Source organism: Crinia signifera, chromosome 4, assembly GCF_055691185.1.
Source record: "Crinia signifera chromosome 4, ASM5569118v1, whole genome shotgun sequence".
NCBI lineage: Eukaryota > Metazoa > Chordata > Amphibia > Anura > Myobatrachidae > Crinia > Crinia signifera.
This window is the reverse complement of record NC_139220.1, coordinates 47,682,011-47,754,099: the sequence shown is the minus strand read 5'-3', so window position 1 is coordinate 47,754,099 and position 72,089 is coordinate 47,682,011. Positions and strand designations below refer to the sequence as shown.

At 46.1% G+C, this 72,089-nt stretch overlaps 1 protein-coding gene and 1 pseudogene across 5 annotated transcripts; one reads left to right on the top strand and one right to left on the bottom strand.

Annotated features, from left to right (window-relative positions):
- The first annotated feature begins 20,397 nt into the window (after window positions 1-20,397).
- On the top strand, window positions 20,398-70,704 carry LARP1 (La ribonucleoprotein 1, translational regulator). Of its 5 annotated transcripts, none has more exons than XM_083181724.1 (19): window positions 20,398-20,853; window positions 45,056-45,117; window positions 48,527-48,592; window positions 52,538-52,709; window positions 53,561-53,689; window positions 55,585-55,734; window positions 56,690-56,852; window positions 59,515-59,659; window positions 59,850-60,024; window positions 60,183-60,355; window positions 61,223-61,609; window positions 63,951-64,074; window positions 66,751-66,956; window positions 67,591-67,697; window positions 67,941-68,098; window positions 68,189-68,333; window positions 69,227-69,336; window positions 69,463-69,590; window positions 70,270-70,704. In XM_083181724.1, the coding sequence occupies exons 1-19, from the start codon at window positions 20,604-20,606 to the stop codon at window positions 70,474-70,476; spliced, it is 3,057 nt and encodes a 1,018-aa protein (XP_083037850.1). In that variant the 5' UTR covers window positions 20,398-20,603; the 3' UTR covers window positions 70,477-70,704. The 5 variants fall into 5 exon arrangements, with proteins under 5 accessions (XP_083037850.1, XP_083037849.1, XP_083037851.1 ...); XM_083181723.1 differs by having other exon boundaries at window positions 61,220-61,609; XM_083181725.1 differs by having other exon boundaries at window positions 20,399-20,853; window positions 52,538-52,697; window positions 61,220-61,609.
- Window positions 24,509-24,610, bottom strand: LOC146076310 (U2 spliceosomal RNA; annotated as a pseudogene).
- Window positions 70,705-72,089: the final 1,385 nt, after the last annotated feature.

Here is a 72,089-nt window from a genome sequence, read left to right as displayed (position 1 = left end):
TATGGTATACATACGATATCCCGACAGTGGGAATTCCGGTATTCCCAGCATCCCAATACAGAGAATCCCAACAGTGCCCTAACGTTATCCCCCTTACCCTAACCCCCCCCCCCCCTCACACACACACACACCCACAGCCCTCCCCACTATTGCCTTAGCCTAACCATAACCCCATTGCCAAAATGCCTAACCCTAACCCAAACTTCTTGCAGCCTTTGCATACCCCCCCCCCCCTCTAACCCGGTCCTGCCTTGCATTTTGTCCTGTCCCCACAAATTTGTCCCTATCCCCACTGTCATTTCCATACAACCCCTTTCTCATTTGTACTTTCTCCTGGTCCTGTCACCCCTGTCTTTGCCGTCTTCCTGCCAAATGATCTTGTCACATGTGTCCTGCCACCTCTATTCTGACAATTTCACCTCTTTCTTGCCCTGTCCCCTCTGTCCTGTTGCCACTGTCATGTCCCTGTCCTTTCACTTCTGTTCTGTCCTTGTCATCCATCAATCTTGCTCTGTGCCAATGTTGAGGGGCCCATTGAAGATTTTTGCTATGGGGCCCACTAAGTTCTAGTTACGCCCCTTAATATAGGGGTTAATCTTTGTTATTTATAGGATACGTGTAGACAGATGGGGTCAGAGGTGTTGGTATTGGTACTTCTTACATATTTAGTTTACTGACACAATGTCTCAAACCCCAGATGGAATCTTCTCTGTTCTGATGGTTTCTGCCTGGACCGACAGTCAACCACAGACAGTGATCTTTCAATTGGGGGAAGTATGTTGGTTGGGTCCTCTGAAGTAGTGATATTTGTAAGCCACTTTATTTTGCAAATAGATTTAAATGTCCCCTGGTTCCTGCCCGGGCTGGTAGTCAGTCTCCAGGTGGGCACCAACTTGTTAATTTTTGGGGGGTCTTGTCACACAAATATTCTCATTATGATATTATCTCCTATACATTGGATTTAAATCACTATATTCTTAGCGATCATATAAGGTTTTAGTCCTTCATATTCCAAAATATCGATAGATGCTGTCAGAGGTGATGTCATCGGTGACAGATAGAATCTTCTCTGTCCTATTGGTTTCCGCCTGGACCGGCAGTCAACCCTGGGCAGAGATCTTTCGCCTGGCAGAAATATATTAATTGGTTCCTCTGTGGGAGTGATACTTATTGGCCACTTTATTTCCCAGACAGGTAATGGTCCCCTGGTTCCTGCCTGTACCAGCAGTCGACCTCTGGATTGGGGTTTCCCTATTGGCTGTCTGGGGGGCTTTGTTCTATAAGTATTCCCATGATTCCACCTTCCATCTACATGTGTCCGCTTATTATTTCTTAATCCTGACACACATTTATACACAATTTTTCATTCATATACAATTGCATTGCTTAGACAACAGCATGTCCTGGCCGCCGACACGTGTTTTACCGCATGGGGCTTTTTCAAGGCTTACCCGGCCATCCTCCCCTTAGCTTTATTTATGAGGTACTTGTGTATTATCACGGCACGGTTATTGTACAACCAAAAATCACATCGCATGCGATGCGACCGATTTTAAGTTGCACATGCACCTAGATGCCTAATTCCTATGTTAAATGCGCCCCAGACCCGATTTTAGATTGTACACCCACCCTGATGGGTAATGACTATGTTAAATGCCACCCCACTATCAACGCCAACCCGAAGCGTGGCGAGCGCATCGAGCCAGCGAGGGGCGGCGGTACGCGTCCTCCGACCTTTTCATACCCCCACTATCCACGTCGGCGTGGAGTTGATTTTATATAGTGTGGCGAGCGCAGCGAGCCACCAAGCCCGAAGCGTGGCGAGCGCAGCGTGGCCCGCGAGGGGACACGTCATACTTGTGAAGTTATGCGCGTCCCCTCACGGGGCTCGCTGCGCTCGCCACACTTCGGGCTCGGTGGCTCGCTGCGCTCGCCACACTATATAGAATCAACTCTACACTGACGTGGATAGTGGGGGTATGAAAAGGTCAGAGGAGGCATACCGCCGCCCCTCGCGGGCTCGCTGCACTCGCCACGCTTCGGGTTGGCGTTGATAGTGGGGTGGCGTTAACAATGGGGGGGGCATTTAACATACTTATTACCTATCAGGGTGAGGATACAATTAAAAATCGGGTCTGGCTGGGCATTTAACATTGAAATCGCGTCGCATCGCATGCGACTACTCTGCACGAGTTTGTTCGCTAGCGTATTTCTACTCGTAAGGTCACGAGTGTGCCCGGTTGCCCAAACCTACACATGCGCTTTGCGAATGGTACGCATGCGCAGTGGGCTAAGATACACTCTGCAAATGAATTGATGTCCGAGCGAGGCAAGCGGAATATGGCCTTACAGTATGTGTGTAAGGGCGGTCAGCAAAACAAAATCTATTGTGGGAAGCATAGGGCCTGTGAGCCTGGTTCAGAAGTGGATGCTATGTATGTATGTATGTATGTATATATATACATAGGCAAATCTAGGGGGTGGTCTGGGGGTGCACAGGACCACCCATTAGCCCATTTTGTAGCTGAGGGATGGGGCTTTCCAACGAGCCCAGCCACGTGTCTCTAGCCCCTTGGGAACCGGAGATACTGCCAGGCAAAGCTGGAACGTTTTTCCCTATAGGATAACATGGGACCCGCTAATTCCGACCCAGTTCAACGGCTGCCAGTTCCCCCTTCGGCATCCCAGAAGCTCGAGGTTGATCTCAGTCGAACCCAAAATCGCTGGGCCTTCAATCTGATACCAGGCTGGTCCGGATCCATATGGGTTAATTGGTTCCAGGGATATTGAGGTTAAACCGTTTTTTTTTTTTTCATTTCTTAAATGTAATTTCATGACTGTTTATGTTCTTTGAGGGCAGATTTCTCTTGAACCAAACAGCCCAGTTTCACGGGACCAAAATTATTCGAAGCCAACTCAAAAGTTCTTCAATATGATACTGGTCTCATGTAAATGGGTCAGTTGGTTCCGAAGATATAGCTGGTTGGTTAAAGGGGGGTAGGGAGAGAGGAGTGGTTGTCTCTCCCCCTCACACCAGAAAATGCAGGGACTAGGCTGGTGTATAAGGGGTCAGCCTGGGAATGTCCCTGCATGATCCTGGGACCATATTCCCGGGTAAATCCCTGCATTTTCTGTTGTGAAAGGGGTATTATTTAAAACAGCCGTGACATGCAGTGCTCTGAATACAGCCGGGCAGCCTCCTGCTCTCTGCCCAGCTGTCAATGACTGTCTCCCCTTCAGCTTCCGCTCCAATTCTTCCCCCGCTTTCACCTCAGCCCGCTCCCCCCCCTTTAATCATGTGGTGCCGGCGCCCAGCGTGCTCCCCCGACGTCACGCACAACAACAGCGCGCACAATATTTCAAATGTCCACTCGGCTAGAGGGGACACCAGGAGGGGAGTGGGAGCGTGCTCTGCGCTGCGCTCTGCTCCTCTCCCCATAGAAGCAGCTGCACCGCTCTCCATCTTTCCCTGCAGCAGTAGAGAAGGCTCATATAAAAATTTACAGTAAGTGGCACTTTTGGGGGCATTGCTTAAGGGACGCTACAAGTGGCGGTATGTGGGGGCATTACGCATAATGTGTGGCTTAATGTGTAAGGGGCATTACAGTGTGCAGCATCATGTGTAAGGGGCATTATGTGTGCAGCATCATGTGTAAGGGGCATTATGTGTGCAGCATCATGTGTAAGGGACATTATGTGTGCTGCATCATGTGTAATGGGTACTATGGTGTGCGGCATCATGTGTAATGGGTACTATGGTGTGCGGCATCATGTGTAATGGGTACTATGGTGTGCAGCATCATGTGTAATGGGTACTATGGTGCCATCAAGCAAGAACCCCCTAGCAATGAGCACGTAGGTAAGCAGCACTTATGTGGCAAATATGTAATGGGCATTACGGTTTGTTATATAGTATGTAATGGGCATCATGATGTGTGGCACAATGTGTAATGGGCATTATGGTGTGTGGCCTTATGTGTAATTGGCATTACGGCGTGTGGCTTTATGTGTAATGGGTATTACGGAGTTTGCTAAAATGTGTAAAGAGCATTACTGTGTATGGTCTAAAGTGTAATACCACACCCCTTTTTGTGATGCCACGCCTCCTTCCCATGAGACCACGCCCTATTTTTGCTGCGTGGCTACGCCGCGCAAAGGACCCCCTGTTATTGTGTCTGGATCTGCCATGGCAGTAAAAAAAAGAAATAAGAAAAACGATATTAACTCTGTGTTACATTTGGAAAATGTTAAAATCTGAATTGCATATAATATAGGCACGATCCCACGTGGATTACTGACAGCGCAGGAGTGATAATTGTGGGCTGTGGTAATGGTTCCAGTGATACAGACTGTTCGGTAGGTTGCGTATGTTAGCAGCCTAGCCAACATCTGCCCCGCCCCCCCCCCCCCTCCCCACCGCTGCTAGCAAGCGAGGGAATGTGTTCCCTAACAACCCTCCCACATGTGGCCGAATAGGAGAGAAATCAATCGATGATCGCACACCATCAAATGCTTTCTTTGGGTGATGCTGCTGGAGCACAGCCGCCTCCTGCTCCGTTAATATACCACCTGAGTACGCGGCTCCGTGCTTGTGTCCTGGTCATCAGCCGATGATGATTTATCTATCACAGAAGGTGAGTTGTCTTTAATAAAATCCCCCCTCATTTATGGTTTTAAATAAAACAATTGCTTGTATTCTTGTGCAGTATATATATAATACACAATTTAATGGGTCTTTGGGAGGTTAGTGTTCTGGAATTTGATAAGCTGCCTGAAGAGGTGAGTTTTCAGGGAATACTTAAATATTTCTGGAGGGGAATGGGTCATTGGGTTGACCACTGAAGGTGGACGTGGCTTAGGTCGACACATCAAATAGGTCAACATGCCTAAGGATGACATGGTTGGAAGGTCAACACAAGGCTAGGTCGACAGTCAAAGGGTCAACATGGGTTTTTCACTTTTGCTGTCCCAAATGACAAAGTCGACATGGACACTGTCACAGTGTACAGTAGTGTGATCGGGATCCTGGGATTTAAGGCCAAAGGTAGCGGCTCAATCCCGAGATTTCGGCTGCCATGTTTTAAATCACCGAATTGCAGCTTTGCCGGGCAGGTTGCAGCTGTAGATGCTGCCCCGGCTGCGCGTCTAAGCGGGCTGCGCGCTGTGTGACATCAGAGATCACGCAGCGCAGCCCCATGCCAGTCCGCCCCTTCAGCCGCGCCCGCCCACTATTTTTAGTGCGGGCGAGGATTCGGCTGGCGAGACGCGACGGTGGCACTGCAGTAACTAATTTATATGTTGTAAACATATTCAGTAACTCAATCCCGGAATCTCTGGAATCCTGGAATTTATGTTTTTTAAACCCCGGGATTATAAAAATGGCCCGGGATTGGCATCCCTAGTGTATAGCGTCCCAGCACATGGCTTGCTCCGCTTGTCATGCTTCGGGCACGGTGCCTCGTTGTGCTTGACACACTATTCTATTCTCCCGCCATGCCCTAGTGGGTGGTAGGGCATGAAATACCGACTGTCAGCACATGTCGGCATAAAAAAAGTGACAAACCCATGACAACCCCTTTTGACTGTCAACCTAGCCATGTCAACCTATTTCATGTGTCAACATATTCCACGGGGGCGTGGGGCAGCAGGCCATCGTTGCACCCATGGGAGCATCCAGCATTTCATGCTGGGTGTTCCCATGGAAATTTGCCCATGAAGCAGGTGCTGGGGGTGGCCAGCTGACGTCAGCGGATATAAGCTGCCCGCTTACTTCCAGCACAGAGCATTTGCAGATGTAACACCAGAGAGGTGTCTTAGATCTGCAAGTGCTTGCAAAATCATTCAAAATCATTTAAAATCACGACAATGCCGACCCGTAGTGTAAAGGGGGGCGGCGCTTGGAGATGACATACATCTCCATGTGACGGGGCCGCTGATCACCCCACCCTGACCGCCAATTGTCGCGCTGAGGGCAAGCCCAGCACGAAGACAAGCTGCTCTCAGCCTCCGTGCACCGCTCCCCCCCCCCCCCCCCCACGGAAGGTGTTAATTCACCTCCTCTCCGATACCGCTGCTGTCTGCTTTACTGTACTGTCTGCGCGTGGGGAAATGGACCAGAGTTTTTTTTTTTCAGCTACCCCTTTTACACCGACGCTGACCCGGGTCCACAAGGCAAAAAAACATTTTATTTGCATAGGGGTGTGGCTACAAACCCACTTTTCTAAGAATAGCACCACCCAGTGTGCAAATTATCGCGAAAAATGGTACAATGCGTGCTTGGTAATAAAGATTTGCTGAATGCTAGATGAATATTATTTATTAAATGTTTGATGCCTATTTTTATTTCCAAGGATACGTAGCTAAGGATTTCTTTTCAGGTTCTATGTTAATCAAGCAGAAATATGTTTCCTTCCAGTCCGCATGCATAATATGCTCTATAGAGATTCCATTAGCAGCTATAAATAGAATCTGCACTGCTTTGGCCTGTTACATAGTATATTATGAAGCAATGGGAAGTCAATTCCCCACAGATCATACTTGCCTACTTTTCTAAACTAGTTTTAGGGAGATTACAGTTGGTAGTAGAATTTTGCAAAGCACCCCATTGAGGAGGCGTGTCATGCTCCACCCAGGGCGAGTCTAGTTCTATATATGGAGAGATTGTGAACGTGGCACCTAGAAGCATGCATGGCTGTGTACTGCTACATCTGAGAGGAATCTTTTAAAATGATCTATATCCAAATGTAGATGAGCCCCAAAGCAGTTAGTAAGAGATACTATACTTGCTAAAGTGCTGGGAAATGGTGCTGATGGTTCAATGTAAATGTATCTGTCTCTCAATCCATTTTTCCCCAAAAAATGCAACAGTGTAATGTGGGCTAGGTGAAATGAGGGAGATTGTTAGACTAATGAGGGAGAGAGGGAGTTTGCTGCTATTTCAGGGAGTCTCCTGCAGAATGCAGGAGGCTAGGCAACTATGCCACAAATTTCGGTACAAGATCACAATCTTCATCTTATGGGCTGATTCAGGATTGCTCGTTGGGAATGTGCAAACCCCGGCAGCAAATGGCTTCAGCGAATTACACACTCGCCGTGGGGAGGGAGGGCCAGGGGCTTGCAGGGGGCGTCAGCAGGGGAACGCCTAGCGTATTATGGGTGTTCCCCTGTAGAAACAGGTGTGGTGATGTCTGCTTGGGGTGGGATGCTGACATCACATGGTGTTAGCGCCCGTCTTCTTTGCTCTTGCACCCTGGTGACATCACTCCCAGGAACCCCCACTCCGCATGGCAGAGAACTATTTAAGCAATTCAATGCCAAATGCAGAATTTTTATGGGGGGTTTCTATTTGATTTCCCCACTTACCAAGTAGAGGTTAAGCTGGGCTCAGGACATGACATTGTTCTATTAAGCACTGCCCCCTTATTGCAAAATGCCACGATTCACTGGTCTTCCTTGAGGGGGCAGGGTAGGGTGGCCAATTACGGGATCGGAATCAACGGGATCCCGGGATTTGGGCCCATATTTCCAGATTTCTGGAAATAGTTTGAACATGCGCAAATCTATTGCACCTGCTCATATGCTTCCCAGCTGCTCCTTACTCTGGCTGTGTGGCTCTGCAGCTGTGAGCAGCGTGATATAACGTCAGAGGTCATGTGCAACCCGCCACCGCACATTTCCATCCGACAGTCGTATCTGGACTTCTCTGCTTGCTAGCCGCACCTCACTGCACTTCTCCACCCACCGGCCGCACCTCGCTGGCCTCAGCATGCTGGCCACAACTTCCCTGGCTCCTGCATTGTTCCCGCGAGGCTGCTGTAAATAAAACGGTACTTGTTTCCTAGCACGGCCACAATCGTATGGATCGTGTACCTTTAAGTTAAGGTACACGATCCATACGATGGACCCGATTTCCTTTGAAATCAGGTCCATTTTGCCGGCTAGGAGACAATATCGGGGGCATCGCGTCGGTCGGGACCATTAACAATGGTCCCGACGCGACCGACGCGATGCCCCCGATTTCCCCATAGGCTTCAATGTTAAAAAATATTTTAACATTGAAATCTTGTCGGGAAAGGAAAAATATCGGGGGCATCGCGTCGGTCGGGACCATTAACATTGGTCCCGACGCGATGCCCCCGATTTTTCCATAGGCTTCAATGTTAAAATATTTTTTAACATTGAAATCGTGAAAAAATGTGAAAAATGTGAAATGGGCCAATATGACCCATTTCACATTATAGATGTCCCCGTCGTCACCCCACGATAGACGCCAACCCGAAGCGTGGCGAGCGCAGCGAGCCCGCAAGGGGCGGCGGTGCGCGTCCTCCGACCTTTTCATTCCCCTACTATCCACGTCGGCGTGGAGTTGAGAATAGAATAGTGTGGCGAGCGCAGCGAGCCACCGAGCCCGAAGCGTGGCGAGCGGACGCGTATAACTTCACAGGTATACGCGTCCCCTCGCGGGGCTCGCTGCGCTTGCCACGCTTCGGGCTCGGTGGCTCGCTGCGCTCGCCACGCTTCGGGATGGCGTCTATCGTGGGGTGGGGTGTACGCCGTGACATTTGGGGGGGTTGGGAATATTTTACATTGAATCCAATGTAAAATCGGGTCCCAGGGACCCGATTTACATTTCATTAAAAAAAAAATCGGGTCCAAAATCGGTCGGTCGCGTCGATCGCATCGCATGCGACCAAATCGCATGCGATGCGATCGACCCGATTTTTCCGACACGACCACCCCGATGTAAATCGGTGTGGCCGTGCTAGGAAACAAGTACCAATAAAACTGTAGGCAGACAGTCTGGGGAGACTTCTCCATAAAGGACTCCCATCCGTCCAGTGCAGGTTATATGATATGCTAAAATCCACCTATATCAAGTTTTGATCTTAAACTTTATTTTATGATGATATTTTATATCCGGATAAAATTGTGCCATTAAATTTGTTATAATTTTATAATAACTTGATTCACTTGTTATTAACTGGTTTAAAATCTATAGCGCTGCTATATTGCTTTTTTAGTCTGGGGAGTCTACCTACCTATAGAATCTATTTGGCCTAGGGCCAAATTGAAAGATAGTCTAAAAAATCTAAAGTACATCTTAAGTGAAGTTAGCCAAAATTCGGCAGCCAATCAGGAGTGGCCACCAATACCACCGATGCCGCTCCTGATTGGCTGCCGGACCGTGAGCTCCTATTGGCTCACGGTCCAGTAGGAGAATTGAAGATGTCGACGGACCTGATTAAACTATACAGCCGGGCAGCGCACAGATCTCTCTGCCCGGCTGTCATTTATTTAAATTGTGTGTGGCCAGCGGTCTCACTCCCCCTTGACAATGAGCCATTCCCTCCCCATAGGCAATGGGCAATTCCCTCCCCCTTCGCAATGAGCAATTCACTCTCTCTTGGTAACAAGCATGCATTGCCCCTTGAAAGGAGCAATTCACTCCCTCTTGGCAACAAGCATGTATTCCCCCTTGGCAATTAGCAATCTCCCCCCCCCCCCCTTGGCAACGAGCAATTTCACTCCCCCTTTGCAATGAACATCTATCTCCCTCTTGGCATCAAGCATATATTACCCCTTCGCAACGAGCATGAAGCACCCTTGGCATCGAGCATGAAGCCCCCTTGGCATCGAGGATGAAGCCCCTGGCATCAAGCATGAAGCCCCAGGAATCAAGCAAAAAACCCCTAGCAATGAGCATGTACATAAGCGGCACTTATGTGTCAAATATGTAATGTGCACTACGTTGTTATAGTATGTAATGGGCATCAGGATGTGTGGCACAATGTGTAATGGGCATTATGGTATGTGACTTTATGTGCAATGGGTATTACGGAGTCTGCTAAAATGGGTAATGGGCATTACGGTGTGTGATATTATGTGTAATGGGCATTACGGTGTGTGGTCTAATGTGTAATACCACGCCCCCTTTTTGCCACGCAAGGGTCCAACCTGCTTGAGTATTTGGATCTGGGACCATCCATTACCATATTTCTAGATTTGCCTATGCTTGGGACCCTGGCACTGCAGCCGCTGCTGTAACTTCCGCCTGTCAGAGGTGCGGCGAGGTTTCCCCAGAACGGTGAGGCTCACTGAAAATGCAGCGAGCCCACTGCATATAGAGGCGAGCCTCGCAATTTTCATGGCCCCACTCGCAGTTTCCACCTCATTGGGAAAACCTGCGAGGTGGTAATGGCGAGTGCAGGGGGGGGGGGGTGAGTTGAATACTTGGTGGTGGCATCATCTGGGGCCTAGGGGGCACCAACAAAAATCTTGCCTAGGGCATCAAATTGGATAAGGCCGGCTCTGCACAGAACAGTTAGTAGCAAAAAAAAATTAAGGAAGGCGTTCTCAGTTAGCGTTACAATAACAAAAGCAGATATAACCACTGTAGAAGAGGTAGTTTTACTAACCAACTCTTTATTTGATGTAATATTGGGCGTGATTCATTGATTGCTCATTTGCAAATTTACAGATGACTGCGAGTAGTTAGCCGCCGCTCAGACAGAAAACCCACTAAGATAAATCGGTAGCAATGTGGTTATATGAGACACCTTGTTATCAGATAGTCTATATAATAAGTTGAAGAGTCTGTGTGCGTGTGTGTGTGTGCGTGTCCGTCGCATTGCGGACACACCGTGGCACTCAGAGACACCAAATTCAGCAACAAGATACCTCTGGACCCGGTGGTGTGCACCTCGAAGCCGTTTTTGGGAAATTTCACTTAGAAATTTAAAAAAACACCAAGTTGTAATTTTCCTTCATTGATGTTCTGGGGAAAAGATCGATGATCTGGGAAACCGTTCGCGAAGGAACAACTCCACACCTGATTTCATTGCTGTCATTGAGTATGAATGACACATTCTTACATTATGGTGAAGGCTTTAAACAATTAGGAAATAATTGAGGATATACATAGACCACACCACACACACACACACACATACACATTGTACACGCACACACACACACACTACACCACATACACACACATAGCACACAACACACACATTTATACGTAGAGCACCTCACACACTTACACATTGGACAGATACACAAACACCCAACACACCACATGCAGTACAATACAAATCCATACACACTACAACACAAACCCAAAAACAGTACAACAAACACACAGAACACACACACTTAAACATTGCCAGGATACGCAAAGCACACTACACACACATATATACGTAGCACACATCACAAAATTACACATTCGGCAGATACACACAACACAACACTCACAGTACAACACACACCCACATTCACTACAACACACACCCAAAATCAGTACAATACACAAAACACACACTTAAACATTGCACAGATACACACAGCACACTACACACACACAGATTTATACATAGCACACCTTACGCACTTACACATAGGGCAGATGCTCACAACACACACACATAACATACCTCTAACAGCACAACACACACCCACATTCACCACACACACCCAAAAAACAGTATGACACACACAAAACACACTTAAACATTGCACAGATACACAAAGACACAACACACACATACTGTATATACGTAGCACAACTCACACACTTACGCATTGGACAGATACATACAATACAACACACACAACCACATACACTACAACACACACACAAAAACAGTACAACACACACAAACACACAGAACACATAAAAATAATTTGCCGTTTATTTAACCATCTGTACCGGCAAATAAAAACTGTACCTAATGTGCCGTTTCTACTTTGTTCCCCATATCCGTCTCTCCAGTCCTCCAGCCTGTCACTGCGCTCCCCGGCCAGTTGCACTGAGAAATCTTTGTCCTGGCCAATGCACCCATTGATCAATACAAAGTGGGTACACTGCACTCACCCTGTTAGTCAGTTGGATATCAGGCACTGCTCTGCCTTAAGGGTTTCCCAGACTCTTTTGGTTCATAGATAATGTTTGGTCGATGGGCATAAGCGCTGCATGCATTTGTTGGAATGTTATGAGTGTAAGAAGTTGAAGAATAAGACTGAGATGAAGATTTGTCACGTTATAGTGTACATATTACTCAATAAATCGTGAAAAAAATATGTGTACATAGAAGTACAGTACAATCAAGAAATGAAAGTAGGATTCAAAAATAAATTCTGATTCAAACTGATAATTGTTGGATGGCGGTGGGTTGCGAAACAAATCTATAGGTGGAGGAGGTATGGATATTGTGGGCATAATTGGTGTTTGGTACACCTACAGCGGGTCCCCAGTTGATGAGAAATTCTTACTACAATGTCACCATAGGGGGATTTCCAATTGGGGTTCAGGTGGTCTTTTAGGGACCCCTTTACAATCCCGTTGGTCTCTTCTCCTGGAGCCTACGGTCTCCCTCAGTGATTGACTATCATTAAGGGAGACTGTAAGCTCAAGGAGAAGAGACCTACAGGATTGTAAAGGGTCCCTAAAAGACCACCTGTACCCCAATTGGGAATCCCCCTATGGTGACACTGTGACCATGACACTGTATTGAAAATCCCATCAATTGAGGGCCCCCTGTAGGTGTAACAAACACCAATTATGCCCACAATATCCATACCCCTACCTATAGATTTGTTTCACAACCCACCCCATCCAAACAATTATCAGTTTGAATCAGAACTTATTTTTTAATCCTACTTTCATTTCTTGATTGTACTTCTATGTACACTTACATTTTTTTCAAGATTTATTGAGTAAATTGTACACTTTGTAACATGGCAATTCTTTTTCTCAGTCTTATTCTTCAACTTCTTAAACTCCAAACCTTATCAATGCATCCATTGATGATTGTGATGGCTGGATCAGTGGATTGGCTCGGCGGGTGTAGGGAAGAATTTGGACCATTGCACCCATTCCCAGTAGTGCATTACAGTGGTGCGGGTAGCGTGCGTCGCGTCATGACGTCATGTGGCCAGGCCCGCGGACCTGCTCCCACACTCAGGGGCTGCCCCACTGTTTGCTAGAGATGCCCGGTGCATGTGCTTTACAGATCCCCAGACCTCAGAGACTGCTGCAGGCAGGTACGGTGAGGGGAGTGGCAGTGGCAGGGAGCAGTGAATTTTTAATTAATAATGTCGCGTTAAGTAACGCCCACCCTGGACCCCACGCACTCAGCGCCTGTAATTACAAACCCTAGAAACTGTACCATTGAAAGTATAGAAATTGAGGTGTGGACATGTCCCTTTCTGATTTTGTACCGATTTCTGACCCTCAGATGTTGGAGGATATTTCATAAAGTAGGTGCTAAATCTCAGGAGTGGATGTGGAATTCATCAACACATACAAGTTATCAACTCAGGAGCGTTGTGTTTCAAACAACACCACCACACCTGATTTCATTGCCATCATTGAGTATCAATGCAAACACATTCTACCATTATGGTGGAATCTATAACAAATTACAATCTTAGGTCTTTGTCACAGCATACTGTAAGATGACATTTTTCAGCAATTTTGGAAATAAAGAAACCCCAAGGTTTTCCCGGGCAACGCCGGGCGGGTCAGCTAGTATATATATATATATATATATATATTTATATATATATATATATATATTAAATACCTTCCAACTAGACCCACTCCAGAATGGACAAAATGCTCTGGTCTTGGACTAGTTTAATTATATATGACCATCGGTGTGGTTGCCATCGATGGCGATATTGCATGTGGTCATCAATGGTAGAAATCTGCAGTATGTATTTGTGGTTTCAACAACCAATGGTCATCCCTTTTATGTGATTGACTGGCTCGTGGTCCAATCAGTACCACGGGCACGGCATCACAGGTTTTATGTTGCACCATCGATGAAGGCAAACCATCCGATTCTCCATCGATAGTAAAAATGTTTTATGCTACATCAGTCATAAACCATCAATCACTACGAATCATCGATGGTGGTTGTAGATCCCTACTCTTATTTTATGATTGCTATCACCTTTCTTCACAACCCAGGTGACAGCAATCATAATATCAGAGGGGAGCCCAGGAACAGAGCATTGTCCCTCCTGGAATGGGTCATGTTGGGAGAAACCCCCCCCCCCCCCCCCCCCCCCCCCGCTAAATTTGACTGCTCATTGGACATATTGAGAGTTGATATTAACTCTGACCCCTGGGACCTGTGTATTTCATATGTGCACATATTACAGGATGATGGTCACCAGGGCGCATGGGCAGTTAGTGGCAGTTAGAGTCAGGTGGGAGGAGAGTGGGCAGGAGGCAGCTACTGGTAGGAGAAGGAGCACACTGCACACAGCCAAAATTGGGAGAGGAGGTCAACATGTACGACAGCAGCAGAACTACATAGCCCAGCAAGGTGGTGAGATGACGCTTCAATGCTGATAATGTGAGAGCCTGTGAGGCTAATGGTAAAACGTAAGTGTTACTACATAACATGTCCACATTATGTGACACTGCTGCCTAGGAATTGTGCAGGGGAGGGTACAGGAGAGGTACATGATGTCACCCACCAATGTACACCTAATGCTACATACAGGGAGCGTCACCCACCCATGTACCACCTAATGCTACATACAGGGAGCGTCACCCACCCATGTACCCCTTAATACTACATACAGGGAGCATCACCCACCCATGTACCCCCAATGCTACATACAGGCAGCATCACCCACCCATGTACCCCTAATGCTACATAACAATAATGTGTCATCTAGTGGTCGTCGGCATGCAAAACACTTGAATTGCCCCCCTAGAGGAGAAGAGCAGCGTTCCCATTTTTGTTACATGGATGTTCAATACATGTAAAAAAAACTTAATTAAAAGTGTGGAAATTTGTGCACATCGAGAATAACAATACAATATACCTATCCCCCCATCTAGGCTACAGAACTGGACAAATCACCCCCATATCTTGCCCAGAAACACCCAATATCTCATGAGCTCCCCCTATTGCAGCCTGTGATCATCCTCTATATGCAATGTACAGCCCATAAATATAACAGCGCACTTACCTCCCTCCTGGGTGCAGGGATACACATTTTGCTGCAAAGACAGCCCATAATATCACAGGTAACTGCTGAAATTTAAGCAAATAAGCAAGAGAGCAAAATATGCACGTCTTGTAAACAATAAATAGATATGAAGCTCCCAAATGTAATCTGGAAAAATTACTGGATAGAACAATAGGTAAAGTAGAGATAAAATCTCAGAGAGCGCAAAATAATTAATAAGTAGTTTTATTAACAATTAAAAATGATAATATTTAGCATAAGGAAATCCCTCTAAGCAATTACAATACACAAACACTGAACACATTAATGTATTATCATACAGTGGCAAACGCAGGATTTTCCGAAGGGGGATTCCAGAGGGGCGGAGCAAAGCACGGAAATGGACACTTAGGTGACCCAGTATATGCCGGGTCAGTTAAAGTATTATAGATAGACCAAATGTATATAAATAATAAAAACAAATAAATATATATATATATATATATACACATACATACATATATATATATATATATATATATATATATATATATATATACATACAGGGGCATCAACAGCAGTGTAGGCCCCTGGGCATAGCAATGTATTGGGGCCCCTACCGATCCTCCAGCGGTAGGGGTGGGGGAAGCTTTGATGTCCCACAGGTGGTAGGGGGTATTATATCAACTGCTCAGCATGTAGGGCCTGGATCAGTAATTTCCACTAATTACCCCTTTACTGCACAGATGGTGGGAGATGGGGTGGGAGAAGGGGGCATTGGGCTGAATGAAGGGGCCCTGATACATAACTTCCAGGGTGGTAGAGGATGTTTAATACGCAGAGGAGGGGTGTATAGTGGAGTGTGTTTATTATTCATAATTTTCTGGTGGGAGGACAACTTGCTTGACTGCAGATATCTCCAGTATCCGGAAATAGATTTCTTAGATTGTAATGGAATTAAAAACTAGAGAATCCCACCTACCAAATGGTATTGGGGACTAGGGGATCAGAGTTCAGGAGGCAGAGCAATCTGCCAACGAGTATATAAAACTACATACCAGGTGTGTGGAGCTGGAGCAGTAACCAGCTGCTGGAAGGCTGATATCTCAGGTTCTGGGCATAGTAGAGACAAACTACTACTTTCCATCAAAGGGGGAGAGTCCCAGCTTTTGGAATATACCCTCAGAAAAACTCTAAGTCAGAAAGAACCTGAAATATCTGACTGGGAAGAGCAATTAACAGGCTTGGATGGGGACCACTGCTTTAAAGTCATATATCTTCGGTTCCCAAGGGCCGATTTTTAAAATTCTTGTACCCATGGAAAGAGGGGACCCTCAGCTTTCAGACTAGTGCCCTTAGACTTCTGGGGGGGTTTCTGGGTATTCGGAAACCCCCCCTGCGTGCGCTACTGTCATATATACTTGAAGCATAGTGCATATTAATGATGCAGATAACACTCTAAAGCAGCGGTTCTCAAACTGTGGGTCCTGACCCCAAAGTGGGTCCAGACCTACTCAGCATGGGGTTACGACTCCATGTTGCTGACCATCAGGCTGATGACTTTTCTAATCTCAGTCAGTGATTCAAGGAGTCTGAAAAATCTGTTGGATTGTCTGTTATTTTAGACTCCTCCCATCATTCTGTACCTCCACAATGCTGGGCGGATTTAGGGGCATGCACCCAGGCAGGGGCGTAACGAGATATTCACAGGCCCCATAGCAAAAGTTTGTAAGGGCCTATATACCAAATATTGATGATAAATGTATATAGAAAATATAACTTATACAGTAAAGATGGGCCCCCTTCAGCTCTGGGCCCAATAGCAGCTGCACCCCTTGCACCTATGGTAGTTACGTCTTTACACCCAGGCATGTGCCCCCCCTGTCAACCCCCGCCCACAGAGACAGCCGCCGCGGCCATCGGGTAGGACTGTATGCATAATTGACAGCCGGGCAGACCGAGAAGGGGACTGCCCGGCTGTATTCACATGTCCCGGACTCTCGGCTATTTAAAATCTCGCGCTGCCGCAGCGGCAGGGCAAGATTTGAAATAGCCGGGAGTCTGGGACATGCAGTACTGTGAATACAGCCGGGCAGTGCCGGCTCTCTGTCTGCCCGGCTGTCAGTGCATTATGCATACAGTCCTTCCTGGCAGCGACTGTCCCTGTTAGGGGGGAGGGAATGTAAGAAATGACAGGGGGGAAGGGAATGTCAGAAATGACAGGGGGGAAATGTTAGAAATGACAGGGGGATTTGAATTAGGCAGGATTAGGGGACTGCAGCCCTGTGAACACAGCTGGGCAGCCCCTGGCTCTCTGCCCGGCTGTACCCCATTACTGGGAGCATATATTCCCAAATGGCAACGACCATGTAACCCCCATGTCAACGGGTATGTAATCCCACATGGCAACGAGCATGTATTCCCCCTTGGCAACAAGCATGTAATCCCACATGGCAACAAGTATAGAACTCCTGGAAATGATCATGTAATCCCACATGGCAACGTACATGTAATCCCACATGGCAACGGACATGGAACCCCTGGCAACAACATGTAGGTTAGCAGCATTTATGTTGCATAATTTGTAATAGGCATTACAGTGTTTGGCATAATAACAAGTAATGGACATTATGGTGTGTGGCTTAACGTGTAATGGGCATTTTGATGCAAATTTTTGACGCGCGCCTTCGGAGCTTATTCGGAGTTTATTGTGCATTTTTATTGTCTAATGGGGTCCCAGAGCAAAATAGTTTTAGGACCCCTGCTCTAAAGTATATTAAATTCTAGTTATACTGTATCATAAATCAATATCTGGATGACATTTAACAATAGTGTTCAGACTGACAGCTCCAAAGGGAGATGAAATAAGTCAGTAGGTGGATTGTAACTCAAAAAAACTCTGAATGAACCCAAATCCCGGATCCGACCCAGTATTTGGAACACGGTTTGAATCCGGGTCCGATCTGGGATTTTTCCCGTTTACACAGCGGTGCCCCCAGTCCACGAGGTGAATGGATGTCGCACACAGCATCCGTTCACCCCCTCCTCAGCTCCACTGCTGTTTGCAGAGTACCTCAGACAGTAGCGGAGGCTGTGTGCACCCCCTGCCCAACCTCCATACTGACCGGACCACGGTAGGATTCATGGGGAAATGGACCCATGGTTTTTTTTCAGCTAGCCCTTTTACACTGATGCTGACCCGGGTCCACGAGGCAAAAAACCCTGTTATTTGCAAAAGGGTGTGGCTACAAACACACTCGGCAGGATGCTGTAATATCCACACCCCGTCCGCCGCACATCGCCGGTTACCGCAGACATAATTATCGTATATGCACTAACATCAGGGCCGGTGCAAGGCACCAGAGCGCCCCAGGCGGGGGGGCACTCTGGCGCCTCGGCGCTTACCTGCTCCAGGGGGGGTGATCGGATGCGGCCGCCGCTACGCTGGGAGGATGCGGCCGTAGCGTCGCGCTCCACGGGGAGGGGGGGCGGCTCCGGCCAGGCTCCGGGTGGGGTGTGTGTTTGGAGGGAGATGCGGGCTCCAGGGGTGGGGGTAGAATCACTCACCATGCTCCCAGGTGCTTTCCTCCTGGCTCCTGCTCTCCTCGGCGCCGCGGGAACCTTCCTGTTCCTACTGCTGCTCCTCCTGGCTCCTGCAGCTCATTACCGCCCTCCAGTGGCCGGCGCCCTACGCAAATGCCTAAAGCTGCCTAGTGGTGGCGCCCGCCCTGACTAACATATGCTAAAGTTATGGCAAAGGACAGCTCTTGCGTTAAGAGCTGTCCTTTGCAGTGAGCCAGAGATGTGCAGCGGGTCCCAGCGGCTCCCCCCTCCCTCCCTCCCTTACCCGGGTTATGTGCTGCTGCTGCGGGCGGGCTCTCCTCCTTGTCCCTACACCCGGAAGAGTAATTACAGTGCAGGGAGGCGGAGGTCACAGGTCAAGGCAGCATAGCACTGTGCTACCTAGACACAGGTGAAGGGGGCCGACACAAGGCCACGGGGGTCAGTGCGGGGTGGCGTGGGTCACGTTAAGAAGCCCATAGGCCGTGCGGGTTTTCCTCCATATCAAAATACGGTAGAAACCTTGATAACAGGGTTTTTTTACAGCATATTTTGATTAGAGAATCCCACCCAATCTCCTAAGCATAGCACCACCCAGTGGGTAAATGATCACAAAAAATGGTATAATGCGTGCTTGGTAATTAAGATTTGCTGATGTTGATGAATATTATTTATCAAATGTTTGATGCCTTTTTTTATTTTCAGGGATACTGCTGACCCGGGTCCCCGAGGCAAAAACCTGGGTATTTGCCTCAGTGTAAAAGGGGTATTAATTAATAGCTGCTTCGGGCTCTCAATGGAGAAGAGAAATATTCCAAACAAGTGCCAAAATACCGTAGGAGCTGTGAATGGCACTGTGAATCCAACAGCGCTATTTCTGTCGCTATTTTGGCTTTCGCATGCGACCCTACGATCCGTAAGCATGCAGTCATTCAATAATAAAACATATTGCAAATTTACAGAGTTTAACAGTGATCAACTCCGAATCAGGCCCATAGTACATAAATATCTGCACTCAGGGGGCCATTCAGACCTGTACGTTCAGCTCCGAATTTGCTCCCCTGTACGTTGGTGGGGTCTGCGCATGCCCATAGGCACTAATGCAATGTGAAGACCCCCACAAAGAGCTCCTTCGCTGATATTTTCAATTGCTTGTGCACTCGGTCGGCTGGGGGGATTTGGTTGTGCGCTTGACGGATTAACACAGCCTAGCCAGCAGAACTGAATTACCCCTTCAGTGCGTAACTCTGTGCAGCAGATATATGTTAAGCACCACTTGAAGAATTTTAAAAAGAGACTTTTTTTATTTTTCATTTTATTAGTAACACATACTCTAGTGCCAGCATGTTATGTTGTCGACTACAACTGGAAGCAGGCTTCAAAAATGTGGGTTAAAATGAGAATTTTATAAATGTATTGAAGAACAGGTTTTTAAAAAAAAAAATATATATATATTAGTTTAATTCAATTCAAGAAGAAATACACTTTTATGATAATTGTGTATATAAAGGGGAACAGGGCGAGGCGAGAAACAGGGAACTACAAATCCCAGCATGACAGTTGGAGTGTAGTTGTCGCTGAAGAACTGTGGGAAGAGCTGCTGATAAGTGTACAGCAGAGGTAGACAACATGTGGCCCTCCAGCTGCAGTGAAACCACATACCCCTGCATGCCTTAATAAAGTGTTGTAGGTTAGGCTGGGATCTGTAGTCCCACAGCAGCTGGAATGCCACACTGAGAACGAGAGTGGAGAGAGAGTGAATGACTCCCTAACTAACCACACACCACCACACACGCTGTCCCACCCACCGGCCACCACCTCCTCGCCCCCCCCTCGCAGCGGGGAGCGCGCACGTCGGCGTGTCTCAGAGCGCGTCCCCGCACAGTCCCATCGCGTGGTCTTCCTTGGCTTCCATATTGCAGCAGCCGCGGTGACTTCGGGAGGCCGCCCGGTGATTGCTAACCCCGTGCTCGCTACCCAGTGCGCTCCGACCGCGTCCCTTCACGCCCTGCGAGAAGAGAAAAAGCCCGGGTGCCTGACACCTCATCCCCGCCCGGGTGGTGGTGGGGGACATGGCGACTCAGGTAGAGGCTCCGCTCTTGCCACCGCCGCCCCTGCAGCAGCAGCAGCCGCCGGCGCCTCCAGCGGACGGCGAGGTGGAGGAAAGGCGGCCGCCGGAGGGAGGGAAGCAGGAGCTGGGGCAGGAGGGCGATGAAGCGCTGGGGCGCAAAGAGTTTGTGGAAGCTCCTCCGCCCAAGGTGAACCCCTGGATCAAGGCGAGCGGTGGCCACGGAGGGCCGGTCAATGGGCAGCTCCCGGCAGGTAAGTGCACCAGCAGAGCCAGCATGGTATCTGGGTAGATGGGCTGTGTGATGGGTTACCCTGGCCTGGATGGGGTGTAATGTATGATGGCACTGGCATGCATGCTCCACTCTGTAATGTGCTATCTCTGTGCCCCCTATTTCTGGCTGGGCTCCTGCGGGGGCAGACTAGAGTGCCACTTATGCTGTTCTGCAGCCCCGATCTCTGCACTGTCTGCGGGCGCTGCTGGGAGTGTCTCCCATTATGGATCTGGGCACCATGTGGGTGAAATGTGCTCCTGTATTTTTTTTATTTATATTTTTTTAACTTAGGGGTCATCCTTTTTAGGGTTGCCCCCTCCCCGCTTGTATGTATTTTAGGGGGTGCTTATAAGGTCACCTGCTTGATTCGCCCTCCCATTACCAGGCTTGTGACACAGAAGAGAGAAGCGGGGGGCGGTGACAAAAGGGGGAAGGGGTTGCCTAGTACACCCTTTGATGACACTGCAGTCTGGCCTAGTGGGTGGAGGATCGGTGGCTCCACTCCAGCACCCATGATGGCATGTGTGTCTCCTGTGATCCGGGCAGGTGGGAGAACACTATGCGGGGTCATACAGTACGGCGGCTGCACAGCGCCCGGCAGCTCAGGGGTTAATGAACTGTCCAAGTCCAACGTCCCAATTTCAGAATGTTCACGGTCCAACGTTCCACTGGCCCCGCCCACCCCCTGCTACTACTACCCAGCATTCCCCATGCAGACAGGCAACGTGGGTCTCCTGTCCTAGGCCTGAGGGCCTCCCCGGCTATACTGGGTGCAGGATCCGGTGCCGCCTCCGCTCCCTGTGAGCCATGTGCGTTCATTCCAGGAACATGCTGCTGGGCTAATTCGAATCTGATCAAGAATAAATAAGAATCTGTGTGTGCAAGTAATATGGAATATGGTGTGTAAGCCTCACTGAAGCATGTGCATGCCCAATCTCTACATAACGTGCTGCAGCATATGTGCACTACAGAAATAACTAGTATTAGAAGTCATTTAACGAATTTCCCAGGGGGTTGTGCTTTGTGTTCCCTGCCTAGTTTCTCCTCACTAGGGAGCATGCAGCACCATGGGGTTGGTTAGGCCTTGGCTAGTCTCCCATGCTTTGCTGGCACCCTGCGGGTCTGCAAAGCTCATTCCTTTTCTCCTCTGTGCTGTTAAAAATAGCTCTGGCTGCTGCACTCCCAAATATAAGTGGCAGCGCGACCTGGGCATAAATCTTCATATCTGTGTAGATGTGTAGGGGACAGCGCTGCTAGCTGGGGATGAACATGTGCTCACTAGTTCTTATGGTACTTCCCTGTTAGCACACCAACTCCATTTCACTCTGAAGCCCCAATTAGCACTACAGTGCAAAGTGTGAGTTCAGGTTATGCGGGTGACAGGATCTGGTGTCCTGATGTTAAGGTTAAAAAATATTTATATAATCAGGATTAAATGCAAATATTTAATGTTATTAAAGGGCCAACAAAGTTAATAATGTACTTGTGTTTAGCCTAGGAATATTAAATGCCAAAATGTGCATTTTGTTTCTTTCTAGCACAGTTCTGAATAAATCTTTTAATAATAAGTTTTGGTACTATTTCTTGGTTTAGCAATTTCTTAATGTTGCTTGTCATTTTTTATTACAGGTTATTTATACATAATACATAATATATAAATATTTAAAGAGTGCATATTCCGCAGCACTTTATAGAGAATATTTGAACATTCACATCAGTCCCTGCCCCCAATGGAGCTTACATTCCCCCCTAGCACATGTACACGCACACACATTCATTCTAGGGTTACTTTTGTTGGGAGTAAGTCAACCTACCAGTATATTTTTGGATTGTGGGGGAAAACAAGAGTACTCGGGGTGTGTGTGTGTGTGTGTGTGTGTGTGTGATGTATGTATAATATGTGTGTGTCTAATGTATGTCAAAGTACCCTCCTACCTTTTGACTGTCTGTAAATACTCTGTTGTATCACGGTCTCCTTTTGTAAAGCGCAACGGAATATGCTGCGCTATATAAGAAACTAAATAAATACTGTAGTTATGGGTCAGTTACCAACCAGTGCCCTATATGTGCAGTTTGCATGTACTCCCCTTTCTGTGAGGGTTAACACCAACCCAACAAATCAGTGTGTAAATTGGCTTCTGACTAAATATTAAGTCTTGTGTTTGGGGTAGGAGCTTAAGGGGGAAATTAACCTCGATGTGCTGCCAGGCATTTCTGATGGAACAGCACATCCCGACCATCGATAAGCATATTAGGGGCCAGATGCACTAAGCTTCAAAAGTGATAAAATGGAGAGTGACAAACAACCAACCAATCAGCTCCCGCCTGACATTATTTTTCAAATGCAGTCTGTGACATGAACGGTAGGAGCTGATTGGCTGACTGTTTATCACTCTCAATTTTATCACTTTTAAAGCTTATTGCATCTGGCCCAAGGTGAAGTGACCGGTTTGAAAAAAAAAAAACTCAGGAGCCCGAGGTGTGCTCCCCACCACCAGTGCTGTGCCTAAACACGTGCAAAGGAGGCCGTGCGATCGAAATGGGTCCGTCTCCGAAGAGACAGGGCCCCGTTTTTCCCCTAACCCCTCTCAACCATAAGGCTGAAGAGGGGAAAATAGGGAACGGTGGGTCCTCTTCGCCGAAGCTTAGAGAGACCCTCATTCCTCAACCCCCGAAAGGGTTAGGACGGTGGGTCCTCCGCAGCCCGTGCTTTGGAGAGACCCGCAGTGGACTTCCCTCTGCCTTGCGGCTCGGGGTCGTCCTCGGGGGGACCGAAGCTCTCCCCAAAAGGCGAGAGCTTCGGCACATTGGGGAAATGGAAGGCCCAGAAGGGTCGACCACACTACCCAAAAAAAAACGTGACAAACTACAAAAAAATACAAGGAACGTGAAAAGTGACAAACGTGAGAGGGGGAAGAGAAATAAATAATATAGGACCCTAGCCAGAAGGCCAGGGTGGGGGTGTGAAAAATTGTCCTACCTCATCCAAAAGGACGAGGTAAGGACGTGAAGCGCATACCTAGAGGGAAAGTGCGCAGTGCTAGTGCCATACTAGTGCATGGTGATTTTGGGATCACCCGTGCATGTTCGGCACCCCCGAGTTTCCCCGGGGGCACAGTGCAGCCTCGGACTCCAAGCAGCCAGCCAGTCAGCGTCCGACCAAGTGTTTCTCCGCCCTACCAGCAGGCCCTTTCCGACCCCCCGGCATGGGAATGGATACTCCACCGGGCTTTTCGATGAGTCTCCCCCGCAGCGGCCGAATAGACCAACCGAAGGAGAAGAAAACACCTACTCAGTCCCGACGTTTCACCTCTCCCAGGGATTGAGTACTGGGCTGGGCTTTTCGCTGTCTCACTGGCCGAGGTCCAATGTACCCCCCGGACAGTGAGCAATCTACTCAGTCCCAGCTTTTCCCGTCTTCCTGGGATTGGATACTAGACCGGGCTTTTCGAGTGACTCTCCCTCGGAGGCTATGGACCCCCGAACAAGAGCCCCATCTACTAGGCCCGATGCTTCTCCCCTCCCTACCAGTAGGAAGGTATGCTCCCCCCCTACGGCAGGATGAAGATACTCAGCCAGACCTTACACCCGCCCAGAACATGAGGTACACTACGCCTCAGCTCAGTAGCAAGGTGATTAGGTCCAGCTTTTCTCTATTCTCTGCCAGGGGGCGGTCCAGACCCAACTGATAAGAACAGATACTACACTTGATCTTAGCCAAAAGGCCGAGAAGCGACCGGTTATGACCATGCTGACATCCTTAAGGTCCAGCACCCCCTCCGTAATGCTATGTATTGTCAGCCAATTTCTCGCTTAATCCCCATACACATGGGTCGACTTTCAGCATGACTCGCCAGGGATGTGGTTGCTGAGCGACAAAATCCCCATGTGTACGGGGCAACGGTCACTGGGAGCACGCTTCCGTGACCAGCACTGAAGTGATCATGCTCCTGCGACAGTGTCTCGTTTTTTATCAGTGGCCAGCGTGAAAACAGGACACTCGCCAATTTGGTTGCTGAGCGATTTCGTAGTAAATATCTGAATAGAAGTTTGCGTATGACATACTATACTGAGCTTGCCAGCAGCTGCTGAGTTAAATCTCAGAGTTCCTGAACATTTACTGGTTGGTTGACATTTCTGGGAAAAGTTGCAGTTCAAGCTGCTGAAGATATTGAAAGTTTCCTACTTATGCCATAGAAAGTAGATAGCTTGTTATCCATAGAGAGGGAGGTTGTTGGTAATTAAATGTGAGTGTGATATAGCCTCTGAAACCCTGAGATCATCTTCTTATCAGGTAAATAAAGCATGGCGTGAAATGTGCAGCTACACCCTGTGCTAACATGACACTTTCTCGTTTATGTGAAGTTAATGACATGGACTTGCATTGTACGTAGTCGTCATTTCACAAATCGTAAGTTCTAGAGTGAGGCCTGGGACCCTGGCAGGTGGAAAATTTAATCCGATGGGGCACACCTCCTGAGGTGCAACAAAGTCCACTTGTTATTTCTGTGCAAGACACCCATTGTAAAAAAAAAAAAAAGTTGCATATTGTTTAGTTTAAAATGACTTTCGATATGCAAATAAGGACACCCATAAAACATTGAGTTGTCCTCTTCAAAAGTTAAACTTCTGAGTCCGACCAACCATAGTCCTGTCCTCCTCATTGACATTCTGATTGGCAACAACACATACTGATCCTATTTACCATTTATAAGAGTTTGAATGTGTTGGGAGTCTAGTTACTTTTTTGGCCTTTCCTGTGTTGTAGCCTCAGGCAAGAAATCTGGCTTGGGGGAGGAAGTGTGAAAAAGATCTTCATTTCCATAAAGTAGTCTTACCAGTGTGCAGTCAGTGGCTAGACCATGTCCACTAACGTCGGCATGAATTTTTTATGAATTTTTAAATGATTACTTGACTATCCAAGTGGTCATAGTCGGATTATAATAGTGCCCGAAGCATGGCCAGCGAAGCGGTACATAAATACGGTGTCCATGTTGACGTACAATTAGACACCCCAAAATCACAAACTCCTATTGACCATTCGACTGTTGACTTTGCCTAAGTTGACCCATAATAAGCTTGTGTCGATGAAAGGTATGGCAACCCTTTTTTGTGTCGACCTACTCACTGTCGACAATTAGTGGTCCAGCTGGTCTTAAGGTGCCCACAGACGCATCAATTATCGAATGCGTTTTGTACTTTTTAAGTACAAAACGCATCTTATGTACAATTATCGGGTGGTGTTTATGGGCTTGTGCGACGCGATGTGTGTTCCCAGGAGCCCGATATTGTATGTCTAAAAAAATATGTGCTGCACGTACTTTTTAGACTACATCTGGAAATTAACAGTACAAACATGGGTTCATCGCTTCGCATCGCATGCATCCAAGTGCACATCGCATCGCAAGCTGGAAGAAAAATTGTATAGAACCATTGTACAGTCAAAAACGCATAGCACCGTAAAATTGATGCGTCTGTGGGCACCTTTACCTTAGTGCAAGCATGGCCAAACTGTGGCCCTCCCGCATGTTGTGAAACTACACACCCCAGCATGCTTTGTCATAGTTTAAGCATTCCCTAATAGCAAAACTGTGGCAAGGCATGATGGGACTTATAGTTTCACAACAGCTGGAGGGCGTACTTCTGTGTGTTTGTAGGTGGGTTTTTTTTTATTTTATAACTAGGATGTTAACATTTTTTACAATAACCTTTGTTTAGTTCTTATTGGAATTGGTAAAAACATATCAGCAGAACATAAGGGTAATATGTGAGACAGGCTGTACTACTATCACTAAATATAAAGTATATGTAGATATAAAATGAATTGCTAATATCTAAAGTTTGCAAATACTATACATTATTAATCTTGACACTTGTTATAAAATGAACAATTTGCCTCACACACTTTATTTCACAACTAAGGGGGCAATTCTTTTGTTCATAGCTACCATCTAATTTGTATGAGAGCTATTCACTTGTTTGTGCAACCAGCCCCAAGACTTCACTCATCCCTCCTGGAGTGCGAGCAGGAATCCGTGTAAAGTAGGGTCGCAGTTACCTGACAAGCTGTACCTTGACACTGAAGAAAATGCTTAACGTGGCTTATGTGCATTTTCACAGGAGAAAGGGCCTGGCTTTGCATATGTTTGCAAGCTACTAACAAGTGAAATGCCCCAACAAAGCCACTGTCCTAGTTTCATTTCTCGTAAGCGTTCGCCATGCACCTAGCTATTGAGCTGTCATACGTAGGGCTATCTTATCTGTGGGCAGACTGGACTTGTCTCTCAAAAAACCTCGCCGATAGATCCTTACAGGTGCTTTACATAGTTGGAACTCTGATTACATGTTTTGTTCAGTTAAGCACTTAATCTCCTCATTGCAGTCAAATACATCAGCTGTGTAACTTGGACTGAGGCGAGTTCAAAGGCTGTCTTGGTCGCTTCTTTCGTGACGTTGTCTAACCCATCATCATTGTAGATTTCTGTACCAATTCATCTGCGCTAAAAAAAATATACATATGTTCAGATTAATATTGTATGACCTTTTTTTGTTATGTACTGTGGGGTTATCAAATTCACTCCCTGTGAATGTGGAAGGACATTATCAATGATGCTGGCTGCATGAGTTTGAAACGCTATGTAGACTATTATTTATATAGCGCACACATATTCCGCAGCGCTTTACAGAGAATCTTTGAACGTTCACATCGGGCCCTGTGGAGCTTTCAATCTATATTCCCTACCACATGTACATGCGCACACAGACCTACTAGGGTTCATTTTTGTTGGGAGCCAGTTACTGTAACCTACCAGTATACTTTAGGATTGGGGGAGGAAACCCAAGCACCCAGAGGAAACCCAAGCACCCAGAGGAAACCCACGCAACCAGGGAGAATATACAAACTCCGCAAGGTTAGGGCCTCGGTGGGAATTTAACCCATGACCTCAGTGTTGTGAGGCAGTAATGCTAACCATTACACCGTCCGTGCTTACCTGTAATCATGCTCTCTTGTACTAAGCAAATGCTGTTCACCTTTTGGGTCGAGTCCGTATGACAGCGTGGTGGTTTGGTGGATGTTACGGCTGTCATCATTTGGAATGAAAACCAGGGCCTGTTTATATTGGTATCTCCCTAAACACTTTAAAGCAGGAATTGAGCTACACATCCCAGCATGCCTTGCAACAGTTTTAGCATGGCCACATAGTAAAAAATGTGGCAGAGCATGCTGGGATGTGTAGTTCAACAACAGTTGGAGGGCCGAAGGTTCCCCATCCCTGCTTTAAAAAAAAAAAAAAAATTCTACATATACTATTATAGCATATGTGTGCATTCAAGTTTTTGGAACAGGACCTAATATATCTATTTATGGTAGTGCTGCCTTGCGGTGCTGGTGGGTGCATAGTGCCTCCACAGAACCTCACATTGCCTCCCCACAGAATTGAATAACACCCACCCAAAAAAGCATCAATGATGCATCTAATAAACTCATGCTCAACTAGTGATGTCCACGCCAGTGTGAAGGATACACATTCTTATTTTTGTTTTGGACAGTGCCTCCCTGGTGACTGCCTTGTTTAACTGGCCTGCAAGTGTCGCTTGTTTTGTTTTTCATCCCTATGACACTACAGGGGTTACTGGGCCTTGATTGATTCAGTACATTTTTTTTGTGTACACCCTTTAATTTCCGTTTCAGGAGCAACCATGTTCATTCTCCTCACAACACATACCAGTCATCATGTTGACTCATTTGTAGTTACTGTGAGGTGACTTTACCATGGGGAGGTGTTGGCCTATGTTATTGGCAGTCAGTTTGTGTGCTGGAGCTTGGCATAGATGTATTATGCTGTGCATGTTCTGTTTGTAGAGGATTGCATGTGTTTAGGTGGAGGTGGAGTGTCGTAGGTGTGGTGGAGGGGGGTGGTCATCCCTCCTTTATGTCATTTGAGATTAGAAATGTGCTTGTATGAATTGTCTCTAAAACAAGAACTGTGTGAATAACTTGGCGCTGTATCTGAGAAATGGGCATAATGCTAAAATTCTTGCTTTGGATAAAATGGGGCAAAGTTTTCTGAAACCTGCTGTAAGAATCGCTGTTGTGCCTTTTGCCTGAGGTTATGAGAGAAGAATGAGGTGCCCCTGGGCAGCGGAGTAACCGGGCAGCAGTGTGCCCAGTGCTGCATCAACCCCTTGAGTGCATGACTTCATGCAGAGGGGTCTGGGCCGCTAGAACCAGAAAGTGCTACAGTGCCAGGCATTTCTAAACCGTTGTACAGACTGCACGGCCAATGGACGGCACTGCAACAGTGATATCAGCTGTAGGTATCTTTCCAGGCACTCTATGAGCAAGAGTTACAGTCCTGTCCTTGGACTTGTACTAGGGTGGTAGGGAAGCTTTAGGGCGTGATTCAATTGTTTTAATGCACCAGTTGTGCCATATTGCTCTTGTTCTGGCACAGGGCACTCATTACATTTTCATGTTTATCACCCCCAAACGGCTAATAACGGCATGCAATCTCAATATTCAAACGTGGTCTTTAATAGGATGCCACCTTCCAAGTAATTGGCCATATACTACTGCGTTTTTGCCAGACTTCAACCAATTTCGGGTCGTTGTGCAAATCACATGTGTGTTAGATTCATTCCGATATGATACGTAGCTCTGTGCGCATCGGAACGGAGCACCTAGATTTAAAGCGCTGCGTGTAGGATCTGTTGGATTGGACACCCTCCGGCAGCACTTTCTTGGCATCGCATGAGATATATCACTTGAAAAAAGACCGGTAAGGTCCCTGGTGGTCCAAGGGGGAAGTTGCATAAGTGTAGTAGTTCAGCAACCGTGATTGCCAAATACTGATATATGTAAAAATATTCCATCCTCCATTGCTGCACTGAGTTCTAAGTTCCAAACTGCCCCTGGGCACAACATGCGTTCCAGAAATGTTCGAGGACTTCATAGTTTGGGTTTCCATGGGCGAGCAGCCACACTCATGCCTCGGATCACCCTGTGCAATGTCCGACACTGACTGGTTTAACGTCATTTGAATGGAGAACCTACTCTTTTGGAATTACACTTGAGCATCTGTCAGTTTGGTTGTGTCAAAAACAAAACGCCTCTTTAGTGTTCATTCTAGCACCCGCCATATTTAAAAACCCATGTAGTTCCTCTTCCCTGCCTGGGGTGTCGCTGTCTGCTGTGGTGTTTTTAGCACAGGTCTGGTTTGCATATAAATGCTGATATACAGACCACACTGTGCTAGAACCTCTACAGCAGACCGCAACACCCCAGGCAGGGAAGAGGAACTGCATGGGTTTTCAAATATAGCGGGTGCTAGAATGAACACTACCTCTTGCGCGAATACTGCCCACTAAAGTTTGTGGCAGAAGAAATAAGTTTGTCATTGGGCTATTTGTACACAGTGCGGATACATAACTGCAGTTTCTACATGTCCAACGTTGGCCCTCCAGATGTTTTGAAACTACACATCCCAGCATGCTTTGCAATAGTTTTAGCATTCTCTAATAGCAAAACTGTGGCAAAGCATGCTGGGATGTGTAGTTTCACAACATCTGGAGGGCCAACGTTGGACATGCCTGTTCTAGAGGATGTTGTTTGCAGCAAAGGGGTCCAACCCCATATGTATGCTGTGGTTTTGTACTGAGATGTTTAACAAGCACAAAGTCACGGCGGCTATGTTTTGTGTGTGTGTTTGCCTATTGATGCCTACTACTTAAATGCTTATAATTGTAGAGGTGCCACAGACCACAAAACCTCCAGTTTGCAGTAAAAGTGCAGGAAAGGTTGGCATCAAAAAGTGAACTTTGATTTATAGCTGATTCTCGCTACCCTGTTTGTCACCTTCCCTTGTCAATGGCCTGGGTGTATGTAAGGTGAACAAACCTGGTGTAATAACACCTGTTGGATATGTCTATGAAAGAGTTTGTTACTGGAACATCATTATTCTCTTCCGGAGGAAATCGGCAGCCATGTAAACATGCTACCTCCCGATATTCAGTCCTCGTTTTACGATTTCCCTACTTTTGACCAACATTATTTAGAGGTTTCCTTTCAGACGGACAGGATGCAGTTGGCAAAGTGAAGTCACCATGGCTTCAAGAGAATTCCAGTGCCAGCCTCCCAACACGGGACACTGGCAAAATGCTACCTCAAAGGGGACATTTTATTTTTTGTGGTAAAACCTGTGTTCAGGAGCAGTGTAAATGGGTAACCCGGGTCGTGTGACCCTGGACCCCTTCACAGCAATGGCAGAGCCCAAAGCTCCCAAACAGTCTTGTGCTTAGCCCAGAGGTGAGGCGACAGGGTGCACAGTCTGCACTGCTGTATGTCAGACTGCAATGGTGAAGGTGAATGGATGCCACTTGCAAGAGTGCGACATCCATTCAGTGCACAGAAACAGGCTTTCATGAAAACCCGGGTTTTGCTGCATATCAAAATGCGGTAAAAACCCGATAACAGGGTTTTTTACCGCATATATAGATTAGAGAATCCCACCATATGTTAGAGCATATGCGATCATTAACAATGCGAAGCCCGGCTGAGGGGGGCGATAACTGTTAGAGCATCCCACCCCATATAGTATATACGGTATTTCGACGTTAACATTGGTTTAGGTCATCTTCCCATGGAATGATCTGTCACATGGGACGATGTAATGGATATAATGCACATGATACACAGGAGACAGTTGCTTGCAGTCCTCCCACACAATACAGTGTGCACTTGTTCTGATGATTGCATAGTGTGTGCGCTCTAAGGGGATTGAAAAGACCATTGTGTCACAGTATGTATCCTGTTTGAGAGAGTAGCGTATAGATCAAGCACTACATTACATCACGGTTGAAGCTGGTTCATTTGCTTAACAAATTTGGCCACAATACAGCAGGTATCGCAGATTTTCCCTTGAGTTTACCCAGCATACCATCATAGAGTGTTTTTTTTTTGGTAAAGATAAAGACCCCTGGAGAGAGTGCTGTGGGGGTTCTAAGCGCTCTTATGCATCAAGCTCCAGAATGCATCAAGCTCCAGAATGCAAAACTATCTGCAGCTTGTTCCTGACCTCTATGGGCATAATTCCACAGATACCTCTCTGAACTCCCCCCGCTACAACCCAGTTTGCAAATGGAAGTAGATGTACAGTAAGGTCTAAACCAGGGGTATTGAAAATGTGACCCGCCTCCAGCTTTTATGGAATACAAATTCATCAAGCAAAACTGTTACAAAATATGCTGATGTGTCCATATGCTTCATCTATCCATATGGCTCAATTTAGGACGCCATTGACTGTTGTTGCTGCGCTGGGTCTGACAGACCAATTCAATTTTTTTAATTCATTCGGGTGCAAATACTGCAGGTGCCCAAATATTTTTGATCAGAAATGTGTGAACAGGTCCGGTTTTATCACATGTTACTGAAGTAATGGGTGCACTTCGACAATGAACTCTCCCCTGATATTGTTTCTTACGACACTGGTCTTAGTGTATCCAGATTTCACCAATGTTCCCGTCACATGACAGTTAACCGTCGCAAGTACTGTAAGCATGAGGAGACCTTAAATACCCGAATATCAACCGGCCACAGGGGCTTTTCAACTTTAGTTGTCTTCTAATACGACCACCAGGACATGTTTTCTGGATTTCTTTAAACCTGCACAGGTTAGTGGATCAGTAATTATTCCACATCCCATTGGCCAGAAATACTTGAAAGCTCACCTGCTGGGGAAACTTTTGATGTCCCAGCTAGTTTGCATTGAAGGTGTCTATCGGTAATGTGTGTGCGCTCCAGGCATATTGACACAGCTGCGAGTGTCATGGGTCTAGCTGTGCATCCGGCCCTTTTGGCGCTGTATCTAGGGAGTGTAGTCGGACTAGTGCGGATTACACCACAATACAGCACTAAGGCGTGTTGGGATACCTGCGATGCAATAACCAAAGCTGCCAGAGAAGATTATAAAGAGCTTCTGGTGCTGCATTAAGAGGTCATATTACAGGGCTGGAGACGACTGATGTAACTGTCATTCTGAGGCGACAGGAATCTGAGTTGGTAGTTTCGTGGAATGAGACGCAGGCTTGGACCTCACTGTCGGAGAACGCTGCTGCAACATGGATTTTGCCAGCTGTGAGGCTCCCTTGTGTTACTGCGATTGGACTGCATGTGTGTGTTTATTTTCAGGAGTCAGAGTACATTGTAGCTAAACCAATGGGTGAGGGGAACAGAGGGGTGGAGCGTCACGTTCCAAGCTTCTGTGCACAATCTCCCGTAGCTGGGTCTGCAGAGCTGCCCATTGAGGAAGACCTGAAACAGTCGCTCATGGTAGGGTGGGGTCTGCAGAGGAGGGGCACTCGTAAGTAGTAGTGATGAGGGGTGGAGGAGACTTCTCGTGGCTCAAATGTCTAGGATACAATTATTTCTGCATGTCTTTCTTGCTGCTAGTTTTTATTTTCCCTTAAATGTGCTGTTTCTCTGTGTACATTTACCTAGCCAGTGGGTGTCATTGCGGAGCTCCTGGTAGTATAGCCAGCTGGTATCCTCCTATTGCTGCAGCTGTTGCCTTGTCTGTATTCTCTGAACATTTAAATGTAAATGAAAGTAGCATCAAGTTGTTACCGATGGGTGAAATCCTGATCGCTGCCCTTTCTCCTGTCTCGCGGAAGAGGATAGTGTGTTATTGAGCTGCAGAAGTGTTCTGCTAAGTTTAGGGATCCTCAGCTATACAGGGTAATGGTTATGTGTATGTAGATGTTGGTGGTGGCTAGTGCCCCCGTGTATATTTGTAACCTACGATCGTATCGCTTTTCTGGGCTGTAATCCTCTTTGTTGGCAGAATAAAGGCTGTGAAAGCTGCCATTTGTGGTATTGTCTCGTTTGTTTGTTTTCTTTCCTGCATGTGACTGGTAATAAGGTAAGGAACACCAGAACAATGCCTTTCTTCTGTGTACCGGATGATGAAATCTCATAATGGTCTTGCTTTCCCTCTCTGTGCCTTTTTTCTTTTGCGACATTGGGGTCTATGTACTATGTCCCAGCCAATCGTCTTCTAATACCCCGTTCTCACTGCAGCCAAATTCCCGGGTCTAGCATGTAGACCCGGTATTTTTGGCAGTGTGAACGGGTCGCATATCCGGATCTCATACAGGGGTAAAACCCTTCTTTTTACCCGTGTCTGAAATCCGGATATGCAGACACAGGTTAACCCGTTCACACTGCCGAAAAACCAGTGTTTAAAGGCAAATTCCCGGGTAGAACTTCTTCACCCCGGAATTTGCCTTGCAGTGAGAACGGGGGTCCAGCGCGGCAGTCCCCATCATTTTAATGCCGGGTAAAAGCCGTGTCTTTCTCACTCGCAGTGAGAACACTGCATAACTGATGTGACAGGAGCTTATTGGTTGGTACTTTGGACTGGATGTACAAGACATTGCATCTATGATGGCAGTTGTTAATTCAATTCCGAAGAAGGCACCTTTTATCCTAGGGGGAGGAGCAAGGCTAGTGGCGTAGCATGATCACTATCTATGACACCACCTGTTGCCTTTAGTAACAATGTGGCGAGCAGAGCATGCCACACCTGCCCGAGGCGTAACAAGCATGCAAGAGTCTATTTGGGCTCCTGTGTTCATACTTGCTCCTCCCCCTGAGTGAGTTGGGGTACACACTGTACATCCCTTTCTTGTGGGCTTAAAAAGATACCTTTATGTTAGAGAACTACATTCGTGCACTGTAAATTGGGGTACATCTTCACCTTGTTAGGCTTTTCTGACCTATGCTTGATGTGAGTTGGGTACGCATTGTGATTTCCTGAGCGTATTTGGTGGAAGGGAAACAGACACAGCGCCTCCATATTGGCACGGGTGAAGAGAGAGAAATTTACTTGGACGTACTTCGCCATATGTTTATGTATTTTCTTTTGCATGGGCAAATATACATGAAAAATTTGCCTATGAGGATTCATCTATATTCCTTCTGATGATCAATTTTAAATACCACATATCGGAAGGGAAGTAACATTCTATTAGAGCATCTGTATCTGTTGTTTTTGCTCCTCCCCCTGTTCTGTCACATGATGCCCCTTTCTCCAACTTCTAAATGGATAGAACAGGCATAACACAAGCAAAAGATTTACATGGCAGTGATTGATACATGAAAAGGTCGATGTCAGCTTTAGTACATCTCACTCTTTATCTGTTTTAGCTCTCTGAGGCTTGGTACATAGACCCCTAAGGCAGGGCTTGGCTATTTTTTTTTTTTTTTAAATCTAGGAGCCAGGATGAAAGTGTAGGAGCCAGACAGTGCTGCTTACCTACACGCTCATTGCTATAGGTTTCTTGCAACAGCTGAGCAGAGCGGTGGACTACCCGTCCGGCTGTATCGGAGCAGATCCGCAGCTATTCCATAACTTGAGCCAGCTCGTGAGCCAATCAGAGCTTGCGGTTTGGCAGCCAATTGGGGGCAGCAGTGGTAGCTCCTGATTGTCTGTCGGATAGCGAACGCTTCCGGTTTTGAAAAAGCAACAGCCCTGCTCTGATACAGCCAGGTGGGTTGTCCAGCAATGTTGCCATTACTGCTCATGATAATGAGGGGGAGGGAGTAAAAAAGCATGCAACCCCTGGCAAAGAGCATGCAAACCATAGCAACAAGCATAGTTAAGTGGCGCTTGCGTGCCTGGCTCCTACACTTGAATCTTGGCTCCTAGATTTAAAAAAAAAAACTGTCAAGACCTGGCCCTTAGCGTTGCATGAAGATGGTACTTGGTTTTATAAGGTGACTATACTAATGGCAGTCTTGAGGTAAATGTTAGCACAAGGACATACCCAGTGGCAGATATAATTAGCAGCAAGTAGATCTCTTATATTTGGCTGTGCACAGCTATCGCCAAGCTTGTGTCTTTAGTCTGGCCCCTAATGTGGTGATATGGTGGATTTATTGCACCAAATGATTTCTTTTGGCGGCCAAAACTGCTCATTACTGTGTATTAATTTATGGTTTCAGATCTAGGGCGAGATGCACTAAGCTTCAAAGTTATAAAATGGATAGTGATAAACAGCCAGCCAATCAGCTCCTGCCTGACATTTTCCAAACACAGTCTGTGACATGACTAGTAGGAGCTGATTGGCTGGCTGTTTATCAATCAGCTCCTACTTGTCATGTCACAGACTGTGTTAGAAAAATGTCAGGCAGGAGCTGATTGGCTGGCTGTTTATCACTCTCCATTTTATCACTTTGAAGCTTAGTGCATCTGGCCCCTAGTTCAAGTGCGTTTGGGATAAGTAATGGGCACCCACGGAACTTGCGCTTCTCTGCAGAACAATGTACTTAATTGCCTGCTAAGCATACGTTACTTGCACACATCCAAAAACAGTTGATTTACCACTTTAATGCATTAATGTGTGCAAAATGGTGAAATAGATGTATGCAAACCCACAAGGGAAGGTGCATTCGCTCAAAAATAGTGGATAAGTGTATATACATAATTGTTGGTGCATATATTAGGTTTTGGTATAGGGCGATGGGTAAGGTTAATATTTTATAAATGCATTCTGATTGGAGTGTGCAAAATTTTGGACCATTTACATAAAGTTTTATAGCATCTCGCGCTAATAAATACAATTTCTTGGATGTTTTTCAAACTATTCCAATGTCCTTTTGAAACTTGCATGATACCTGCAAAGGGTCACCTGGATTTTACCTGAGCGAGAAGCATTAGTTATCAGATATGAGAGCTGTGTGTGAGCTGTCTCCCTGGGATTGGCTTGGCTCGCTGCCTGATATACTATGGAGGATTAGTCGTTCTTCCCAGTTTGCAGAGGTCGTCATGTGAAGCCAGGAGCGACAGCAAATAGCTGCTCTCTCGTGCCTGTTCTCTAACGGCAAGGCTTCTCGTTTTAATTAATGTTTCCCCACACCCCACCAGGATACGTAAAGCATGTCATGCCTATCCTATTGCTACTGTTAGTCTGCATTTTGCTAGAATTATTGTTGGTGTCACTACATACTAACACCCCACACTGACATGTTTTCTGGATTTCCTGTCAGAAAAAGTGCATTAATGGCTTGATTCAAAGGCAGGTATTCAGTACTTTAATTCCCCTTGTGCAGCGAATCCTGTTTTGGATTCCCTGCACAATCGTCGGGTTCCGGAGGGCTGCAGCATTTGCTGCGAGCCCTCCCTCACCCCCTATTCAACGCCTCAGGGGCTTGCTGCCCCAGGCGGTGAATTTTAACCCCCCCGGTGAATGCCGCAGGGAGCCCGAGGACGGCTGCAGGCAGGGAGATGGAAGCCTCCCTGCCTGCGCCGGACACTGTGGAGGTGAACGAGGGCTGTCGGGGACACAGGGAGTGCCCCCCCAGAGCTGGCAGGGGGCTGTTAAGGAGCCGCTACACACTGGTCCTGATCGTGCATATGTAATGATCGGGTGCAGTGAATATATGAATATTAATGAGTGGCTCCCGGCTCGGCCCCCTGCTGGTGAATGTGTAAAAAAATATATATTGTTAAAAAAAATTTTTTTTAATATATTCACGTGCTGCAAGGAAATGAATAAAAATAGCATGCCCCTTCACAGAAAAAAAATCGGATTTTTTTGACACCAAAATAAAAATAAAAAAACGCTTTATTTTCAAAGATCACATTCCAGTTAACCTAAAAAAGATGACTAATGTAAAATGGAGAATCCTGGCGAAAATCACTGGAGAAAGCAGTTCTCCACTTCAGCATTGAATACACTCTCTGTGAATTCCACTGAAAACCGCATTGAAAACCACCGGCGAATCGCGGTGAATCACAAACGGCGAGTCGCCAGCCATTCGCTCTTCATTTGCAGCAAATTGTATCCATTGAATAGGGCGAATTTTTATTTTCTGTGAGAAAATTTGCCAGAAAACAAGCGAATTGCCAGATTGGCTGAAAAAAAATGGCGAATCAGAGGCATTGAATACTGGCCAAACAGTCAACATAAGCTACTTATTGTACAACGTGATCCTGTGAGGAGATCTGTGCACTGCTGTCGATTTGCCCAAAAACCTTTTTTTGTAGAATCGCTTCAGGGAGCAGCGTAACACAAAAATATTTTGTGTTTTTTTCACTAGCCACTAGAATTTGCAGACCATGCTTGATATTAAATTTTATCCATGACAGACATTTTGTAACGTTTTAGCGTTGGCCATCTTGTATTTTTTTTGCCCGTGGAAGCAGATGATATAATTACTAACCCAGCAAAATAGATCCAATTTACCTCTGAATAACTAAAGAAATCAAGAAAACATGACCTGTTGAGGACCTGTATTGCAAGCTGAGCTAATGCTGGGGATCGTGAGGATTTAGTGAGTCTAGGAAAGAGATGGCTTTGAAACGTGGCCTGTAAAAAGCCAAGAGCTAATTGGCTTTATTTGTAACTCCAAGGTTTGATACATATCTCCCTGTGAGTGATGCATATTGCTAAACATCCGTGTTGTGGTGGCACCATGCAAATGTGGTCCTCTGAGGACGAGAGAGGGCAGGTTTACAGGTGGGAATCGGATTGGCTGGAATGATCGCTGCACATGGAAGCTGCAATGTTTTCACTATAGGGGCAGCTTTATTCATATCACTCATTCTATAATGGGCCAGATTCACTAAGCTTCAGAAAGTGATAAACAACCAATCAGCTCCTGCCTGACATTTTTCTAACCCAGCCTTTGACATGGCTGTTACGAGCTGATTGGCTGGTGATTTCACTCTCCATTTTATCACTTTTTGAAGCTTAGCACATCTGGCCCATTGAGTGATAAATTATGTTTGTCAGCCAGTTCATGTCCTGACATATAGGAGCTGATTGGCTGCTGCTAGCCATTTATAATTTGTAAAAAGTGATCAGATCCTTGACAAATCTGCCCCTTACATAAGTAGATGTGATGTGTGTAATTTTTTTTTTTTTTAAATTCCTTTTGCTGGATTATGTAGTAAGTCACCCATTGCTTGTTCGCCCACTATAGCTAGCCATACAGCAGAACGATATCGGGCCTGAATGCATGATTTTGACGGGATTCCCTTAAGCAAAAATGCGGCAAAAACCCCGTTACTGGGTATTTTACCACAGTTTCTATGCACTAAAACCCACACACCGGGTATATGGGCTTCTCTTGGAGCCCCGCTCTTCCTTCACCTGTTTCCGGGCGGCCTCCTGATATGTTTTTCCTCTGCCACTGACCTACTCCCTGCACCGTACTTCCCCTTCCGGATGCTGGGAGAGGAGGTGCTGGCAGCGGGCACAGCAGGAGGGGGGAGAGCGGCCGGGGATCCGCTGTCACGCCACCGGCTGCTTCACAAAAAAACAGATCTTAACGCAAGAGCCGCCCTTTGCGATAATAATGCATAATGATAATAGTCTAATATTTACCATGTTGCTGTTTACATGTAATCTGCTGTCACGGGAGCAGTGTGTGTAGGGGGAAAGCAACATGAAATTCCATTAATCTCCTCTTAAATATAGCTTAGACCTTGACCAAAGTCACAGCTAGAAAGCATTTACTCTGTAAAAATACATAATTATCCCCTTTTTTTTTTTTTTTTCTTCTTTCCCCTAAAGCTGGGAGAGAAATCTTCTGTTGACCCAGGTGCTGATTTTCAGGGTCACTCCTTTCCTATAATGAACTGTCACTTTTCCAGGTACTTTTTAAAATAGCTTCCCTTATTTATAAAGCCTTTTTTTTTTTTACTTTGAGAGGCGCCCAATGTATTTGAGACACGTTTCCCTCATTATAGATGACTTTCCCCTGGCGGTGGCTGTTCAGGTGTAAGTTGCAGCATGCTGCGGGTTAAACTTTTATCTCTGAATTATTATACGGCACTTGTGCAGAGCAGTGCAATGTGACTGATTAACTCTTTGATTGAAGGTTCTTGTAGCTTTCCACCATGCCTTAATTATATGGGGATGTCCAAAATTTACTTGAACACCTTTGTCGCTTAATACACCCCATGGTCAGTTACCTTTTTGGCCTTGTGTGATCCAAAGGACACTCTGTAAGGGCTTTTTCACACAGTGCGGGCGGCGCCAGACGGGAATAAACCGCACGGCTAAAAGCCGTGCCGCCTGCGTAATTGCAAATTGACAGCTATCTGTCCTTGCATACTGTGCGGTGACGGCGCGGCCGCCGGCTAGCAGCCGGATATTGCCACTGCAGCCGACGGCTGCCGTACCGCGGTCGTCCCATCCTCCCCGCTCTGTGTGGTGTGGAAGGCAATGGGCGCCTTCACACACCACGGTTCTGCCGCCTATTAAAGCCCGCCCCCATGTGACGAGAGGGGCGGGCTTACAGGACGTCAGGGCTATTTCAGACGCTTCATGCCAGGGAAAATGTTTTATTCCGCCCCCATGTGACGTCAGGGGCAGGCCTACATGACGTCAGGCTGGACATGCCTGTCACTGTTTTAACCCGCCCCCTAAATTTCCACTGCATCGTATCAAGGAGCCGGTGCATGTGAAAGGCACAAATGTCAGGCAAAAAGCCGGACAAAGTGTGTCCGGCTTTTTGCCGTCCGGTCAGAACCAGACAGTGTGAAATAGCCCTAAGGGTGCCGGACGGCTCCCCGACAGTCGGGATTCCAACAGTCAATACTCCGACATCGGAATCCCAACTGCTCCCTCGTGGGGGTCCCCGACCCCCATAGAGGGAGACTAAAATAGGTGGTGAGTGCAGCTCGCCAACGTGCCCGCAACGTGGAGAGCGCAGCGAGCCCGCAAGGGGCTTCATTGCGCTCCCCCCGCTGTGCAGTCGGGATTCCGACGTCGGAGAAATGAATGGCGGAATCCTGACTGTCGGTCATTTATACCACACCCCTCTGTAAACAGACCCTTTAGCTGCACACAGCGGTTCTTTTAAACAAAGAGCCTGTTTAATCTATCCACAACAGATCTATATATATATATATATATATATATATATATATATATATATATATATATATATATATATATATATATATATATATATATTGGTACTTGTGAGTTATCTGGGCGCCCGATTTTGGTACTAGATCGCATGCGATATCGCATGCGATTTGCATAAGATTTGCTATTCATTTCATTACCCCACTATCCCCAAAGTGTGTCTATCAACGTGAACCCGAAGCGTGGCGAGCGCAGCGAGCCCGCGTGGGGCGGCGGTACGCGTCCACCGACCTTTTCATGCCCTACTATCCACTAGGGCGTGGAGTGAGAATAGAATAGTGTGGCGAGCCCCGCGAGGGGACGCGGACACCTGTGAAGCCCGCAAGGGCACGCGGATACCTGTGAAGGTGTCCGCGGGGCACGCTGCGCTCGCCACGCTTCGTGCTCGGTGGCTCGCTGCGCTCGCCACACTATTCTATTCTCACTCCACGCCCTAGTGGATAGTAGGGCATGAAAAGGTCGGAGGACGCGTACCGCCGCCCCTCGCGGGCTTGATGCGCTCGCCACGCTTTGGGTTCACGTTGATTGCCACGCTTCACGCTAAGGGGATAGTGGGGTAATGATGAATAATGAAACGGATAGCAAATCGCATGCAAATCGCAAGTACCCAAAATCGGGCGCCCAGATAACTCACAAGTACCATTTATTTATTAGATATTAAAATTCTATACAATTCACTGCAGTGGATGCAAAATATCAGCGGTTTTACCTCCGTGGGCACCAATGTTTCACTCTTTCCCTTGACCCATAGAAGTGTGCTGATAACGTAGGACGGAATTATACAGTAATTGTCTGTTCTGTGCACAGCAAAAACACCTGTGACTTGATTCCAAGGGGGCATTTGGGTGTTACCAAATATGACCTCACAATACTTCTGCACAGGTGAGGTGCACTTACAAATTGAAAGCATTTCGTTTCGAGGCAAAAGGCGCACATATATTAAACTAGTAAGCTCACTGGAAGCAAACGCTTTGAAAGCTAGTCTGCTACTTTCTGTGTTTGTGCATGTGTGATATAGATGTAGTTTCACACTCTGCCAGCAGATGGCAGTGTTTCGGAGACTCACGGACACGAGACATATGTATAGATGTGTAATGTAATGAAAGCTGTGAATGGCTGCACAAATGTAGACCGCTCTGTTCATTTCATGTTGCTGTAGGTCTGATAAGGAAGTTCTCCCCCATCTTTTCGCTGCAGGGCATGGAATAGCAGTACTGTCACAAGTAGTGTGTGATGTATCACATGGGCTGATCCTGCTTTGTTCAACCCTCCCTAAAAGTTATATATGGTTTTTTTTCTTACTGGAGCAGCTAAACCAGTCGTGTCCTGTGCATGCCGTTACGTTCTGTATTACGCCTGCATTCTCCCGTCGGCATTGCTCCTGTGAGAGTGCTCAGTAGCTGCTATCCATTTATACTGCTGATCGCTGCTTCCAGCCATGTGTGCTGCAGACCCGCCCCTGGCACTATCTCGCAGTGGATTGTCTGCAGGCCACGTCACTCTAGAACTTACCCATATGTTTCTTGAAGGACACCTTATCACGGATATGCTGCAGGCTGCCTGTGCAGTGGAAGCAACACATAAACCTTTAGACAAAGTGCATGGTTTGAACAAGCATGTGGTGTGGTTGCCAACAGAACACATTTAATTTATTTGAAACTATTCTTTTTTTGTGGGGTTTTTTTTTTTCTGACATAAGTTTAGGGTGTAGCTAGTTGTCAACCCCTAGGATATAACAACACTAAAGGTGCCCACACATTAGAACGATTTTTTTGGGGGCCGATTTCCGACTGATCGGATGATTTTTGCCGATATCGGTGGAATGCGTGCTCCTGCGGATCTTTTGCTAAATTTTCTAATGTTAAGGTGGCCATACACCTACAGATTTATCTTCAGATATGGCTGGTTGGAACAAAAACATGGTTATGGATGAGAGCAATTAACAGTTGAGCATTTGCTTGGAAATGCTGGAAAACTGACAAACTGTCATTCAGATATTACCAGATTTTTGTTCCAACCAGCCAGATCTGAAAGTAAATCTATAGGTGTATGGGCACCTTTTTACATGCTGCATGAAAGATCAGAAGATTTAGCAAAAGATCCATAGAGAACTCACACGGGATCTTAAGAAAAATCTTTGGTAAAGAAGTGCACTTGCCTGAAATATTTTGTCCAGGATGGACAAAAGATTTCAAGGCTAATTTATGCGCACATCTTATGATCGCAGATCTTTCTAGTGTGTGGACGCCTTTAAAATTTTCTCCTCACCACTGAAGACTGGGAGAAATGATGTCAAACGCTCATACGCACGTCCAAACAGAGCAATGATTTAATGGTTTCTTTATGCGCCATCTATTGGCATCTGCTGAGGAAAACAATTGAATCACCCCTCTCATGATTCCTGTAAGGGTGGCTTATAACTGGACTGGTCAAACTGGTTCTAGGGATCTGCAGTTTATATTCCAGGCCACCTAGCTTGGACATGATTATAACTTACTATTAACACTTTCAAACATGTGTTGCATTCATTCCTACCCGACACATTCTACAGATCCACAGGTGGCCTGGAAAACATGAACTTTTTGGTTTTGGATCTTGAGGACCAGTTTGTCCTGTCTTACAATTTGGTTTTGTTGTGCCAGAGTTTAGGTTCTGGTCATAGGCCAGCATTTTCTACCGTAATGTTATTTTTATTCTTGGAAAGTAATTGTAGTCTGTTTGGATAGTGGGTTAAAGTTCATTTCGCTGCACATGCTGTCTACATTGCCCAGATGCTGCAACCTTCTGTACCACCCTGGCAGGCCCAGAGATTACCTGAACAAATAGCAAAATATACCAAAACTGATGGTAAAAAGGACAACAAACAGATTGTAGCACTTTCATAATAAATTAGGAAATGGTTTACAGAACCAAATTGTAAAATGTAATTTGAAGAACCCCTTTGTTGCTATTCTGCTGCAGTGCTGTCCCACTGAGGGCAAAGCCCAAAGTCTCCCTGTATTTTGGCAAGCTCACAAAATGGCAAAGTTTACACAGAATGGAAAATGCAATTGCTGGCAGTCAACAAAAGCATTCTATCCCATTTAGAAAGGGATGGGGGGGTCAATTTGTTTTCCCCCTGCGCCTGGGTGCAATTCAATTGTAGCCACATTTAGACTGGGAACCCTTTCTTGGGCTGCTGGTATAGAGGCGCACTAGATAAATCACACACCTTTTTGCACATTTAGAAGTTTGTTAACTGAGGATGAAACCTTTCCTCTTGCAGTCTTAACCCTTTAATTTTAGCTCGGTTTTAATTGCATCTGTTAGGCCCTATACATATATGAGATAATAAAGATAGTTGATAAAAGGAAATAACTTGGTGTGAAGAGAGCAATATGCCATATTTTAGGCAATATTCTGAGGTAATTTTTGTGTTCTATTTTAGTGGATTTGGTAATACATAATAGATGCCCTGGTCCAGTGGTGTAACTATAAATTAAGGACCCTCCTGCCCAAAATTTCAGGCACACCGTTACCTACTCTGTCTAATTACCCTCATCTGCCCACACTGGCTGCCACCACAGGTCTACAGTCCCATTGCACCTTTCCTGCTTTGTTAGGGGGGAATGTAATTGTTTTCTAGCACTCACAGCTTTGGAACGATATTGAATTATTTGTGATGGAGACCCAGTAACTTGCGCCCACCAATACTTACACCGAATGCACTTGTTTTAGATCCATGCAAACTACTGGACATGTGTGTTTGGGTGCTAAAAGCCGTACTCTGGACTGTTTTTCTAATTTCCAAAAATAAATTTCAAAACAATTGAGTAAATAAGATAATAGATAAATAAGTCCGTTTTTAGATGAGAGCTGCGGCCACAAAAAAAATTATAATTAAACCTCTTGTAGTTCTCTATTGTCATTGAATAGATAATGCTGCTGCCTTTATAGGGATTGACTCAATACGGTGCACAGTGAATAGCGCTTGGAGAGACCGCCCCACAGCTATTCAAATGAGTGCACCGCCAATTCCAACAAAACAAGGGTGGCAATGCTGGTTTAAGCCTTAGCGTGGCATGAACAGCATTGCCGCGGGGCACTTAGTCGGAAAATACCAGTACTTGCCTTAAACACCCACGAGTACCGGCATTCTCCAACTTGGCACTATTCACTGCTCAACATATTGAGTTGACTCCATTGTAAATGAGGAATGAGTTTTCTACAAACTTAATGCATGTGTCATGTTTTTCTTATTTCAGACCCTCCTCTTCCTGCCAAAGTGGTGAAAGCTGGTATTCCTAGGCCACGGCGAGGCAGCAAGGTAACCTCTTCACTTTCACAACCTTTATTTGTGATGGATAATCCCTTACATGCAGATGATATGTGCCTGGGTCATTGCAGATTTTCGGTTCTAAATGCTTTGGAAACGTTTCTCCTTAGTATCAGATTAACGCAATATTCTTTTAACACCTTCTTGGCCAGTATTTGTGCACTAGGGGGAAGAGGAATTGTGATCTGAAACATATAACATTGTAGGCTTCAGTCTTCACAAACCAGCTGAGAAAGCTGACAGCCATTTAAGAGGCAGTTTTTCTGCTGTCTAGAAAGCTTAATGCAGAAAGTTGGGTTTGCCCAACATGCGTCCTAATTCCTCCTCATTTGGCTAATGTATTTACATGTGGAAATCATGCTACAGTCTCCAGCCACTGAGAGTGTATGAGAATAAAGGCCCCCATACATTAGGCCCACTTGTCCGAAGGACAAGTCGGACCTAATCTACTGACAACTCCCCTGGGGTGGTCACACATACCTCCCAACTGTCACGATTACAGCGGGACAGTCCCGATTTTCGGGTCCTGTCCCACCCGCGGCAGGCATTGTCCCGCTGCGGGGGGGTGGCAGTTGGGAAGACCCCACAATCTAATAGAATAGACGCTGTGCGCATGCGCACAGCATCTATTCTCGTATGAAAATGAGGTTGCGGCTAATTAGCATAAGCCACACCCTCATTTGCATACGCCCCACCCCCTTTTCGGACGCTCGCGCGCGAGTGTCCCTATTTCCCCAACACAGAAGTTGGGAGGTATGGTCACATACGATTTGGCACTTGATGTGCCAGGTTTTGCATGTGATAAATCGCATGCGATTTATCACATGCAGTCCCCCCGGGGAGCTGCTGCCAGCGGGAGCTGAGCAGGGCATGGGGGCTGCAAGCAGGCAGTGGACGCAGCCTGTAGTACCTGCGGTGGAGGGAGCCAGATGCCGAGCGGGGGACTGCAAGCAAGGAGACAGGCAGGGGAGGCAGTGGGCGCACTGGTCCAGGCGGTGAACTCCGCGAGGGGACCAGAGAGAAGAGACCGGGTAGCGTAGGGGAAGCCGGGCAGCAGCGGGCGGACATAGAAATTAATTAACAGTCAGTGATTGGCTGAGAGCTCTCTGTCAGAGAGCTCTCAGCCAATTACTGGCTGTCCATTCATTTCTATGTGCCCGGCTTCCCCTACGCTACCCGGTCTCTGTCTCTGATCCCCTTGCGGCATTCACCGCCTGGAAGTATCTATTTGCGGCATCCCCCCCCCCCCCACCTGCCCAGGATAGTGCGCCCACTGCCTCTCTAGCCCGGCTCCCTGCTTACAGTCCCCCACTCGGCTCCCTCCACCGCACGTACTATAAGCTGCGTCCCCTGCCCGCCTTGGGCTGCACATGAGATTTAACAAATCTTATGTGCAGCCCGTCCGACCTCCCGAATCCGACCCGATGCGCACGGTCGGATGGGATGTCTGCACATGCGATTTGGCCGATTTTCCTCCGAATCGGGCCCAAATCGCATAGTGTATGGCGGCTTTAACTCTCAGCACTACACAATTATCTGACCGATCTGACTGGTTCGGATGAAAATCTGGTAAGGGATGAGAGCAAATGACAAACCTGCCATTTAGACAAATTTGGGAAACCACGGCTTTAACCAATTTGTCTGAAAAGTGTTTGTCCGTGTTGTAGTGTCTGATATGGAATAGTCTCATTCAAACCAGCCAGATAATTGCATACAGTAGTGCAGGGGTGGCCAAACCGGTCCTCGAGATCTACCAGCGGTCCACATTTTCCATATCACCTAGCTGCTGCACAGCTGCAGTCAATGCTAACTGTCACATTTCAAACATGCTGCATTCATTCCTACTATAGATCCACAGGTTGCCTGGAAAACATGCACCGTTGGTAGATCTTGAGAACAGGTTTGGCCACCCCTGCTGTAGTGTATGCCAGCTATGGGTATCACCTGTGTCCGGGCAGCCTCCTGCTGTGCTGCCCGGACCCGTGATCTCCTCCTCCCTGCACCTCTTCCAAATGCAGGGAGGAGGAAGCGTGTACAGGTCCAGGGAGAGGGGGGGACCCGCTGCACATCGCCGGCCACAACGCAAAGGACAGCTCTTAATGCAAGAGCTGTCCTTTGCCTTAATAATCGCACATGTTAGTGCATATTCAATTATTAACTATGCGAATGCCGGCAATGTGCAGCCGCATTTATTAGAGAATCCCGCCCACAATGCGGTCCTTCCTGGCCTTGCTTAATCATGCATTCTCTGTTCACAGCATTTTCAATGTACCTGTATATCCCTGAAAATGTAAATCAAGCGTGTAGCACACACAAGCATCTTCAGCTGATTGAAATGATATGTGGATGCCTATAGTCTGCATGCGGATGTATTTGTATAAAATGTTTTCTATCTTTGTGTTCAATAAAATGATACAATTTTAACAGAGAAAAAATGTCTGTGCCGGATTTGATTCAAATTGGTCTTTGGCCCTTTGCTCTCCTTAACAAAACCCTGTTTTAAATCTGTACATGTGGGCATACAGCCACGTGTTTCTCTTTCAATAAAACCACTGGCGTTTGTTTCCGTTTCATTGGGCCACTTTCACACCTGTAAAAAAAAAAACTACAACAAAAAAAACATATTTCATTGATTTAAATCTCATTGAAATAGCTTGAAGTGCTCTAACTCTGTACACACACTGACAAGGGGGCTATTCAGGTTGGTTTGCAAAAGCAAACCCCTCCTTTAATGGACAAAACCATGTGCACTGCAGGTGGGGCAGATGTAAGGGGGGGTACACACCAGAACGATTAGGGCTCAATTCCATCAATCTGGATCCAATTCCGACCGATTGGATGCAGATTGTATGTAGATTGGGCATGTTTAGGTCCAATTCCGATCCGATTCCAATCCGATGCGCGTCCCCGCTGTCGTTTGGTCGTTTTACAGATCCTACCTGCTGCAGTGAGGATCTGTAAAAGATCCATTCAACTGGATACAGACTCAGATCGGATTGGATGCAGATCGTTAGCAGATTGTTAGCAGATTGTGTGCTCCAACAGATCGTGCGAAAATCACACAATCTGCTAACGATCTACTAACAATCAGGATCGTTCTGGTGTGTACCTGGCCTAACAGTTACATTTGGGTGTTATTTTGTTTCTGTGCCGGGTAAATATTGGCTGCTTTGTTTTTACACTGCAATATAGATTTGGGTGGGGTGTGTCCAAACTGATCACTCTCTGCACATGTTACATCTGCACTACCTGAAGTGCAAACCCCCTACTTCCAGTGTGTCACCGTAATTACCACAATCTCTGCAGTTACTGTTTTGCATTGTGTCCCAACATTTTGAGAGGGGAGTGCTGGTCAAAACTACGATGCATATATGTATCTTTACTCTCTCAATTTCTGTAGGTTGGAGATTTTGGTGATGCCACCAATTGGCCTACGCCTGGAGAAATTGCTCACAAAAACACACCGGTAAGGAGCCTAAATAACAACATCCAACATATTTACGATCTTGTGTTATTGTGGTGGGTACCATGCATGTTTCTACTGTGCATTGTAAAGTCCCATTTGATTTTTGAGTATATAAAATGGCAGCTGTCTGCTCATTTCTGCCAATGAGGCAATTCAATTGGTTAATGGGCGACATTGCATTACCCCCATCGCTGTTCAGCACTCAGATGTTAGGTTAAGCTGTTGAAAATTGCTAAGGTGCTGGCTGCTCACCATCAGGTGTTTCATGGGCGCCTGCTTTTAGAACAGAACTTTACAGATTTTCTTGATCCCTTGTTTACTGTACAAGTGGGTGACAGGAGGAAACAAATGTTTCAATTCACTGTTTTGGCAAAAGTCCCTTTGAGGCTCCCAGAACACATTTATCAATGAGGTGCATCCATTCCCTACTTTCCTTTGGGTGAGGCTGTAATAGGGTACTAAAGACAATAACGGCCAAGTGCACTTTCAGGTACCTGGTCTGTTCCTTTTTTGTCCATGTCTCATCTTCATTCGCTGCCCTGCTGTGCTCCTTGTCATGGATACCATTGCTATCGGTGTTGTGTATTGCGACACCCAGGGCCTCAGGAAATAAACAGTGGTTATATAAGGATGGATGAGAATCATGTCATGGACCTATAAAGAAAAGGTAGTCTTTTGTAATACTTGCACATGACTGGGCTTGCACGTAGCACCCTGAAAGTGGCAAACCAGCCTGTTGTGTTAGATAGCCTCCGTGCTCTTAGTGTATTGCCTTGGAATGTGTAAGCAGTGTGTTGTTGGTGGTACTTGGCCATCTCTCCTATCGTGTGGCTGTGTGACACCAGGAATAGCACACACAGGTCCCCCCTAGCAGGATTTCCATTTAGGGATGCCCTCTTTCTGACTCTTGCCATGCCCATTGCTTGCAGTCTCTATTCTGGGACTGAAAGCCTCCCAGGCAGTTTGCAGCGGTCGGGTGCTTCACCCCAGGATTTATTTTTAGGAACCTGGGTAGAGTAGCTGGCCTGGGAGATGTGACGGTTTCGGATTTCCCAGCTCTTTGTGGATAACAGGTAAGGGAGATATGTTTGGAGGAAATCTGTCTTTTGCATTCTGTTACCTGTAGTTTACAGATGGAGCGGCCGGGTCAGTTTCAAGCTATATATATGTATATACACCCCGGAAAGTGGTTCCACAGCAGCAGAGTTATATCACTGTTAATTGGACGGATTCTGTTTGTTTTTCTTTTATTGCCATATCCTAAGCTGTGATGACACTGCCTTTTATCTGCAGGCTAATCTGCAGATTATGCATCCTCTTACCTCCTGGTTCTAGGTAGATTATTGGCCCAGGCTGCAGTGTAGTATTAGTGTACATGTACGTTTAAGAATAAGTCATTGGTCTATAATACATGGAATGGCTTTGCTTCCATCTTTTCGTCTTTTCTGCCTACTTTCTTTCCAGACTGATTGATAATTAATGATGTGCTTGACGCACCCAAATGCCGAATCTCCCGACTGTAGCATTCGCTCTGGTTTCAGCCTTTGATCACTGGACGTTTGCAGCTCACAGCTTTGTGTGTTCATATGTGGCTGGTGTGTGATGTTTAATTTGAGCGTGATAAGTAAAAAGTTATTGTCCCTAAAATTATTATTATTATTTTTTTCTTTTACCACTTCTGGAAAGATGGATTCATGTCAAAAAGTTTATCTGCTGGTATTTTGCTTTTAAATAAGGATGGTCTTCTACTGTAAATCCATTTAGAAAAGTTAATATAGACTATTTTTCTGATTTATTTTTCACATAATTAGATAAAAACTCTCAAGCATCCAAATATCCTTATTTTTTTTATATTATTTTTGGTTCAAGGGCACCTACACATCTTCCAAGTGCATTTCAAGGTGAATGGGCTTTGCCGGTTCCTGGAACTGCACTGGGAAAATCCATTTAAGTCCTAGGTTTGCGAAGACGAACCTAGTACCGCTTTTATTTTTTTCACTTAAAATATTGATCGGATTGCTTTATTACATTTTTTTATGGCCATGTTTAAGTAATGGTCGTCCGACCAGCTGTAATTGTCTTGCAGATGGACGCAAGCTCTGCGGGTACCCATTACTGTCCAGACTTGTCGCTCCTGAATGCACAATATTCAGATGCTTAAAGCGCCAAATCTGCACATAGTACTTGGTGCACTGGCAGTTTAGGCACCTAAAAGCAGGGCACTTATTATTTGTTTTCATGCCACCTCAAAAAGGCACTCAAAAACAATTGAATTGCCCCCATAGAAGGCTGTGGTAAGAAATCTATATTGCATATTTGCATGTCACTATTAGACAATTAAATATTTTTAATTTCCCTTTTATTAGTGAATGCTAAAACTGGCATGGAAGACCACAGTTTGTCTAGGCCCGGCATACTAGTGTAGATGAACCATCTCCGTCACCCTTTTGTGATCCACAAAGGGAGTTCCACTCCCTAACTCCTCCTTCCGAACCCCTTAACTTTTCCTACCAATCGGGTTGTCACTTCTGCATCCTAATAAATGTGGCCATAGGTCGATACCTGTTTTTTGGGGGTTTTTTTGCTGCAATCATGTAAACGTAGACCTTTTGACTACACAAAACTGCATTTATCCTGCACTTCACCACCTTCGTGAATGAGTTTTCATGTGTGCAGACCTGCTGTATTTATGGAACCGTTCAGTTGTTCACGGAACAGTTGCCAATTAATTTTTATCTTTTTAAAATGGCTGTCTATGGTAGAAAAGCTAGAGATTACATCCTTTCTAATGTGTAGCGTAATTTACTGGAATCTGATTATTTTTAGCATAAATTGGACTCGTCCTTTGTTGGCCCATGGCTTTTCCTTGAATTTTTGTTTTATTAATTTTTTTTAATTATGAATTTATCAGTTTATAAATTGTGCAATATTTATTATTATTTTTTTTATTATTATTTTATATTTTTTTGCTACTCTTCACAATTTCTGATTTTCAGATGGATGTATGGGGATTTTTTTTCAGTTGACCTTCACCATTATTTTTTCCTGAAGAATTGATCGTAGAACTAGAACATTTAAATAAAACAGTTTAATGTATTCTGGGCTGTGATCTGGAGGGAAAAAACAGTGTTCTGTTCTCTTGTGAGTGGGTTCGGATGATGATTGCACATGAGGCACGGTTAATTGTTTTCTTGTGCCTACAGCCCCCGTCACGTTACTCACTCTGCATGTTGCATCCACATGAACTAGCCACATAAAGCGGCTCAACCCTGTGCAAACTACTGGGTACACCACAGTTTGGGCACCCAGAACCTGGCTTTTGGCAGGATGCATGCAGAAATATAATCTGCTCCACTGCCACATTTGTTTAACTCCTGGTCATTTTCATGGCTCCGATTCTACGATTTGGGCACTTTTCTCCTGGTTTTGACAGATTGGACTGATGAATCGGGTGAAAGGTGCACAGTTGTATGTGCCTAACCTCCGATTTTGATTGGATCGGAGCCGGAGATTAAGTTCTGCACATAGGATTTGTTGTTGCTGGGATTGCATAGGAGGCATCGTATGTAAAAGGACCGCAAATGTATCTTATTCGATCGTGTTACCCAGGAAGCCTGACGGACAGTATTCCTCGGCTTAGTGTATGGGCAACTTTAGACTGCAGCTGCGGAAGTATCAAACTATTCTCCCTCCATAGACTACTAGCTGCTGTCCTATTACTTCCAGCCTAGATAACCCATGACCTGTTTATCTGCCGTCAGGTGGTTATGGGCCTTATTGAGACATACATGCTAATTGCCCCATATGGGCTACATTATTGTCATGCAGCCATCATTGTATATCACCATAGGTCTGCTATATACATATATATGTGTCAAACTGTCCAAAATACAGTGATTTGTCCAAGTCCAGTTGCCAATTGGATTGTTTTTTATTGTTTTATAGCCCCCTTCAAAGTTGCAGCCATCCCGGAGATCATTTGTGAGGAAGGAAATGAAAGAAGAGAGTGCGGACGGTAAGGAGAACCAAAGAGTAAAATCTGATGAGTCCAGTGAGGAGAAGAATGGGGATGATGATGGGCCACGTTCAGCCCACAAAAAGAAAGGTACTGTGTCGGGTGGGTTTCACTAAATTCTTCATTGTTTTTTTTTATTATAACAGTTTAAAATGTCCTGGAAAACTTAATGACTGGGACTATAAAAAAGATTCAATAAAAGTCCACTTAGAATCTAATACTGAAAGCATGGATCTAAGTGGATGCACCTCATGTGGCATTTCTGCAATTTACTTTTATCACTTCTAAGAATTAAAATTAGCATTTTTAAATTATGGGGTAGATGTATGAAGCAGCAATTGGGGAGGAGAACTGATAAAGTGCCTGGTACACAGGGTGAGATGTTCTAACATCCGCTGCCCGTTTTCGCCCCCCCTCCCCTCGCTGGCCACCGCGTTCTTAATAATCACATATGCGATTATTAACGCAAGGGACAGCTCTTGTGATAAGAGCTGTCCCTTGCGATGCAGTACCGGCACCAGACTTCCGGGTCAGAGACCCAGGAGTCCGCATGCGCAGAGTGACGGGTACAGCGGGGGCATGCTGGGAGGTAAGAAGCCCATAGGCTTCAACAGAGAATCACCAGCTTTTGCTGGCGATTTCCTTCTGCAGCGGTGTTACTGCACAGGGGGGACAGAGCATACAGAAATGCGGTTAAAAAAACCCTGAAAACTGGGTTTTTATCGCATTTCTGGTTTAGAGAATCTCCCCCTTAATCACCAGCCAATCAGCTCCTCCTAACTTTCTCCATTTATTTAACCCAGCCTGTAAATGAACAGTTAGGATCTGATTGGCCAGTGATAAAGTACCAGGCACTTTATCGCTTCTCCTCCCTTATCACTGCTTCATACATATATCCCTCAGTCACTATCTCCGCACTTTCTCACCTTGTCCTACTTCTTGTTCCACCACAGGAAATAAACACAAATGGGTTCCCCTGCAGATTGAGATGAAACCAGACGGACCAAGAGACAAAACTACTACCAGGAACAACCGTCAGAATGAGCAGCAGCGTCACACTTTGAATCGGAGCGACCCGAAAGGTATGGGCAGGGATAGAGCGATGTAACGTCCCAGTGAGGGCGGACACCTGTGTGACTGGACTTCCTGTGTAGGAAGCCTAGCTCTAATGTGATTACTGCAGGCCAGGTAGTGGATTACAGAGTCTACCATGTTATCCTGACCTTCTGTTGGGTAATAAGCGATATTGGGTTTTGTATCTTACACACAGATCCTATCTTTTCTCCCAATGTATTATCTAATGCATTCCCCTTTTTGTTGAGGAATGTATACGTTTGGGTTCTCCGAGAGACTGAATCCATCAAAATTAAGTGCATGATTCAGGTTCGCTAGGCAGCGTACATTCGCTACATAGTGAGCACCTCAACGCCACTTGGCACGCGTGCCCAACACATCCCTTCGCATGCGGCCACTAGCAGGAGAAATCCTTCGATGGTCGCTCACCATCAAATAATTTCTCCTGCTTTCGGTAATAAGTCAGTCTAAACTGACTTCTATTACAGCCGCTGAAATCAAGTGACGTCAGCCATACACCATGTCTGCTTCCCAGGGGAACGCCCAGCATTTTTAAAACGATGGGCGTGCCCGATGCCGAAACCCCACCTGTATGAACGCCTCGGGTTTACACATGGGGGGGTATTCAATCTCTCGCTGCCTTCTCCCAATGGCGGAGATGGCTGCGGGGGCCCTATTCAATGCTGCAGCATTGAACAGGGTATCTCGGTAGAACAAGCCCGACTTCACAAGCAGTCAGGCTCATTCTGCCGAGAACGGCCAGGAAGTGACGAGCTCCCAGCCACAGCTCGCCTCTTCCCGGCTGCAGCTCGCAACCAGGCCCCCCCTTCTCAACCTGCTGCAGGTGGGACATTGATTCCCGCCTGCTTTTTCTCGGTCAAGCAGACCGAGAACGGGACAGTCACAGCTGTCGGGCCATTGAATACGCCCCTTAGTGTGAGTTTACTGGATAGATAGGTCGATAGATACATACATACATACACATATATATATTTATATTGTGCATTGAGTGATTATGGGCGGGATGCACTAAAGGCAAAATGTGGTAAAAAGCCCGTAATCAGCCTTTTTACCGCATTTTGGTATGCAGGGAAACGCGCACACCAGATTTCTGCTGTGGAAGGTATCACCAACAAAAGATAGTGATACCCCATAGAAGCCTATGGGCTTCTGACACGGCCTCCTGCTGTGCTGTCTGGATCAGTGACCTCCTCCCAGCACCTCTTCTGGGTGCAGAGGAGGAGGAGGCATAGCCCTGCAGCCATCTGAGCAGGGGGCTGCCGAGCAGGAGGAGGGGGCAGAGCTGCGGGGACCCGCTCATCCCCCATCCGCTGCTCCACAAAGTGCAGCTCTTATCGCCAGATCTGCCCTTATGCGATACTAATTGCATATGTGGAGGGGGGGGGGGGGAGTTAGGGTTTGGCGGATGATAGTGCATCCCGCCTTGTATCGGTTAAGTTAGCCTCCAAAAGTGGCTGCAAGCGACTATCACTTGGTGGTCTATCACTTAGTTGGGTCGCAGGTTTTTTTATTTCTTGCTGACACAATATAGTGCTAATTCTTTCACCTGTGATCCTGAGGATGTCTGTAATGCTAAGCTGATGACCATACGGTACACGTGGCATAATTTACATGTGAGCACCTGTAAATACCTTGTGAACAAGAAGATTACGATGTCACCAATTACGGTGCGGTGATATCTGATGTTAGTTTCACTGTATGCCAAGAATGAAATCTACAGTAAGATTATAGCCATGAGCAGGACATCTGTAAACTGTCTAAAAGTACTGCAGTCCTTTAGTGACAGTACTCGGTTACCATATACTGTACTTGTAACTAACAGTAGTACAAGCAATCACAAATTTAGTGTCTTGCACTTCTGATCATCGTTCTGTGCCCACAGCTTGGTATCCGGATAACAAACAGGAGAGGGACTGGCCAGACTACGATGACACCTCTAGTGTCAAAAGTGAGGGAGCAGTCCGTGGTGGCTTCAGAGGAAGAGGTCGTGGGCGAGGGAGGGGGCGAGGACGCGGAAGAGGAGGCACGCGCTGTAAGTATATGCATTTCCCAGTTATATGGAAACGGGTTTGTTTTTTATTTTCTTTAAAGATTTCTCGGTACTTGTTTCCTAGCACAGCGCCCACTTTCCCTATGTACGGCACCGTAGGGAGATCGCATCCCATGGGCCATTATAGCGGCATGCGATGCAATTTTTTTTTAGTTAATTCACAGCTCATGTCCCCAGGCCATCTTATCGCATGGCATCGCACCTCCCGCAAAATCGCATGCGATTTTCTGGGGTGCTATGCCAGACACTTGTATGGCATGCAATTAGTTCTGAATGACCCGCCCCACTAGCCACGCCATCCTGAAGCATAGCGAGCCCTGCGAGGGGCAGCGGAATGCGTCCGCCCGACCTTTTCATTCCGCCACGTCGGCGTGGTGTTGATTTTATATAGTGTGTCGAGCCACCGAGCCCGAAGCGTGGCGAGCGGACGCAAATTACTTTACATGGATTCCGCGTGCGCTTGCCACGCTTATTGCATGCCATACAAGTGTCTGACATGGCATGGCACCCCAGAAAATCGCATGTGATTTTGCGGGAGGTGCGATGCCATGCGCTGAGATGGCCTGGGGACATGAGCAGTGAATAAATTAACTAAAAAAAAAATCGTATCGCATGCCACTAAAATGGCCCATGCGATTATTATTATTTTTTTACGCAGAAAAGCCCTCTAAGCAATTAGCGTAGTGGGCGCCATGCTAGTAAATATGCTAGCGGACAGTGTGTTTTTTATGATTAGGGAAGCCAATCCCGGGATACCAGGAATCCCGGAATTGAGCATTTTTCAATCCCGAATCCCAGGATTGAAAGAATGCCCCGGGATTGGCATCCCTAGTATTACCTGCTTTAGCTAGACGGAGTGGGTGTAGGCTTGGCTGAGCTAGACCGATATCTGCTACATGACCACTGTATGTTGCTTTCAACATTGTTTCTTTCACAGCTCATTTTGACTACCAGTATGGGTACAGGAAGTTTGAAGGTTCAGATGGGTCTCGAGGTCCCAAATATCCCAGTAACATCACCTATTACTATGACAACATGAGCAGCTCGGAGTTGTACAGTGTAGACCAGGAGCTGCTTAAAGACTACATCAAGCGGCAAATGTAAGTCACCTCTTATGTTCAGAAAACCCTGTAATGGTACATAACATTTTCTCCAGTTACTGGTAATCTAAATAGTTTATGGCATTTCTTAAGGTTCTTGTTGCCTACACCTACAGGCAACATCCCGCTGGCAGGACAGAGCGTTCTGTCTCGGCAAACACGGTTCGCCGAGGTGAGGCCGGGCGTGCGTCTCACTATCGGCTCCATCTGTAGTATAGGCAGCTGTTCTTTTGTCTGAACCAATACTCAGTCTTCTCACTGGAGGAGAGGGGAGATTTCTCAAACCAAAAGAGGACTAGTGTTCTTGTGCATCCTGCTTCTACCCACAAAATGCCTGTCTCCTATTGTGTCTAATGGGACATACACACGTAGAGATGTGTGCTAAGGTGATTTTCTGGTGTCCAGATCTCCCATGGGGAGCACATACACATACAGTGATTTGTGCGTGATGCAGTCAATTTACCTACAATCAAAATAGTGACAACCATTGACCGACAGTTGAAATACCAACAAGGTCAAAATACCGACATTTAAAATGACGACACGGTCAAATTACCAACATTTAGACAGGTCCAAAAGTCAATATGAGTTTTCCATGATATTTTTTCATTGAAACCGACTTGTACATACTTTACCATCCCAGTGGATACGGAGGGGGAATAGAATAGTGCCCGAAACACGGGGTTCATGACGACCTATGTCAACATACAGACCCAAAAAATATGAAAATCGTGTGTCTAATCTTTGACCTGTCTATTTTATATGTAAGTATTTTGACCGTGTCTGTATTTTGACATGTCGGTTTTTTGACCGTCGGTCAATTGCTGTCTGTATTTTGACCATCGGGATTTTGATTGTAGGTAAATCATACCGAACCCATTTGTGCTAAGCGTTTTTACTAAGCAATTTTGCTTAAGCAAAAAAAGGCCAGGTGATGGTTCAGAATGAGAGATTGCGATCAGTATCTCTCATTCTGTACGCACAGAGATTTGCAGTCACTTGCTAAGCAATTTGACTTGATTTTGACTGCATGCACTTAGTTAGCAGGAGCTATTTAATCACTAGGGGCATACACACGGAGAGATCTGTGCTTACTTTCTAGGCAGTCTAGTCAGATTGCTTAGAAAATAGCACAAAATGGTACTTGTGTATTATCTGAGCGCCCGATTTTTTTTTTTCATCGCAGGGCAAAAAATCACATCCTATCGCATACGACGCGATTGGACCAGATTTTTAATTGTACAGGCACCCAGATGCCTGAATCCTTTGTTAAATGCCCACCCAGACCCGATTTTTAATTGTACACCCACCCTGATGGGTAATTACTATGTTAAATGGCCCCCCATTGTTAACGCCACTCCACTATCAACGCCAACCCGAAGCTTGGTGAGGGGCGGCGGTACGTGTCCTCCGACCTTTTCATACCCCCACTATCCACGTCGGAGTGGAGTTGATTTTATATAATGTGGCGAGCCACCGAGCCGAAGCATGGCGAGCGGACGCGGATTACTTCACATATATTCCGCGTGCGCTCGCCACACTATATAAAATCAACTCCACGCCGACGTGGATAGTGGGGGTATGAAAAGGTCGGAGGACACTTCAGGTTGGCGTTGATACTGGGGTGGCGTTAACAATGGGGGGGCATTTCACATAGTAATCACCCATCAGATCAGGGTGGGTGTACAATTAAAAATTGGGTATGGGGGTGCATTTAACATTGTAATCAGGCATCAGGGTGACTGTACAATGTAATATCGGGTATAATCGCGTCGCATGCCATTATAATGGCATGCGATATTAAAATTGTATACTCTGCCCAGGAAAGCCTCAAAATCGGGTCCCATCGCATGCCTTAATTAGTGGCATGCGATATAACGGGCGCCCAGATAATTGCTCAGTGTATGCCCCTTTTAGTTGTCAACAATTTAGTGTGGGAGATTTCCCAGTCTAGATCTCCCATAAACAGAGATTTGTGCTGAGCGATTTAGTATGGGAGATTTGTGTTAAGCAAATGTGTGTAGGGGCGATGCGCTACCACGTGTGTTGCTATCTCAAGGCGATTAATAATTGGCACACTGGTTATTAATCGGTCAGTCCTGGAACACTGGTCCTGACTGATCGCTCAGCACACATCACTGTGTAACAGAGCATTCTGAGTGATCCTGCATGCAGGATAAATCCAGTAAGATCGCTAGTCAGGGCCAGTGATTTCACCGGAGGACACTAGATGGCACTAACCTGCAATAATACATTTATTCTGCGGTTAGGTGTGTACACCTCTGGTGCCAAGCTTTCTTCTTGCAGCCTCCTGAGGAGTCCTAACAACTTTTCACTTTGCAGATACTAATTTAATCGGTTTATGCCACTTGGCAAGGCTAAAGCGGGTGCCTAAAGTGTGGGCACCCTCTCTGTGCAGCGGTTGAATTGCTCTGATGGGCACTCATGAATTGCCCCCAGGGTGTACCTTTTTATTACCATAAATGTTTGTATATGTAGAGGATATATTAGTATTTTATCAGTAATATTTAAAACACTTGTTATCGCAATGGTAAGAGATTGTGGTGCATTGTGGGTAATCCCTTAAACGGTCCGTCGTGGCGTCCTCTTTCCATGTCTGTGTTCTGTAATTCTTAGTCTTCTCACATTTTCTGTCTTGCAGAGAATATTACTTTAGTGTGGACAATCTACAGAGAGACTTTTTCCTTCGAAAAAAGATGGACTCTGAGGGCTTCTTGCCTATCGGGTTAATAGCTAGTTTTCACCGTGTACAAGCTCTGACCACGGACGTTGGGTTGATTGTCAAGGTGAGTTGGGTGGTTGGGATTTAACCCATCTAGCGGTGTGCTACTAGGAAAACAGGTCATTGTTTAGAAGCGATTCATTTTTAATGAATTAGATGTTTGTCTATAACATGATCCAGAGGGGGGGGTTTCCCCCATGTTGCTCTGTCCATTTTAAACAAAAAGCTAAAACTGGAAACCATCTGTCCTTCAGGCACTAAAAGACAGCAAAGTTGTGGAAATAATCGATGAGAAAATAAGGCGGAAGGAGCAGCCAGATATCTGGCCCTTGCCTGGTCAATCTGGCGCCGATGCTGCTCAAACCGATTTTTCCCAGCTCATCAACTGTCCAGAGTTTGTTCCCAGACAAGGATTCCAGAAAGAGACAGGTGAGGGCTTTTCATCCTACTGCCTTATGTTGCTTGAGTGAGTTGTGTCTGGAAATAATAACCGTAAGACAATTTCCGATTTTACATTCTTCTACCTTGTGAAAATCTTGATGGTTGCTTTGTTTTTAATGCTTTGTGCCACCTTTTTCTGTTTCCAGAATCTGCACCTGGCTCCCCGCGGAACTCCAGCCCTACCATGGCCAAAAAGTCAGCGGAAGTCAGCAACCTGAAGACTATGCCCAAAGGCCTTTCTGCCAGTTTACCAGACCTGGATTCTGAGAGCTGGATAGAAGTAAAAAAAAGACCACGGCCTTCTCCAGCCAGAACAAAGGTTAGGTCTAGTGATGGCATGTACATCCTTACAGCTTTTTGGACGGATTCAGTATTGAATCCCGGCGGTCGGGATCCCGGCGTTCAGAATCCCGACCGCCGAAATGCCAACAAGGGGGGGACGTGGATCGCCCCCCCTTGCAGGCTCGCTGCGCTCGCCACGCAGCGGGCCCGGTGCCTCGCTACGCTCGGCACACTAATTTATTCTCCCTCCAGGGGTGTCATGGACACCCCAGGAGGGAGAAAGTGTCGGCATTTCGGCGGTCGGGATTCCGGCGTCGGGATTCTGAATGCCGGGATTCCGGCGTCGGGATTCTGAATGCCGGGATTCCGACCGCCGGGATTGTAACTGCATCCCTTTTGGACCCACGGTTTACTAGCCCAGTGTCTGATAACTTTTGTACAGATGAGTCCAGTAGTCCTACCTTGTTTTCTGATTGTAGTCATTGTACCGGTGGTATTGCCGTGGGATGCCTTACTTTCACTTCTTATTCCATTCATGAGTCTAGTCATTGAGGACCGTTCATAGAAACTAGGCCGAATAAACAAATATGGCTGCAATGATAAATGCGATAGAGAATACTCGATACATGGTAAATCATCTCAATGACTAAACCAAAAAATGTGTTGGTAGATTTTTCGATAAGTGTCATTATAATCCCTACTCTCCTAGATTACATTACCTCTTCCCTTTTTTTTTTTTCCCTTCTTAAATCAATATTCTAGAATGTGTCTTCTTTGCCAGTGATGTGGCTGAGATGAACGTAAGCATGGATGAATGACTGTGACTCCCTCCCTTCGCTCGTTCCAGCTCCAGGGAATCTAGGCTGGTGCTAGTAGTAATCCCTCTTTTGAATTAACCTAGAAGCCGGAGGAGGAGGAGAAGCTCCCACAGCAGGCTACCCCGACCCCAGTGACTCCTCCAAAGCCAACCAAAGAGCAGGATGAGCCAGAAGAGCTGGACTTCATGTTCGATGAAGAGATGGAGCAGATGGATGGCAGGAAGAACACCTTCACGGACTGGTCAGACGAGGACTCTGATTATGAGATTGATGATCGGGATGTAAACAAAATCCTAATTGTCACACAGACGCCACCTTCACTTCGCAAGCACCCTGGCGGAGACCGTACTGGCAACCACACGTCTCGGGCCAAGATGAGTTCAGAATTTGCGAAAGTGATTAACGACGGCCTGTTCTACTATGAACAGGATCTGTGGACAGAGCAGTTTGAGCCAGAGTATTCACAGATTAAGGTGAGTGAAGGGGGAAAATGGCTAGCGTACAACAAATCCATTTAAAGTCCCCCACCGCAATGCTGTTTGCGCCATGCTAGGTCACAAAACATAATCTAGCTCTGTCGGAATTCTGCTTGCGCTCCAGAAGGGGTGCGAGCAGAAATCCACTTGTTGGATTTAGCAGCGAGATCATGTGATTAGTTCCCAGAGCTCCCTCCTGGCGCTATTCACAGCGCAGTAAATTGATTTGACCTCAATGTGTATAGTACAGGTTTATGAACACAGCAAAGCAAACTCAGGGCTGGTTTCTTGTGTCCTATCCACAAGTGACACTTGTATATGAAAACTCCAATGTCTGTTCTGATTTTAGAATAAATTGGGACTGTGTATGATATGAAATACCTCATCCCATATGGTCAGTCGGTTATGCTATTAGAAGTCTGCTATTCCCTGATCTGTGTTAGATCACTTAGCCTGTGATCTGGTGCCTGTGTGTGAACATAAGCTTCTAATAGCCTATATACTGTAACTAGGCTTACCATACTATCCCTTCAAACTGGGATGCTCATGAATTACACAGGTTCCGTGGCCCGCTTAATCCAAGGCAGCATTTCACATGGTTTCAATCAGTCATAAAACCTGTGTGGTTCATGAATGTTATGGTTTTAAAGGGGGGAAGTGTATGAATAGTAAATAAATTACATAAAGCAATAATGCTTATTGCATTGTTTGGTTACGTCCTTTAGACGCAGTGTTAAAATGAAGAGCTGGCTACATTTGAAATGTCCTGATTCGCTGCATCTGTCAGGCACCTCTATAGCACAGGTGATGTGTGGTAACCTGTGACTGCTTGTCCAGGTGCCTGTCATGTGACACGTTCTGGGTCCTGCCTTGCACACAGGATAGTCCTGTGACTTCTCTATGGACACATTCTAGGCCTGTTGGTGGTGTGTGACTGCTGGACATGTCCAGTTAACTGGTAGCAGGGCGGCTCACAGTGCGTTGTCCTCATAATGTACAAGTGAAGGGTTCCAGGAGCATAACACTCCCTCTACACACTTCGGTCATCGGTCAGTGATTATCTACTGAATGTAAATGACTAAATATAGGGTTAATCATATCTGCAAAGAGCGGATATTTCCTGTCTTGCCTGTCTTTTAATGTTAGGGTTTTTTTGTTTTTTTTTGATATCGAAGGATTAAACAAACTTGTGAGTAATAATGTTGTGTGCCTGAAACTGTTTGCCCTTGGAGAATACAGGGCCCTTACGATTGGTTTATATAACCAGCAGTGAATGCATACCCTATTTGTCCACAGTAACTGAACCTGCCGTGACCTGTTAGCGCATCATTGCTACATAGTGCTGTCCTCTGTACCTAGCCAACGTTTGCTGTTGTGAGGGCGGCATAGGACATTAGTATTGCCCAAGCATTATATTGTTTGCCTGCAAGCAGTGTAGTAAAGGGATTGCTTTTTATTCTCTTGACCTTCTTTTTTTTTTCTCCATAATTTGCTAGTGGAAGTAGGGATGCCAAACCCGGGGCATTTTCCCAATACCAGGAATCTGGATTGAAAAATGCTCAATCCCGGGATTGGCATCCGTAAAAAACTCATCCTTCCTCCACATTTACAGGAGGCGGCAGTCAGCGGTGTTACGGCCAAGTCATGACCAAGTGACACTGCGCAGGCTGCACGCAGGAGTCTGGAACAGCCGGGCATCGTCTGAGCAAGTGTTCAGCTGCTGCCTGGCATTAGACTGAGCATGCGCAGTCTAATCCCGGGATTTTGATACTCCAATCCCGGGATTGGCCACCCTAAGTGGAAGGTATGCCCTTATTTTAAATGTTTAAAACTGGAGTGTTTAGTACTTTATATGGACTATTATTGTGCTAAACGGTGTTAGTTCACTTCGCTTACTGCCCATTTCGGAGTGACTTTTATTTCTATTTGTTGATTTTTCTTTTATTAACCTGTGTTGTATACCAAATTGGTGGCATTTTGGTAGTAAGTGGCTTAAATCAGTTTTACTATATTCACTGTTCAGATTTATTAATCCGGTATGGTGCAATAAAGAGGATTGAAATGCTCAGGGTTTTTACCTTGTAATAAAGTGCTACACTGTTATATAGCTTTGGCACTATTTATTGTATAATCAAAGCGTGTACACCAAGACTTATCCAACATTCGGCCCTCCGTGTCATAGCTTTCCCTAATAGCAGAATTGCAGCAGGGCATGCTGGCAAGTTTCGTTCCACAGCAGCTGTAGAACAGCGGCAGCTTATTACATTTGGGCACCCACAGAAGGATTGAATCATATGTATGATACTTTCATTAATCCACTTTTTTTTTCTCATTCCAGCAAGAGGTGGAGAACTTCAAAAAGGTGAATATGATCAGCCGGGAGCAGTTTGTCACTTTAACCCCGGAACCCCCTGTGGATCCTAATCAGGAAGTTCCCCCAGGACCCCCAAGATTTCAGCAAGGTAGGTGCAAGCAATGATCTATCTGCATGTGGCCGAGCTTTGTAGCTGGGGCATTGGAACGAACACTGTGTGGTGGTGGTGGCAGCTCATTGACTTGGGATAAGTTGATCAGGTGCAGGGTATGTTCTCGGTGTGGTAATGCAGTGGTGTAATTATTTTTTGGAATGTGTGCTAAAGGGCCCCATACATCAGCAATTAATTGTGACAATCCTCAGATCTGGAGATGATTGCCACAATTAATTTTAGATATGTGGGCTCCCCCTTTTGGCAATCCCAATCAAAAATGAATAGGGATCGCCAATCGATTGCTTAATCAGATTTTTAAACATGCTTAATAATCTGGTATTATCTGCGGATCTTTTTTATGTGTGGGCATTCCCAATTAGTCGTCCTCATCTATTTGAAAGCTGAAATGACAATCGATTGGGCAATTTCCAGATATGAAGATGCAATCTTTAGATGGAAAAATCTGCCAATCACTGAAATAAATCTGTAATGTGTGGGCAAAGTCAGATAGATTGTAAAATCCATTTATCTGGCCAAAAAATCACTGGATCTGGAAATCCATTAATTGTGATTGCTGATGTATGGGGGCCCATTACTCTTTCATTAGAAATGGGTTTTCCGCTGGCATGCTCACATGTAGAGGAAACATTCCACATCTATAAATGTTGGCCAGTCTAGCCTCTCTCGATGGATGCTGTTGCTAGAGGTCTGGAAACTTGATTAGATATTTAAAGGGGATTGGCGTATTTTTTTGGTACAGATAGAGCCGGGCTCCTCTTTGCAGGGGATGGCGACACCACCCACCATCTGTATTTGCGAAAGGGGATGCGCATGCCCCCTTCCGACGGGTCCCCGCCGGCTTGTCGGCGGTCACCCTGGCTCCCCACCGCCTCCTCGCACCCCCCCCAACCCTGTCCGTCTCCCTGAAGCGGAGACGGACAGGGTCCCGGCGCACTGACACTGAGATGCACGCGCGTCTCAGTCAGATGGCGAGCCGGGCTGCTGGCAGATCGCCAGCGGTGACGTTCTGGCGATTTGCCAGCAAAGAAGAGCTGTATGATTTTTCCAAGTGAACCCTTCTCCAGTCAGCAGCCAGCTACTCGATTCTTCCAATGCTACTGGAATAATACAGGATCTGGCCAGCAGAGGCCTTTATTGAGAACAGTGACCCAATTCGGTACTTGTGTATTATAGCGGCGCCCCTGATGTGCATCGTACGATGAACGCATCGCATGCCATGTACCCGATGGCATACGATGCGACGCGATTTTGACCCCCTATACGATGAAAAATCGTATAAGCGCCCTAAAGGGTGCTTTTGAGCACCCTAATGGGTGCTTACAATGTTAAATGCACCCCCACGCCACCCCACCCCCCACTATAAACGTGAACCCGAAGCATGGCGAGCCCGCGAGGGGGGGGCGGTACGCGTCCTACGACCTTTTCATACCCCCACTATCCACGTCGGCGTGGAGTTGAGAATAGAATAGTGTGGCAAGCCCCGCGAGGGGACGCGGATACCTTCACAGGTAAACGCGTCCCTTCACAGGTATCCGCGTCCCCTCGCGGGGCTCGCTGCGCTTGCCACGCTTCGGGCTCGGTGGCTCGCTGCGCTCGCCACACTATTCTATTCTCAACTCCACACCGACATGGATAGTGGGGGTATGAAAAGGTCGTAGGACGCGTACCGCTGCACTCGCCACGCTTCGGGTACACGTTTATAGTGGGGGGGTGGCGTGGGGGTGCATTTAACATTGTAAGCACCCATTAGGGTGCTTAACATTGTATAAGCACCCATTAGGGTGCTTATACAATGTTTAATCGCATCGTATGGCATTGTATGCCATGTACAATGGCATACAATTTGAAAATTGTATGCCATCGTACACTATCGAACGATATCGCATCGCATACCATCGTATGCGTTATGGTATGGTATGCGATGCGATGGGCGCCGCCAAAATACACAAGTACCCCCAATTCAGTTAACTGAAGAGGATTCCAATGGAAGCTATCTGGAATTAAGGAGGTGATTCAGGTAGCAAAGCACATTTGGTTTGCTAATGCACAAAACCATGTGCACTGCAGATGGGGCTGATGTAACATGTGCAGAGAGAGTTAGATTTGGGTGTGGTGAGTACTTCAACATGAGATCTATATTGCAGTGTAAAAATAAAACGGACATTATTTACCTTGCACAGAAACAAAATAACTCATACAAATCTAACTCTCTGCACATGTCACATCTGCCCCACCTGCAGTGCACGTGTTTTTTTTTTCCATTAGCAAAGCAAATGTGCTTTGCAAACCAACCTGAATCAACACCTAAGTAATTCCATTGTTGCCATTTGGAGAAATGTATTTGAGCCTGATAAAATAATAATCAATCCCCAATTTATAAGAACCTTTTTTTCACACCTGCAGAAAAAGCAATGGATCCACATAGCATTTTTTGTATAGATGTTATAGGCTTCTCGCCCATGAGTGCAAAGAGGCTCTCTAATGGAGTATATTCCTGGTTTTGTGGAACGGTTATGTCCTGCTCAATAGCCACAGACTTCCTAGTTCTGCTACTGGCACAATGTATAGGATCTAAATGTCTCCGTCTCTTTTTATCTGCTAGGTAGATTCTAGTGCAGACTTCTTACTGTCCCCCTGATTCTTCCACAGTTCCCACAGATGCCTTGGCTAATAAGCTATTTGGTGCTCCTGAACCTTCCACAATTGCCCGGTCCTTACCAACCACTGTCCCCGAATCCCCAAATTACCGAAACGCTAGGACTCCACGCACACCGCGAACGCCCAGGTTGAAAGACCCAACGCTGACGCCTCGGTTTTACCCCGTAGTGAAAGAGGGCAGGACGATTGATGCAAAGGTAAGGCCTATCTCTTGTCTATGCTTTATGGGGTTGGGTTTACTTGCACAACGGGACTCCATTTTGGCTATTCAATGTATTAAATTCAGGCCAGCTAAATGCTATCTGCAACTTCTCTAGTCCACCTCAGAGGGTCTAATAAGCAGCCCTCCAGCTGTTGATTAACTACACATCCCAGCATGCCTTGCATCGGTTTCAGCATGGCCAATTGGCAAAACTAAGGCCAAGCATGCTGGGATGTTTAGTTCATCAACAGAGGGCTGCTTATGGCCCCTGGTCAAGTCTCCCCCTTAGTTTGCTTATGAAAGCACAATCCCATTGTGTATTGCAAATGTATCAAATAAAGAAAGCAAAATCTAAATTGGTTGGTAAGGGAATTAATGTGTCAGAAGTAATCCCCACCCAATTTACACACAGACTTATTTGCCTCTCCCAGCAGAATGTGTGGAAGTTTTGGAGACTTTGTTGCTGGCTCATATTTTCGCTGCTGGTTTTGTTATGTTTACTGCATACTGCATTTTTATATTTTTTTTTACAAGATAATTACCATTTAGATTTTGGGTTCTATTTGCAAAGCATCATAGGGCACTTATTAATAGTTAATCCATCATGCCTGCTTTTTTTTTGTTTGCAGACGCCGCGAAAACGGAAGACGCGTCACAGTTCTAATCCTCCCATGGAATGCCATGTTGGGTGGGTAATGGACTCGAGAGAGCATCGGCCAAGAACTGCCTCAGTGAGGTAAGTGCTCACAACAGGCTGTTGGGTGTATAGGGAATTAGTGGTACAATTGTATCTCATTAGCCAGAGGGCAATAAAGAGGATAGCCATATCGACAATGAACGTCTGCTTGTACTTATAAAATGTGTTGGATAAATTATAGCGAAAAGCGGATTGGCCATGACATGTAGGCCATGACATGTAGGCAATAAGTTCACTGTAAAGGTTTTCATTGGTGGGTTTTTTTTTTTTGTTTTGTCACAGCTCAAACGCCAGTCCATCAGAGGGAGCCCCTGCCCTGAGCAACTATGGATGCACACCCCAGTCTCTGCCAAAGTTCCAACATCCTTCCCATGAGTTACTGAAGGAGAATGGATTCACGCAACATGTTTACCACAAGTACCGCCGACGTTGCCTTAATGGTAAGATGTGCCAGATAAGTGCACTGCTGATTTGATTGGCACAGTCTGTTCAGTGCAAAAATGACCTTTATTTCCCCTGTCCTCCCACAGAGAGGAAACGGCTAGGCATCGGCCAGTCCCAGGAAATGAACACCCTCTTCCGTTTTTGGTCTTTCTTCCTCCGGGATCACTTCAACAAGAAAATGTATGAAGAATTTCGACAGCTGTCTGTGGAGGACGGGAAAGAAGGATACAGGTCGGTATAAACTAGTCCGATCGTTGTTTGGTCATTTGTTTAATAATGTAAATGAGCAAAGCAGATTTGGTGCAGTTTTGTATGTGTGCTCCTATCACAAAGGAAGTTCCTGAGGTGATAAAACCCTGACGTCTTAAGGACAAGTCGGACCCAATTCTCCTGTGAGCCGCCCGGCAGCTCCCCGGGAGGCTCAAATACAATTTGGCACTTGATGAGCCAGTTTTTACATGTGATAAATCGCTTGCGATTTATCACATGTAAAACAAATGGGGAGCTGCAGGGCGGTGAGGAGCAGTGGGGGCGGGCGGCGGCAGTAGTGGGAGCGGCGGCGAGTGATGCTGACCTGGCCGGGCAGCTGTGATCACAAATAGCAGCGCTGCGGGATGGGACGGGACGCACAGTGGCGGCTATTAGATTTTCAAAATTCCTGTCAAATGACCGGCCGTTCTGTGATTGGCTGAGAGAGCTCTCAGCCAATCACAGAACGGCCGGTCATTTGACAGGGATTTTAAAAATCTAATAGCGCCACTGTGCGTCCCGCAGCGGCAGCGCTGCTATTTGTGATCACAGCTGCCCAGCCAGGTTAGTGTGTCTGCCCGCCGTGCTCCCCCGCCCCCCGGTGTCTGCATGCATATGCCTGACAGGTGGGCAGGCATATGCATAGCATACAGGGAGGTCGGATGATCTTATGTGCTGACCGTCCGACCTCCCTGATCCGGTCCGATGCGCACGGGACCGCGCATCGGATCGGATCATACATCACACACCTGCGATTTTGGGGCGATTTCATCCGGTTATCGGCCCAAAATGCCGAAATCGGATGAAATCGTCCCAAAATCGTATAGTGTATGGGGGCCTTTAGTCCTTTTTAACATTAACGTTTTCCCTTACAGGTACGGGTTGGAGTGCCTTTTCCGATATTACAGCTACGGTCTAGAGAAGAAGTTCCGGGTGGACATTTTCCGAGACTTTCAGGAAGAGACCAGGAGGGACTATGAAACTGGTATATTTTCCTCCTCCTTCCCAACCCACCTCTTATTTTTATTGTTTTTGTTTTTAAATGAAAAAATATAAATAGTAACTGTTGTACTGCTTCCATCCCTATTGTAATCTCTTGCTGTTATTAAAGGTCAGCTGTACGGACTTGAGAAATTTTGGGCCTTCTTGAAATATTCCAAAGCCAAACACCTGGACATTGATCCAAAGTTGCAGGAATACCTGAGCAAGTTCCGCCGGCTAGAGGATTTCCGAGTCGATGTAAGTAATGGGGTGTGTTGTGATGGCTTTTTGCAGAATTTGGCAAAACATTGTCTCCGACTATGCCTGTTGCCAACTAGTGGTATACAGCATGGTACTTTTAAATGCATTTTGTGCTCTTCCCCATGGCAGGCTAAAATAAAGATTACAGGGTTTTTCCCCTTCCGACAGCGACGTGTTTTGTGAATCTTCGTCTTTTCCCACTACTGGACTAAATAGAGCAAGAGATATTACAATGTAATACAAGAAAACACTTGCCTCGCAGAGCCATCTTAACAGAATAGCAATGTAATAGGCACTGGGACCTTACACACCCATTCACAGGAAGCAATAAAAAAAAATCATAACATGCCTTTTCTTATGCTTCCATACAGAGAATGGGTGTCTCACTCTTGGTGGATAGCTTCATCCATTAACCAGTCAGAATGACAGCCATTCACTGCACTCTTAGAATTGTGGGGTCCTGGGTAGATGCCCAGTATGCTTAAATGTTCAGGCTACCCTCTCGTACATGCAGTGGAGGCAGCCATTTTTTCTGAAGTTTGGATGCCCAATAGGGGCTGCTTACGAGTGAGAGCGGTACGATTTCGTAGAGCCTGTATGCAGCTAACAAGTGTAACTATAGACTTGCTCATGGTTATTGCGTAACTAATACTTTTCATACCCTGTTCCCATTCAGCCACCAATGGGAGAGGACGGAGGATCCCGGAGACGCCATTCATCTACAGGCGAGGGCAGGAAAAGATACCCTTCTCAGTCTTCCAGCAAAGGATCCACTCATCAGGCCCAAGCTTCATCGCATAACCCAACAAAGGAGGACGCCAAAGGACATAGCCACCCCTCATTTGCTACATTGGATTCCCAAACGCCAGGAGGGGGGAAGTAAAGCGGATTCGATTTTGAAAAGAACGATTGTCCTAGGGGAGGGAACACTTGGGTGAATTCCTGGATGTGCGATGAATTTATGGTTCACAAACAGAATGGGCTCCTCGCCTAGTGTCACGGGCTTTCGTTCTACAAAAAGAGCAGAGACTCCATGGTTTGGAGCAGACTGACTGTTCCCGCAGCTTTCCTGCAAGGGTGGCAAGTGCTTATACCCAAAAAAAGGAAGAAATCTTAGTTTGCTTTAGGGGTATAAAATTTTAGGTCCTTTTTTTCCCCCCCCTCTTTTATCTTTTAGCAGGAACCTGGAGGAAGGGGCTCGAGTTGGGAGGGAGAATTTTTTTTTTATTTTCCTTTTCGTTCCTTTTAAATTATTGAAATTGCTACCCTCCCCTCTGAGCAGGGGCACTCTGGGTGATGGATTGCGTGCAGGACTCATCTCTGCTGATTGCTGGACTGGCAAATTATTGCTGTTACAGGCATGGAAGGAGAAAACATCCTCACTGGCAAAAGAAAACAATCACTTTGAAGCCACCTGGGGTCCACCTTGGAGTCTGGCTGCGATCGATTCCTCTCCCGGACGCAGTGTAGACGGGATGGGCTGTTGACCACCTGGTGGCAAAAGTTTCTCTTGGCTTGATTTCTTCCCACAGCAAGATCATTGCAAATCTTTTCACACAGATCACCGCTTTCACAACAGCCCTGCTTTTTGTTTTTTCTTTCTTTTTAAAGATATATATATTTTTATTTGTTTTGTTTTATTGTTACTTCAGACTGTGAAAGATAACTACAGAAAAAAAAAACCTATGGCTGCATATTAAAAAAAAAAAAAGAAGAAAAAAAAATGTAAAAACAAAAAAAAGACTGCCTTTTACTTTTCCCCTTAAAGTTATACTAGGAGACGACAAAGCAAACGTACAAAAAGTTGCCTTATTGTAACCTTGAAACTCGCAGTGACCTTCTTTCCAGAGTTGGCGACAGCCCCCCCAAACAATGAGGACTGCACACTGGGGAGACAACAAGCGAGCCGTGTTGGTCTTTTGTTTTTTTATTCCCATCAGCCCCCCTCATCACTGCCACTTACTTCAACAAAGATATTCTCATTTCGGCTATCACCCCATGTACAAAACTGACAGTAAATTCAGAATGATTTTTTTTTCTTTTAATATTAATGGATGTATTGCAAAAACACACATCTATATAGATATATAGATAGATATATATCTATATATATATATATCTATATATAATTTGTATTTGTTTTGCCTCTGCTGTGTCTTTTGGCCATCTACATGGCTTCATTCTACCAAATGTTGGTATAGTGGATAGCATGGTAATCCTGCATTGTGCAGGCTGGCATCTTTTGTGGGTCAGGTGGGAGTTAGGGCACCAATGAGCAGAATCGTTTTGACTGGTTAGCCATAATTACTGCCACGGTTCTTCAAAATAATATACGAATGGAGTGTTACACTCACACCATGGGTAGTTGAGAGAAGTTTCAAAAGGAAGATTTTTTTTTTTTTTTTGGTATATTTTTGTGTAGCGAATTGTCCTATACTGCCATTTCATGCAAGGAGAATTGCCATTGCATCATATAGGAAGAGTCAGGGGAAGGGA

Coding starts and splice junctions, on each gene's coding strand:
- LARP1 (XM_083181723.1), top strand. CDS start 20,604: ATGGCGACTCAGGTAGAGGCTCCGCTCTTGCCACCGCCGCCCCTGCAG. Junction 68,334..69,226: donor GACGGGAAAGAAGGATACAG/GTCGGTATAAAC, acceptor TTTCCCTTACAG/GTACGGGTTGGAGTGCCTTT. Junction 69,591..70,269: donor TAGAGGATTTCCGAGTCGAT/GTAAGTAATGGG, acceptor GTTCCCATTCAG/CCACCAATGGGAGAGGACGG.